General features: G+C 42.9%; 1 protein-coding gene across 4 annotated transcripts; it reads left to right on the top strand.

The window, feature by feature from the left end:
• The first annotated feature begins 48,622 nt into the window (after nt 1–48,622).
• SEMA6D (semaphorin 6D) lies at nt 48,623–62,886 on the top strand. 4 transcript variants are annotated; one of them, XM_054716257.1, is made up of 18 exons: nt 48,623–48,747; nt 49,136–49,247; nt 49,803–49,863; nt 49,988–50,050; nt 50,159–50,260; nt 50,493–50,583; nt 51,018–51,137; nt 51,833–51,921; nt 52,597–52,814; nt 52,913–53,044; nt 53,348–53,503; nt 53,594–53,767; nt 54,567–54,707; nt 54,804–54,881; nt 55,330–55,391; nt 55,782–55,838; nt 57,347–57,514; nt 59,216–62,886. In XM_054716257.1, exons 1-18 carry the CDS (start codon nt 48,639–48,641, stop codon nt 60,502–60,504), a joined length of 3,222 nt encoding a protein of 1,073 aa, XP_054572232.1. In that variant the 5' UTR covers nt 48,623–48,638; the 3' UTR covers nt 60,505–62,886. The 4 variants fall into 4 exon arrangements, with proteins under 4 accessions (XP_054572232.1, XP_054572229.1, XP_054572231.1 ...); XM_054716254.1 differs by lacking the exon at nt 57,347–57,514; XM_054716256.1 differs by lacking the exon at nt 55,782–55,838 and having other exon boundaries at nt 57,347–57,381; nt 59,216–59,317.
• Nucleotides 62,887–71,921: the final 9,035 nt, after the last annotated feature.

Raw genomic sequence — 71,921 nt, 5'->3', positions numbered from 1 at the left:
TTAGTCACGAGGGCCAACCTGGTAAGACAGTCTGTTATAAAAATGTACAGGCCTTAAGTGTTTTTATTTGTTGATTGTCAACTGATGGTAGGTTCTTGGTTCAAAGGCCAAAGAGATCTGGGGACAAGGAGAACTTGAGCAGACCCCTTTGTGGAACCACCAAAGGTTAGACCAACTGTAGATTCCTCCCGAGCCTAGGGCATAAATGAAACCCCTGTAGCTGAGGCTGGAAGAGAGAGCATTACCACCTGTCACCTCATTTGTGATGTTGCTGACTCAGTGCTGGGCCTTGCCACTTCATCACAGCTCCACGGGGCACTTAATATGTTAGACCAGTCCTATAATTAAAGCGTTTGCTACTGATTTTTATCCCAGAATGTCAACTTCTTCCTGTCTCCATACCACTCTCCAATACCTTGCATATTCACAGTGTAGTTTTTTTAAATGAATCTAATATATTCAATATTAATAAGATGTCTATAATAGTAAACATCCTACCTGAAAAAGACACAGGGAAGAGAAAAAATGGATCCGTTGTGTTCCTTTATTTGGAAAGACATAAATTACCCAGAATCTTATTTTCTCTCTCTTTCTAACCAATTGGTGGCACTAGTGGTTTCTGGCAATGAATTGGCTCTATAACCATAGTTCAGTTGTTCTTGTATGTACAGCATTCAGTGATTAGGGTGTTTTTGTTTTTGTTTTATTTTTTGTGAAAGGTGCAGTTGTATGGCCCTAAACATTAATTGCAACATTTATGGCTTAACTGATAAAGTTTATTTTAATAAAAATGTGCATGCTGTTAATTGGATCCTTTCTCTCATTATTTATAAGTGATTCAGAGATGCATAATAGAATGCATATAATGTACAGGGATTTAAACTATGTTATAAATCCCATTGCAGAGTTCCTGACACTACTCGGTATGCGACAAGCAAAAATTATCAAAGATTTGAACTCGAAGCACATTTTTAACCTAGTTTCAAGCATCTACTTGTGGGTTTTTTAATGTTTTCATTTTCTGTGTTATCCAAAACATTTTTTTCAAACCTATACTCTTTTCATTTTTCATAACATGGTGTCCTAGAAAGAAAATTAGGCTTGAGAGCCAAACAGGCCTGTATTAGACCCTCGACTTCGTCATCTGCTAGGGCTGAAACCCCTGCTAAGATGGTTAACGTAAAGCTGGTTTCTTTGTCTCTGAACAATGCCTGCCTCCAAGAGCTGTGGTAAGAATTAAGTGACACTATTGTGGCTGGTCAGTATCTGGCAGCAATAAGTACCCAGTTAGTTCCTTCTCCCTTTGTTGATTTGAATTTTAACATTGGCTTAAGAAAGAAGAAGAAGAAAAAAGATTAGGCAGGGAGGTTTTTAAAAACAAATTTTAAAGCATTTAAAAAAAAAAAACAGATAAAAAGTTGTAATTCTCTACCACTTTGGTTATTTTATTTCTCTTTCTTCTTTGTTAAGACTTTCTAACATTTAATAGATACTATTCAGCCCAGCTCTTCAAGGTCAGAGGCTTGGTTACTGTAAATTTGTGGAGAGAAGCCTGTAAGGAATTTACATCTGTTAAGATGTAAGCTGGCATCCCTGAATCATAAGTATTTCTCCCCAAAGTACATTGAAGTACAATTAAGCAATCCAGCTGAGTTACCACCTTTTTATTTGATCCTCCCTCCAAAAATTTTATTTTGCTTCTGTTTGTTCAAAAGATCTTTGATAAAATGGTGATAGCATTCCTATCTCTTGTCTGTTTTCAAAAGAGCTAGTGTTATTGAAGGAGGGGGCGGGGAGCTTACCTCTTTTTATTGGGCTTGAGCATTCATGTCCTTCCACAGAGTGGCACCTGCAGAATCATTAGCAAAATTAGACAAGTAACTGATTTATTATTTCTGTAAATGCATGGTGCATTCCCTTTACTCAGAGAGTACAGCAAAAATTATTCATGCTAAAGGAGAGTAATCAAAATGACTAAAAAAGCACATTTTTATCATTCCAAACATAAACCTAGCTGTGGTGGTATACTATCACAGTACATAATAATAGAAATGAATTATGTCAGTAAACTCTTGAGGTTGAAGATTTACCATGATAAATATTTTTCATTAAAGTGAAATATCTTGGCAGAGTCACTTTCATATGCAGACTATTGACACAAGGAGGCCAGCTGTGCCCATGCAGATGCCGAGATTTGGGTCTATATTATTAATGATTTATCATGTCACGGAGAGCTTAGATTAGTTTTTAAAGCAATCCCTTGCCACAAAAGCACTTGCTATAATGTGCAAACGCAAGGAATGCTGTATGTGCTCTTCAAATTAAAGTAACCACAGAAGCTGTAGCTACCTTTATAATTTCAATACCTCTATCTTCTTATTTTAGAACATGAAATTCTGCATCCTAAGCTGTATTATTCATTAAAATTCAGACAACTGATATTTTATATCAACAACTGGATAGTGAATAGCATATCTGAATTAATAAACACATGCACATAGATGAGGACATGAAGGAGATGGAATGGAACAAAAATTTATTGCAAACCCATTGCATACTTTTCTTTTAAATCTCACATTTAATGTGAGGTTGGATTAAGTTTCTAATCCAATTCTGCAGAATTCCCAGATTGCACTGCCTTCAGGGCATATGTAAGAATGTTGGCTAATATGGATTCAGTGCTTTCTGTGTTCTAGGTAAGATGCTAAACACTTTACATGCGTTAGCACATTCAGTCTTCATGAAAGACATCTGAAGTATTGGTATCACCCCTGTGTCACAGATGAGAAGACTGAAGTGCAGTGTAGTTGAATAAATTAGCCCGAGAGGAGGTGTCTGAATTTGAATCCAGGCTGTCTAATGTTCCAAAGTCTTCTGCAATAACTGTGACCTCACTATTAAAAATATCATTACAACTAAGTAAGAGTAGGGTTCAGATCCTGCTTAGTTACTACCTCTGTGGCCTTAGGCAAGTCATTTAAACTCTCTAAGCTTCAGTTTCCTCTTCTGTAAAATGAAGATAATAATAGTACTTACCTCACAGACTTATTGTGAGTTAATATTTGTACTAGGGAAAATGCTTAGGATAGAGTATAGCACATATTTAGCATTAGGTGCTTTGTTTGATAACTGTAATAGTTGAAGAGTGGTACTCTCTGGTGATTGATAAGCTTTCATTGACTATTACACACAGATTTTCTATAACTTTCAGATAGCTTTTATTCTTAAACTAGGTTAGAGCCCTTGCCAGTGTAGCTCAGTTGGTTGTAGCATCGTACCATGCACCAAAAGAGGTGGTGGGTTCAATTTGCTGGTCATGGCAAATACCTAAGTTTGGGATTCAATCCCTGGCCAGGGTGATGTGCCTCTCTCTCTCTCTCTCAGGGTGATGTGCCTCTCTCTCTCTCTCTCTCTCTCTCTCCTTTCCTCTCTCTAAAATCAATTTTAAAAACAAAAACTAGATTGGAACTAAAACATAGAAATAAACTTCTGAACTTTGCTCCTAAAGTAAATTTTTAAAAAATAGATTGTAAATTAGGTTACTACTTATCAGTGATGAGAGATGTATGCAGATAACACTATAAAGCTATAAAGCATAGTTATTAATCATTTACATCATTGAACCCTTTAAGTATTCTTTCTGAGTACAGAAAGAGCCAAATATCTTCCTCCCCTCCCTTCATTATTCACTCCCTCAACAAACATCCTTACACAGGTACTATGCTTGCTCTGGGGCTGCAAGTGAATAAACCCCTACTCTGAAGGAGCATGCAATATAGAGACTATACTCTCTGGGTTGGCACATAAAAGAATGTGAAGTAGTTGTGGGTTCCATGACCAGATCTCTTTAATAAGTGTTTATTGAGTGCCCGCCCATTGAATACCAGGCACTGGGCTAGGCACTGGTGCTGTCCAGGTAAATAGGGCATGATCCCTACAGGTAAGAAGCAGCCAGTAGGGAAGACATCCTAAACAGATATGTTCCCTTTAATTTGGTAAGTTTCATAAGGGTACAGAAGAGAGGTGCTTAAACCCATCCCAAAGGTAGTGGGATGGGGGAAATTTTGACACCTCAGCAACATTTTTGTTAAAAGTCAAGAAAAGCAGAATTTAAAGGGCGTCAAGTCATGGTGAAGGAGAATCCCAGAAATCATACCACAGGTGAAGACATGGAGACATGAAACATGCAACTTCGCAGGAAATTACCTGGAGCATAAGATGATGGCTGCGGAGGGGCAGCGGACTAAAGAAGTAAACAGGGCTAACAGGTTAAAAGTGTCTAAAATCAACCGAAAGGGACAGATGCTAATAAACGGCATAAAGAGTGTTTCCTTAGCATTCTTTCCACTAACATCGGAATAAAAAGAGTGTCATTTTCCTGATGAATCCTTAATAAATTAAAATTATTTCGATCCTGACCAAAGGTGAAGGGTCATTCTTTGACGCCAGTGACTTGTCCTCTTCCTGAACTCTGTTCCCCCAGCACACCCAACACAGGGATTGGCTCTTCGGTCCAGACTGATATTGAAACTGAAAACATGTCTAATTTTTGGCTCGAAGTGACGTATCACCATACCCTTCTGCAACCTGAAATGTTTTCATTCCTGGGTTTAGGAACTCAGTCTAGGGCTCTGGGGTGGCACTCTGGAGAGCTGTCCGTCACTGAAGAATTCAGGAATTCAGCAAAGAATTCAGGAATCTAGAGGATTGAACTTGTTCTATTTGCTGCTGCAGCAGACACAGGACAACTCATGAGCTTTCTGGAGAGGTGGGCGGCAATTTGATTCCTCATCAAACCACTGGTCACCTCCTTGCATCTTCATTCAGCGCACAGAGCCCTCTGCCTGCAGCAGCGTTTGCTCCCTTGATGGAGAAAATACGGAATGACTGGATGCCAGTAAAACAGGCACCGCTTTCTGGGTCAGAAGTTGGCTGGGGAAGGGCCCTGACTGCCAAGTAACTTGCAATGATGTCAGAACCCAGCACAACCAAAAACACACCAGCCAGCCAGCCAACAAAAGCCTTCACAACAATAGAAAAATCAAAGGGTTCTGTTGCCAAAGCTGTTCTTTCCGCCCCTACCCCTTTCTTCCAGTAGGAAGAACAGCAGGAAGAGTTTATATTTAAAAGACAGCCTTCCTCCTTCTTCATTTTGGTAACAAAGTGTTAACTACCCAGGAAACTGTCCTGAAGCAGTTCTTTGGGGTATCTTTTTTTTTTTTTTTTTTTTTTTTTAGTTCCTTGTCAAGGCTGTCAGCTGGTCAGAAACAATTCAGAATAGGGCATTTTCCTAAATGTAAACATGTAACTTTGTGCTGAGGAGAAAGCGGGAACCTTTAAGGAAAGGAAAATCCGTTCTCTGCTTCCTTCTTCTCTCACGGTAATTAACCATACTCAAATGAAAATTAAAAGTTGGGCAAAAAAAAGATCTTCCTTTTTCTTTAAATGGGGCATCATGGTTCATTCCAGCCATGTAGAGCCCCCAGTGATTCATAATTCAACTGCAAATTAATGAAACACAGCCCGTTCTTGGGAATGAAGTTTGGGTTCAGATCCTCTTGTTTTGGAATATATGACTTTTTTTTTCTTTCATTTGTGACAGTCAATTTTAAATGATGTCACTTCAAGGACATTTTCATTTCTCTCCCAACATATTACACGAAACACTTGCCTGTAATACCGGCTCATTAGCTTGCAAAATTAGACTGTACTGAATGGCTTTCATTCAAAGTAAAAATGGGATTTTTAGTAAGCAATTTCTGTATTTTTATAAAGATAAAGCAATGTTTGATTGCTTCTTCCCAGCTGTTTTAGTTAGTGGTTATCAAGAGAAATTGGAAGGGGGAGAGCGAGAAAGGTAATGTGGGGGCGGTTTGTAAAGATGTGCTTAGAAAAATAAAGCTCCGCTTAGGAAACTAAGGCAGAACTTTATGGAGGAACTGCGCCCGCAGCGCCTCTGGGCTGCAAAGATTTGTCCTCTGGATGGCCGGAGGAAAGAGGGAGCGAGCAAAAGAGGGAAAGAGGGAGGGAAGCAAAAAGGCTGCTTCGCGGGCTGCGGCGGCCACCGCCAGCTGGAGGACTGAGGCGCTGGGAGTTGCTGGAAGGAGCCGCTCGCTCTTCAGAGGTGGGGAGAGGGCGGGGGCGCCGCCGCGCGCCGGGGAGGAGGGACGCGGAGGCCACCGAGGGGTCAGCGGGGCCGCGGCGCCGGGCTGGGGGCCTCCAGGCGGCGCTGGCCGCGGGGCTCGGGCTGGGGCGAGCGCGCCCGGGCACCCGCGCCTCCTACCGTCCGCGCCTGGGGGTGGGCCCGCGCCGCCTGAAGGATTGACTCGGAGATGGATCGAATTACACCATTTGCCGAGCCTCCGTTTGTTTTGCTCCTGCTTCGTCCCGCTGCTGCCGCTGCTGCGGCTGCTGCTGCTGCTGACGCCGCTGCAAGGACTGGTGGTGGCGAGTTTCAGGATTATATCGAGGGAGCCAAGACCTAAAGACACAGAGGGATATATATGTATATTTTCTATTTTTTCCCTTTGTTTTCTTTTTTTCCTTGCACGTGACAAGCTTTATGTTGACCAGCCTCCCCTCATGAGGTAAGACCCTCTTGTGCAAATGTTGGAATGCCCTGGGCGCCTGGAGGGGAGCGGACCTGGATCCCCCGAGCCCGCACCGCAGCCACAGTGTGCGCGCGAGTGTGCGTGGTCACTGGAGAGTTGATTTCTTTTTAACCAGTTCTCTCCTCTTGTCATGCAAGGGACGCGCCGCGGGCTGGAGAGGTTTGGCGGACCCGTCAAAACTGGCCGAGCTGGGAGCTGGGGGGGAGGGGCATGCGGCCCCGGAGGCCCCCCAGCACTGAGCACCCCCTCGGGGGGAATTAGCGGAAGAAGGGGGCAAGGAAAAGTTTCTTGCCAGGCAGCGCCAGCTCCGCGCTGCCCCGTGCATTATCAGGGGCAACCCAGGCGGATACGGTGCCGGGCACGGCGTCTCCAGCCAGCCGAAGAGCCGAGCCAAAGCCAGAGGAGCCGGCCGCGGGCCCGGCCGCCCCCTTCTGCCCGTGGGCCCCGCAGCCAGCGCTGGGACCGCTGGAATCGGGCAGCGCCCGGCCGGGCGGGGAGCGGGCGGGCGAGCACTGGCCGCGCCTGGAGAAGGGGCGTAGCGCCGCCGCAGAGACCGAGCCGCTCCCAGGGTACCCCGGCTACCTGTCAGTGCGCCCCGGGTGTGCGCAGGGAGGCGAGGGGCGGGGGCTCGGGGGACTCGGCCACCCCCACCCTCCAGGCTCCTGCTGGGGCTCCTGCTCCGGCTCCGGCCGGGAGGGGGCCGCTGCCCACCCTCCCTCTCGCCCCGCCGGCTGAGCGCGCGGCGGAGGGGCCTGGGGCCGAGAGCTGCCCACCGCCCACCCCACGCCCACCCGGCGCCCGGGTTCCTCCTCCCGGCCGCTCTCCCCCGCAACTTTCCGTGCTTTGTTCTCCGGCTGGAAATGATTTACGGAAGCGTCTTGGACAGGGTCTCCGCCAGGCGGCAAGAGCCCGGCGCGGAGATGTGTTACGTTCTCATCTGCCCATCAATTATGGATGGAAACAAATCAGGAAGAGTCAATTTTGCATGAGCCCCTTCTCCCGCGGCGAGAGGCGTCCTGCAGCCCGGAGAGAGCCGCTCTGGTCGGCAGCCTCTGCAGGGGGATGGTGAGGAGGAAGGTAGGGAAACTTTTATTTCCAGGCTCAACAGCGATGTTTGTTCCTGGCCTGCCGCCTTGGGGGAATTCGGAGGGGCTAAATGCTTCCTCTGTCTGTCTAACTCTTGGATTGAAAAAAAAAAAAAAAAGTCATAAAGGACTTACAGGTGTGGATGAAAACTGGTTTTAAAAATTGTCTGCTACATCGGCTCTCGGGACCAGTGCTTGTCAGGTGATGGTTTAAACCCTGAACTTGTGGAAAGCTAAGTGTCAAGGAGCTAACGCGGAACGAAGGAGCGGCATTAATTACAGCCTCAGAGGAAGTCAGGGGGGAGCTCCTGTTCTGAGGTGACCAGTCAGTAACCCAAGTTCCAGCATCCCAACCCCTCACCGCTCTAGGCTGCGCGATTTTCGCTCAGAAGGGACAGTGAATCATCACTGTAGATGTATAGACTTTGTCAACGGTAATTGGACCTAGGTCCACCTCTACGGGCGGCTACTTCCCCATAAAAATAAGGTAGCGTTTCCAGTTTCTAGGGAAAATTTTCCCAAGAACTTCCGGCTACTAAGAATTTTAAGTCTGCAGGATCTACCTGATATTTGGGGCAAAGGAGTGGATTGTTTTGTTTATTTCAAGGATGAAATCCTAGGGAAAGGTTTAACCTTTTTTTCTAAATTGGATTGTCTCTGTTTCTCAGAATAGGAGGTCTAACTTGTTTGGAGAATTTCTTTCAGGGTTTCTTCCTGGTAGAACTGAGAAATCTATTCTTAGACAGCTCAAGGTGATGATTTTACTATCCTTGTTGGTGGTTTAAACAATAGGTTAATAGGTTTTGAGGTCGGTTTATTCATGTTGTTAACACCCCTCCCTCCCCCGCTCTCTTAGCCGTCTAGCTCGGGAAATTAAGTTGTGTGTAGTCATGTTTAATGTAGTGAGTGACAGGCATATTCTGTCAGCCTGGCAAATAGTACACAAACGTTTGCCTGGCTTAGCTAAATGGAAACGGCCACATAAGCTCTGAGATTTGGGCCTATATTATCCTGAACTTAAACATCTGAAGGTAAATGAACTCTAATAGCTCAGCCCTTACCGGGTCTTGTTTTCTATAGTTAGTGTCTGTGCTTTGATTTAGGTCTCTAGAATGTGCTCTCAGAAAGACAGTTCAAGAAGTAAGCCTCAGATTTCCAAAATATGTTGTTCAGCAGACCATTTTCCTCCATTGGCACATTTAGTCAGATCAACAACCAGCTACTGTTTCCTATTGGTTCCCGCAGAATAATGCTACCTGTCTGTCCTCCTTTCTTCCAGGGGCGCTGCATAGGTAAGCTTTGGTGAGGAACGTGTCTGTGATGCAGGACAGTGTGCTGGGAATATGGTTACTTCCCCATCACCAGAAAGCTGGTTAACTTGAGTTTGATTTAGATTTGTGGGCGTTCTGCCCTCTTCCCTGTTGTGGGGTGTGTGTGTGTGTGTGTGTGTGTGTGTGTGTGTGTGTTCATTTGTTGTTGTTGTTGTTGTGTGTTGTTGTTGTTTTGTCCTGTCTCCTCCCCTGGTTTGATGGATTTGAAAGATGGCTGTGACGTAAACCTATTAGTCCTTAGAGGGAGGACAGCTTAGACATTCAGTGGACTTCAGTTCACTGGCTGCTGGCTCCGAGGGAGGGATCTGTCCAGTAACTGCTCTGGGTAAGTGGGCGGCTGACCCCTGTGCCGTGGTGGTTTCTGCCGCTTGAAAGGCACACAGGCAAGTAGGCAGGAATAGAGCTTCGATTCACAAGAGATGCCCATAGTTTTAAGGACTTACTGAAACTGGAGAAGTTCTTCACTTCTTGCTGCTCCATCATAATGAACCTTGGTAATTAGCTTAGTCATTGTTCTCGCATGTGAATTTCACTAAGATACAAGGAGTGAAAAATGCATCTGAAATAGGGTCATTTTTCACCCTCCTGATGCATTTTATGCAGAGTTAAGAGCCTGGCTGAATGCCTAACCGTTATTGGTGTAACCATAGGAGGTGAACTCCTTCCTTAGCATATTGCAGACTAAAATACTACGTTTTATTTCAATTAATAGACTTTAAACTGCACATTCTAGATTCATTTCTAGAGGAAGCAAGAGGCACCTCGGGCATGCCAACCACTCAGTATTTATTGAGTGTTATCATTTGCAAGGAGCTGTGCTAGTTAGTGTTCCAGCAGCAGGCTAGGCAGGCAGGTTTCTGTATGTTCAATATAAGTAAGAATGAAAAAAAATAGAGAATGGCAAAACATACCATTAGGCAAGAAATGTAAATATGCACCCCTTTTCGGGAAGTATAGTATGTTATCCTAGAAATTTTAAAGCGAGATTGATTCTAGCAAATATGGACAGAGGTCCAGTCTTCCGGCTTTTAACACTGATGACCCAATGTCCTATTAGTGTAATCCACATATTGAAAGTGTCATTGGAGTGGGAGGTCTCACTTTCCGTGGCTCATGTGAATGGAGACATAGCACGTTACCATCTACCAAAGCTCATGTCTTAGGTTGCCGCTTGTTTTGTGAACTGCTGCCAACTTCCAGTTGGGGAAAAGAGTGTGTTTTGATTTATTCCCATGACGTGCGGAGGGAATGAAAAGCATACAGCTGTACTGAGCATATCATAATCCCTTTTAGTTGAGGTGGCTGTCGTCTGGGTGACTTTTCCTCTCCAGCCCCCGATGGCAGAGGCAGGGCAGGTGATAACGGAAGCTGCAATCATTCATCCCAACAGGGAAAGGAGGAAACTGGCTACTACACTAAGCAACTGTTTATGTAACCAGGGGCAACCAAATGAGTGGTCCACATAGGTATCACATGAGGTGTACTGAGTTCTCAAACTTCTCTCTTCTATCAAGCTTCTGTTAACTCACCCAGATTAGCATTTTAACAACCCTGAAGTGAACTTCTGCCATTCTCTCTACTTGGACACAGTGTGTAGATCATCCATCATCCTGTCCTTGGCTACAACAGGCTGCTGGCTCCATCACCATTTGGAGCTACACAGAAGCCATCCGACTGTGAACAGCACAGCTGGCTACAGCAATTTTTTCTTCCACACCACTGGCAGCATTGTCTGGCTGTGGTAACTAAAGTTAACACCCAGAACGGGAAGTTTCCATTGTTTGGCAACCTGTGCCGGGCCCCTCATCCAGTTCTGGGGGCCCACCTGCAGAAAGGCTGGCTGGAAATGGTGTGTTCCACTTAAGAGGCGACTTGTCCCAACCTTCCACGACCCACAGGAAAGCGTCCTTAGCCTTGATACGATTAAACCACCGGGATTGCAGCATGAGAAGGAGCCATTCAGACACCACTCAATCCTCGACCTTCAGAATTCACTCTATTTGAAAAGAGGAAGAAAAAAATGAAGTATCCTTTAGCTTGTGATCCCAAAAAAACTGAAAACAGAAAAGACCTTGTCTAATTCTTTGGAGAATTGAACAGGTCACTGCTTCATCCCTTTTCACAAAGAACATGGGCTGTGCCTCCATTGGGACTCATAGCTAATAGTACCCAATGATTTCTATCACTTTTTTCTTCTTCTTTTTACTCAATAAGAGGTCAGCTACAGTAGTCTTTGTTTATTAAAGCAAGAATGACATGAATTAGGTGGATATATTTGTTAGGTTATGTTGCCAACCGTAAAAAGAACTTTTATAGTTAGAAGTGCTGCTTTTGGAGTTTGATGCGCCTCATGTTCTGGCAGGTGATCTTATCCCTGCTCCTTTCCCTAATATTTACTAATGAAATCAGCCACAAAACAGTTGGAATGATATTTTGGGGACTGAAAGAAAAATATTAATGCTTTTCCTCCTGCCTTCTAAGTTCTCCTTTGGGCTAATAATCAAATTAACAGACAGATTAATAGGAGAAAATTAAATGTTAATACATGTGCATGGGTAATTCATATATGCATGAAAATCTCAAAGACAGTGAGGCAACATTGGGTATATAAGACATAGTTAGACAAAGGATAAGCTGGTGGAATGGGGTATTAGATTTCAGAAGTGAGAATGGGCAATGTAGTTGAGGAGGAACACACCTGGCAGGAGAATCCTTGCTAGGTGACTCAGAAACAATGGGACACTGGGGGATCCAGCTAAGAGGCCCCTGCCTGAAAGCCACTTATTTACCATACTCAATTCAAATTAGGCTAAGGTGAATAAGCCTAAAATCTGCTTCCTAAAGCCGGTTTATCTGTCTGAGTCTCTAGGACAGGAAAGGGGGGAGGGTCAAAGGTTCTTTCTGAGTCTTCTAAACAGCTTAAAATCAGTATCCCAAAAGGCTGCTTCAGGGTGGCAAAACTTTGGTCCCCTTCCATGATGATTGATGATGACGATGACGATGATGGTGATGATGATGAAGAGGAAGAGAAGAAAAAGGGCAGCCATTTATCGTTGGTCTGCTTACTATATTCTAGGCACCTTCTAAGATCTTTATCTTTGTTAAATCGTGTTACCTCCAAACACCTGCGTGCCTAGGTTCTGTTAGCATCAGCGATTATCAAAATGAAGCCCAGGCACCAGAGAAGTCCAGTTATTTTCCTAAGGTCACAGGGCAGGAAGGTGTGTGAGTCAGAATTCAAACCAGGTCTGCCATACCTCTCAGCCCACGTCTTCGCCACCGCACTGAATTGCTTTCAGAAATGGGGGCTGTTCTGCAGTTTTCCGAGTCCCTGGTATTTCTGACATTTGTTTTTCAATAAAAGAGTCAGATTTTGAGGGAAATTTTTCTAGTGAAGGAAATTATATGTTACACAATGGGTATGCTCTTAAATTTTACCTTTCTCTGAACTGAATTGTATCATTTTACTCTCTCATTTTTATTCCTGTTGGCCAAATAATTATGACACGCTCTCTTCTCAAGTGTCCCAGAACAGTTCTCTTCTCCCACCATTTTTCTCCTTGTTAGGCTCCCCTGTCCACAATCACGGTGGCAGGGGACAAATGACAATATTCATCCCTCTCCACCAAAGAGTGTTTCTGCGTCAGGGTGTGCCCGACACTCATTCCCCTGATCTTGGCGGGTGAAGATCCATTATGTGTCCTTGTTCCATTTCCCAGGAGTATTTATGGGCCCCATCAGCTAAGACAGTGAGCTGCAGCTGTTCAAGCATCAGTGGCACCAGGAGGAAAAGTGTATTACTGAAGTTTGACTGTGCCTTGTATTGTAATAGACATTTTTCTTAGTTATGATTGTGAGAGAATCCTTCTGTCTCTGTGAGTCATCAGACACATTGTTGAGAAATGTCACCCATGCATCAGCATTTTTCCTTGTTGATCTGTTTTATTCAGGATTCCTATGGGAGGGAAGAAAAACAAATACACGTTACCGCTACAATAATGCTGAAATTTGAGGTTTTCAACATATATTTGTGGGAAGGAAATATGGGTTTTGAAAAGTCCAATATGTTGGTACAAGCGTAATAAGGCCTCAGGATGATCTGCAATTACTTAGCCTATTATTGGAGTCTGTATTTAAAAATAAAGACTGGAGTTTCTACTCAGCTGAGGAACTGGCGTGTATGAAGCAGAGCAGATGAAGCTACTTGAGAAAATCACACTTCCATTCCCCAGGTGCCTGCTGTCAGCAGACCAGGGACTCGGACTCCCCCAGTGTCTGTGTTGGCTTAGGCCTTCCTTGTCATTCTAATGGCCTCAGGGAGCTCTTTTGGTCTACGTAGTTGTCTACATTTACCAGTAGATCCCCAAACTTCTCCCGGGTAATTGATGGATAGAGTAAATATATTTTCAAAGCTATAGAAGGAGGAGAGGCAGAAGGAGGAATAAAGAATGCTACTGTTTTTGCAGTATAAATAAAGAATGCTACATAAAGAATGTTTCTGGTTTTGCCATTGCTGGGGTAACCATATGTTCATCTAGCTAACTTTAATCAAGTGTCTGTGCTATACAAGTGGGTGCCAGGGTAGGGAGAGGGTTCAGAGAGGAACGTGACACAGTTCCAGAGCTCAAGGGTCTTGCTGAGTGGTATACGGAAAAGACAAGGTCAACACATCGCCAAAATAAAATGGCAAGTGTTTTACGTGTCAGAAAACATATACACAGACCTGTGGAAACTGAGAGGAGTGAGAGGTTATTTCTGGCGAGGGTGGTCAGAGAAGACTTTGTGGAGCCACTGATATTTGAGCTGGTCCTTGAACTAGGTAGGATTTGGACAGGTGGAGAGTGAGGGGCAGTGGGGGAGGTGGTGAGGAGGGCATTCCAGGCATAGAGAACAGCTTAGGCAAAGGCCCTAGGGTAGGGGTGGGGGTCTAGATCAGTTGTCCACGTTGGAGTCCTAACCTGGGACAGACTTGCATTTCAGGTGTGAAGAGGCAGTTTGCCATGCAATCCACAAATATTTATTCAGTGTCTCTGGTCTACTGTGCTTAGCCATTCAGCAGATGGCCCTGCTGCTTAAGCCATCAGAATGAATGGGATCAATCTTGTGATGATGTAGTAATTGCTCCATGATCAGAAAACCCCCTATCACATCAACTGCCAAATGGTTCAATGTTACACATGGACGTTGCGGGGCCTGGTATAATTGCCTCAAATTTCCGGGTAAGATGGTTTCTCCCACACACAGTGTTGTTTAGCAGAACCAAACTACATCACTTTTTTTTTTTTTTAACTTAAAAAGATTCTAGACATAGACTCTAAAGTAAAGAGTAAATTGCTTACATATATGGGAATTTTTGGTGGTGGGAGAAGGGAATGTGGAGATAAGAAGTGGAAGAGACAGAAGAAACTTGGTGAAACTGTGAGAATGATAAGAGTTGGACTCTAACCCAGCAGGCGTGGCTCAGTGGTTGAGGGTCAACCTATGAACCAGGAGGTCACGGTTCAATTCCCGGTCAGGGTACGTGGGTGGGATATGGCTAGATCTCCAGTGTGGGGCATGTAGGAGGCAGCCAATCAATGATTATCTCTTATCATTGATATTTCTATTCCTTTCTCCCTCTCCCTTCCTCTCTGAAATCAATATATATATATATATATTATTTATATTATATTTTTTTTTTTTTTTAAAGAGTTGGAATCTAGATGCTCATTTAGACTGCAGCCCCAAGAGGCTAGATTGCCTGTTCACCCCTGTAAGTTAACAGGGAGTGACACGCAGTGGATGTGCAGCAAATATTTCAGTGAATGTGTTCATTGAGTTCTACTTTGCAGTTGTAGCTTATGGTGGCTGGTAAACTGAGCAAGAAATGGGGTTGGAGCTATTGCCTGTCTTTCCGTAATAGAGAGGGGGGGGAAGCAGTAAATAGCTTGGAAAGTTACTAATACTTTGAGAACCCCATTCGTGAGAGTTCCTGGGGATTCAGCACTCCTTTCTGGGTCTGAGCTTTCAGGATAAACTCATCTCCCATTAGTGGCTCCCCAAGACCCTACCTGCCCAACTTCCTTACCTTCTCCTGTCTCCCCTCCATGGAATAGGGAGTGCCCATCCCTACTCCAAGCTATGCCGCTTGGGTATGAGGGTTGTTTTCACGCCATGATTAACCCCTGGAGTTAGAACACATTGTAATCGACCTGCGGTTAAGGTTAACAGTGGAATTGATAAGCTTTGTGGGAGGAAAGACTGGAGGTTCTTTGTAGTATAAGTATGCTGATTAGAACACATAATAAAAGACAAACAGAATGAAAATATTTACGTTACGGAATGATTAAGGCAATTCCTTTGCCAAGAATTGCGACAGTAGTTCAATTTTTCTTGGTATATTTAAGTCTTTTAGAAGTTAATAGTTACATGACAGACAGTCTGGGAGAAGACTCTTAAGTGTGAAGAATCACTGCCAATGAAAGATCAATCAGAAATTATAAAATAGATCAATGGGGGAAATGGATTAAGCCTACACAAATTCAATATCGGGAACTTTTCAGGAATATTCCAGTGATGTAAAGCAGAGAACCTGTTGAGTCTAGTAATTGTCTGGCTCCCACCAGTTACTTTTTGAAGGGAAGGGCATGTTACCTCCCCCTACCTAGAGCACAATTGCCTTCCAGACAGGACCTAAAATAACCTGGCCTGGCTCAACTCGACTAATAATAACAGCTAGCACTTACTGGGTGCTCACCGTGTGCCATGGCACGGTGCCTAGCACTTTAAATACATTACCTAATTTAAGCCTTATGCTATCCCTGAGAGTGTGGACTAATAGCTAAGAGCTAACATTTATTAAGTGCTTACTATGTGCCTGATACTCATTTAAGTGCATATATTAAATTATTTGATCAGCATTCTATGAGGTGGATACTGTTATTAATAATATCTTCATTTTACACCGAGGGAGACTGAGGGCTGTGAGATTCAAGTAATTTCCCCAGGGCTGAAGGGCTAATGAGTAGTGGAGCCAGGGGACTTGGATCCAATAGAAGCAGCCCTAGTAGGGGGCTTCAGAACATGAACTCTGAAGCCAGCTTTTCTCAGTGTGAGTACTGGCTGCGTGACTGGTAGCTGTGTGACCTTGAGCAAATTACCTAACATCTCTGAGCCTCAGTTTCACCACATAAAAGGCGGATGATGATGGTTGCATCCACCTGGTAGGGTTGGTGTGAGACATAAATAGATGAATATTTGAACAGCACTTAGAGCAGCGCTTGGCATGCAGCGAGTGCTGTATATATCTCAGTGTCTATTAAATAAACGGAAATGCAGGCTGGCTCCAGAGCCCATGTGCTTACCCCTGACACTGTGCCATTTTTTCCACCTGGGGTTTGATCGCATCCCTTTAACTGATGCATGTACCTTGAAGCCAGTTTCACAACCAGTTACCTTCCACCCCCACCCACTACACATGTCACAGATTTAGCCAGATTGGTAAGGGGGACTTGGTAGGAGACGTCCAGTGGCCTGCAGATTTACCCCAGACCTTGATGCTTAGTTGCATATCCCTGACCCAGATTTTAGCTGTTTCAGATTCGTGATGTCAGAATATGGCTGCCACTTGGGGGTGGTGTGGAAAGACAAATGTAGATGGTCGGCATGTGTTCTATGTGGGTAGTCCTCGGGCGGAGGAAAACCTGAATGGCACCATGGGAATTCAGGCACACCCCTAGACCATCCCTGCCGTCACGCACATCTTTGATCACTACCAGTGGTCCTCAAACTGCAAAATTTATCAGAATCACATAGGGTTAAAATGCACATTTCAGGGCCCAGCACCAATTGGTCTAGAATAGGACTCAGGAGTCTGCATTTTAAACAAACATGTCAAGGGACTTGTGTCCTGTTTTGTCCCTTGGCCACACTGAGAAACAATGCTCTAGGATAGCCAGGGCGCAGGTTCCCATCCAAGCAAGGCTCTGCACTTCAAAGCTAGTGTTGGCGGGTCACTAGGTAGTAAGTCTGAAACCTTTTGCCTAAAGCACGGGGAGAATGGTTATGAGCTGAAGGCTTCCCGGCTAGCTCATGAAAGAGCAAACAAAGTAATAAAATCTGCTCAAAGCTAAAGAGGCTCCCCTCCAGTTTGCAGGATCTTTACAGTGAGCAGAAATTAAGAAAGAAAAAGGGCATCACTTATTTCTGCTGACTGGCCTATATCATTTCATAAATGGAGTCCTGGGCCAGTATTTGTAGCAACATTTTTTGATTTAATGATAAACGGAGATAAAGGTAATCAAACTTCATGCTTCAGGGCATAAGGTGATTGCCTGCCACGGTCAGGATGGAATTTTTTCCCCTGTGTTTTGCACAATTGACTAGATGCATTACCGAGAGGGCTCGGGCTGCGTGCAGAGGGAACGGGCCTGGAGGCCCTGGCAGAAAACCTCCCGGGTAAGATCAGACAGGAAATGGTTAGATGTGTGATGAGCAAGCCCATCATCATTTGGCTTATCATTTTTGTTTCCGAGGAAGATTCTGCTTACGGTGAGTATTTCTGTAAGCCACATGATGACACTGGAAGCTTCCTGTATTTAGAATCAGGTGACCTAGATCCCAACTTTGGCCAACAGCATTCTCTGAGTGACTTCAGGAAGGCACTGCCCCCTCCTCTGTGGACTTGCAATGATCATGAGCATCAGCTAAGACAGTGAAGGTGAAATTGCTTTGTAAAAACCAGATAAGTGCTGGTCCAATGTAAGGTGTTATTATGATACAATGAATGACGCTTTATGGAACCACCCTTTATTACAGCCAGCAATGTATAAACCCCTACTCTGTGATGATATCATATGCATAATGATAGTGAACATTTATGGAGTCCTTAACCTCTGCCAAGCACCGACGTGTTTTATTTACATTTCTCTTATATAATCCTCCTATCAGCCCTTTGGGGCACATCCGTTTTTTTTACCACTTTATAGATGAAGACACAGATGTTGAAGGAGCATCAGTTTGCTATTGCTGTTGTAACAAATCACCACAAACACAAAGGCTTAAAGCAGCACAGATATTGTACCTTACAATTCTGGTCAGAAGGCCCAAGTGGGTTTCACGGGAGTAAAGTCAATGGCTCTTCCTTCCTGAGGCTCAAGGGGAGGATCCATTTTCGTGTTTTGCAGTTTCTAGAAGTTGCCTTTATTTCTCCACTTGTGGCCCCTTCCTCTGTCTTCAAAGACAACCATCCCAGGGCTGTGACTTCTGCTTCCATAATCTCATCTCCTTGGACTCCTGCCTTCCCTCGTCCATTTTTTTTAAGGAGCCTGTGATTACATTGGGCCCACACAGATAATCCAAGAAGTGGTTCCTATTTGAAGAGCCTTTATTTAATCACTTATGCAAAGTCCCTCTTGCCATTTAAAGCAGTATATTGACAGGTCAGGGATCAGGGCACAGACTCCTGGGGAGGGAGGGAGACATTATTCTGTCTACCACAGTTAAGTGCCTTAGGAACACACAGTGCAGAGTCAGAATTCATGCCTAAGCCTGTCTGACTTCAAAGCTCATAATCTCAACCACTTACTATAAAAACCCCTTCGATTCAATCAGTGGGGAAACAATAAAATTATAGAACATAAGGGGTAGTGAGGACCCTGTTACTTTTAGAATAATCAATTGGGGGCTTTTAAATGTAATCATTATAGTAATAACAACTACTATTACAAGTGAGGTGCGGACAGGCAGCAAAAATTAACCTTACTGAGCTTCATGTTTCACTTTGTACTAAGCATACTATATATATAATCATTTCTTTGTTGTGAGGGTGAATATTATTTACCTAATTCATTGAATTTACAGGGTCCCGGAATCCAGTTGTCTTTCCTAAGGTGACTGAATAAAGGAGCATTTTGGGGACCTGGGGACCACTTTGGAAGACCTTGGGAACGTGTTCTAAGTGAGCTACCACTTCAGCAAAGATTGTTGACAAAAGGTGATGGCAATAAGCTGGTCATCCTTTGTTGGCTCTGCCATTGGCTCTGGCTTTGCTGGTCTCTTGGCTAATTGGATGGGGTTTCTCAGGTAAAACCACCCCACCCCATTCACTGAAAGCCAAGGCCACCTCCAGCTCATGGGGCTTGATGTCCTCAGAGGTCAATGAAAAAGTCAGGAGCCTGTGTTCTGCCACACCTCGAAATAACTGTAAAATACTCTCTGAAATCTCTCCCTCACTCTCTTCCCCGCACCCCCCCCCCCACTCACACTCTCTCCCTCTCCCTTCTCTTTGCCATACACTTAGCTAATAGCTAAGGCTTAATATAATTGTAGAGTTCAAATTGTGCACCCATCACAGACAGGGCTGTCAGAGCATTTCGAACAAGAAGCAAGAGAACAGAGCTGGGAACTGAAACCGAGCCTGGCTCAACTCTTAGCCAACCAGATACCGATGGACAAGCCACTGGCCTTGCTGGCCTGTTTTCTGATTAGAACGAAATGAGGTGGGGACGGGCAACAGAAAGTATCTAGATGATCTCCATGGTTCTTTTTAGTATAGTAGGATTCCTTACCGCTGTATTTATTTTCATATTTTAATTTCCTAGGTAGTAGGATCAAATCTAATGGTGTTTTAAAAATGGTGAATCCACTTCATGAATGAGCATATAGCTATTTGTAAAAAGAGACAAAAAATAGTTCGACTTCTAAAATTTATTATTGCCATTTACATTTTACAACACTTTGCCCTTTTCTTACGGGATCACTTAAACTTCATTGCTGCTAATACAGTTTTTAGACTCAATTTTCAGACATACATAGATAATGTTTTCAGTTAGTAGTAATTGCACCTCTTGCAGCTCTCAGGGGTTGATACGGTACCATTGCACAATTTCCCTGTAATTTTCAATTACATCCCTGAAGAGCCATCCCCCACGGAATATGGATGTAGGACAGACGGGCATATGAGTTTCAAAGTAGAAATCCAGACCTAACTGCTCGGTAGTGACTGCTGGAGCTTGTGTTGTAGACATTTGTGGGGCCACATCCAAGGTCAGGGAGAAAAAGAATGCCTTTACTGATTAGCAGATTCTGCTGTGAAAAGGGGAGAGTGCATGGTAAGCTCTGCACAGAAAATGTGCCACCTTTGATTCAGTATTTTCTTTAGAGACACCTGTCTCCCTTAAAACACGCATAAATGGTCTTAATGGTAAGTACTTAATGCGCATGTTATCTGGCACAGTTTCTTAGCTAGCCCTGAGAACAGAGTTTTGAATTATCTGACCCATGAGAAGGAAAATAAGTACCTCCTAATGGATAAGACAATTTGGCAATGTTTACTTTTCCCAGTTCTTACCATTTGCTTTGTTTTGTTGCATAGTCCCTCAATTATACCCTGCTATTTTTAACATTTTATCAAAGAGACAAGAATGAGATAAATGACCGTGCTTCTACAAATAACACCATCACCATAGGTGTATAAATGCGGACATATATAAAAATACAACACCACAAACATATACACAAACTCACACAGAGATTTTAAATGGTAACTTTTGAAGGCAGATAGGCTAGGTTGGAATCCTGCCCTGCCAGCTAACAAGACGTGAGAAGTTGGGCATATCACTAGTTTCTCCAACAGCCTTAGTTCCCTGTCTGTTAAGTAGAGAGAAAACTGCCCTTAAAGAGATGATAACTTCATTAGAGAGAATGTGTTCTAATTGGCCAGCATAGTTCTTAGAACACAGTAGGTGCTCGGTCAAGTAGGTTTTGTCTACAAGTAACAGAAAACCCAACTCAAAATTGCTTAAACGATGAAGACGTGTTAAGTCACATAATAAGAAGTCGTGAGATGAGGTGGCTCAACAATGTCATCGCACGCTTTCTGTATTCTTCTCTGCTCTTCTCAGCCTGTCAGCCTCTCCTTGGCTAGTTCTTTCCACAGTCCCTTTAAGACTGGCACATTCCAGGTGAGAATAAAGCAGATCAAGAGACCAAGTCTTCCTGAGAAACCATTCCTAGCAATAGACTCCCCTCAGTCTCTGTGGATAGAATCCACGCACGCAGCCTACGGTAGTCCTGGGCAGGAGAGTGGGGCCACCACCAGCACAATCGATTTGATGGAGGAGACTCACCAATGGATTCAGGAACCACATCAGCATTTTGTTACGAAGTGTTTGTATTTGATATCGTTACATATGCATATTGTGTACACACAGTGTATATTACATAAACATATTCCTGTGTTTGGCCAGAAATATCTTTGTGCCATTACTCAAAAATTTTGCATACCTAGAACAAAATTTTCATGCAATGAAGCAATTAAAAACTATAAAAGACATGACACTGGAGGCCAGTACTACAAAGAAGTGAACAGAATATATATATAATGAATGTGCTTTGATTATGCTTCCATATTTTTTCTTTAATTTTTTCCAGTGGCTTGTTTTAAATGAGAAATAAGATACCCCTGCCACGTTAACACTTTGAAACATCATAATAAATATGAGCCATCATAATGAAGGCATTTTTATCTCCTCAGGAGAGACAGAAACAGTAACTGTTCTCTTCAACCCCTGAGACATTTCATGCTTATAAATTCATATTTTCTCATGGTTCCTATTTCAAAACAACTATTAACCCATGAAGCTCTAAAGTTAGTTTCATGTGTTTTGCTACCTATTGTACATCCTGTTTGTACACAGAAAATGCACCCACTTTTTTTCTTGCTTGCCCTTCAGTGAAATACATTGCAGGTTCTCTGACTGGAAATCTTGGCCTGGTTCTCCCTTCACTCCAGGCTGTTTGACCTTTTTTTCTTGGTGCAGTCATGCAATAAATCACCCCTGAGGCCCCATAAAAGATGGGTGAGGGGCCCTAACTTCGTTCAACTTTGTACCTGTCTTTGTACACCAGCCTTTGCAGCATGCTGTAAAATGAACCATAGATTTTCAATATCGGAAATGTTGACTTTCAGCGCTTTATGGTTGTGTTTTTGTTCACCAAAGTGAACCTTCACCCAGGCTGGATCACATGTAAGTCACATTCCTTAAGCCACAGCCTTTGCAGTGTGTTCTCCGTACATCCTGCCTGCACTATTCTCCTTCCAAAAACTCTTAGTGTCTCCAGGAGTCCAAATGGCCCTACGCCCAAATCTGACCCTGCCATGCGACCTCGCGGAGCCTTGTTTTCCTTGTGGAAAATCAGGATACTCTGTCTACCCATAGAGATGTTGTGATGTCTTTCTTCAGGAGGAAATGTATGCAAAGTACTTAGCATGGTACCTGACATAATAAAAACTCAATATACTCATTTTGTTATTAATACTGTTGTTTTCAAATCAGAGATGCCTAGCAATGTATGAAATATTCATATCAGAAGGGCTTGTAGATTTTGCATACAGATAGGCTCCATAAAACATCTGATGGCTACTTCTAAATGCAGAAAGAGACAGAAAACATATAAAACAGTTTTGGTAAGAAGCTGGCATTTCTTGAGTATAAAAAAGCACAGTAATGCTACCACATCTATACATTGCCACTCAACGTTTTGGACATAATTCTGGCAACTTATTTGTGTTGGGGCTTGCAAAGTGTATTATATTGTGAAGTATTTTCAGATTATGAATTGTGACACTTAATAATGGACCAGGTATTTTGGATGACTTACTGTATTAACTCAACCTGACCCTGGGTCTTAGTGATTTTCTAGGTGCCTTCCCACACTTATTCATTTATTTACCAATGCAACAGATCATGTTTGGGCATTTCGTGATCAAAGAGCTTTTCTTCCCTGTGCAACCACACTTGGCCCTGTGCCCAGGGCACTCTGCTGTGACCGTCTTGAAATTTCTAATGCTTTTTGAATAAGGAGCCCCACATTTCATTTTGCATTGGCCCCTGCTAATGATGGAGCCTGTTCTGACTGATCCTCTTCCCCAGTGGCGTTTATTCTGTGTTGATCTGAGCGGACAGACATGAGTTTTTGGAGTCACAGTCTGGCTCTAACAGGTTGCCACTGTATCACCTACTCAGCCGCCTAAGTTCCCTGGGCCTTCTCTCAGCTGTAAACTAAGGCAGAGTAGACTGACCTCCAGGGTACCTGCTGGACACCTTCACACCTCAGGACAGTAAGACACGAGTGTAACATGATGTCAGGCCTGAATCTGGATGATAACTGTGGTGTCTCCGAACTCAGAATTAGGATGTGGGGATTATGGGGTCAAAAGAACAAAAGTGGAACTTAGAAGTTGAGCTGTGTAGTTGAAACCTTTGGCCTCTAGACTAGGCCTACATAAACATGCTGTGTGGTGATTTTACAGCACGAAGCCAAAGTGATTGAGCATCGGCATTATTCTCATTTCATTTGGATCTGAAACTCTCTATAGATTATATGCTAATATCCCAGAGGAGACTTAACTCACTTCAATACTTTTGCCACAGTTAAAACAAAAAAATCTATATCCAAGACCTTAAAACTCTAATATATAAATATTGACAACCTTGAGAATTTAATTTCCAATCCAAGAAGTTTTGTATATTGCAAGATGATAATCAAAATATTTAGCCAGCTCTCTGGCGTGGGCGCTGATCAATGCAAACATACCCCACAGTGTGGTTCCAGTGAATGCCAGTGCTGGGTGTATTCCAGGTAATTTCCACTTCAGTGTTAACTTTTACAATAAGTGCCACTGTACTCATGGTGGCCCAAATATCTACTTCTACAGAGACCCAGTCTCTCCAAGGTGTAACTATTTACTCAGCGTGAGAACCAAGGTCTTATCTGGTTTAGTCATTCTGATCCCTCTGGGAGCACTGTTGCAATTTCCGAATTAAAACTTACAGCTGTTTAATGGCAAGCATAGACTTCCCCTAGAAACATGTTTGCAGGTTTTCCTTTTTTTTTTTTTTATCAAGTTGAGGTCACCAGCAAATTGTAATGAATAAAGACATTTCAAAGAAAAATAACTCTAAATTAACAGATTCAGCAATCATCATTTGCAGATACACCTTCAGTTCTGCCTGAAGCCACCTTCTACTTGAGCAAATTTTAGATCACAAGAGAATTTGCAGCTCAAAGTGTCTCTAATCATTACCTAAACATTTGCATCATTAAGCGGGTCTTCCCACTTTACAAGCATGCTGTGGGCCTGTAAGAGCAAGGAAGAGATAGGGACCTTCTGTGGTGTTAAAAGCCCTCAAACAACTCCAGTGTAGGTCACTGTACCAGGAGCCAATTAAAATCAAAGCCATGATGCTTAGTGTTACCAATTTTATCACTTAAACACTAAGCAATTTTTACTTTGACGTTGATCAAGAGGTATTAATGTAGATTCTTTTATTTTTATTTTTTCTGGAGTATCTTTTTTCTTTCTTTTAATCTTCATTGTTGAAAGTATTACATAGGCCCCCCTCTTCCCCCATTAACCTCTTCCAGCTCATTCCCATCCTCCACCCTAATGTAGATTCTTTTAAACAACTCAAATAATTTAGAGAGAGAGAGTGAGCATGGTAATGTTTTCTTCTCTCAAGAGCTAGAAGTATCATGTCTTTGGGTCTCCCAAAAGTTACTCAGTTGAGGGGTTTATTTGCTTAATTTAATTTAACCTATTTAACATTATTTAATTTTATCATGGTAGAGAACATCTTGGCTTCTGCCTGTTTTATTACTTGCAATAGGATGCTTAGCTTAGAAGCCTTGAAAACAAATAGGAGTTTACATTTTAGCTCCCAAGATATTCCTTCAGCTCTAATGGTTGATTGACTGACGTCTTTATATTTATATGAGCATTGAGTGGGCTGATTTGAAATGGGCTTCAGGGAGAGCTGGAGTCTGGTTTCGTGTTGCTCGAGAGGCAGAATTACAGAAGTATTCTAATCTGCTATGGTATTTATTTTATGACTAAGAAAAATGGCTCAGTGTAACTGAAATTCTGAAATAGATTCAGTGTTCCAGCAGCCATTTATCTATAAGGTAACATGTAAACAGTTCCACTTGGAAATTAGTTTAGGAAAACATGTACTTAATGTTTTGCTACACATTCAAACAGGAAGTTTACTGAGCGCCTTAGGTTGGCAAGTGTTTCGTATGTGGATCCTAGTGAATCTGGGTGACACTCCAGCAAAAAGCCAGGAGCTGGAGGAGAGAGCGCCCCAGTGCCTGCCACTGCACTCACAGGGCTTTCCGAGGAAGCTTGGGATTTGCAGGAACCAGTTTTCCTTCTCCATTTTTCTGGGCGTGTTTTTAGAGACCCTAATGCCAGTATTTGAACAACGGGGGTGAAAATGGTTTGTTTGGGCTTCAAATATCCAAGTACACAATTGCAGTCGGTTTTCCGTTGGCTTTTGCTGGTGCCGGTTTGACCACGGAGAAGTCTCGGGCAAGTTTTCTTTCTGTCTATGTGACTGTCATTCTTAATTTTTAATGCAAAAGACAGTCACTGCATTATTGCCACCTCGAGTAGAGCAGTGATTTTGAATTGGCGGGAATCTTTGTGAAAATCGGATTAAAGTTCACTCTAAAAATGGGAATAGTTGTTGCTGGTTTTATTTTAACACTTTATATTTTAGAAGCCCAGGAAGAAAAAAGTAGGAGGTTGGGAGGGAGAGAAACAAAGCCAAAATTATAATCTGCTAATTTAACAATCTCTGAATTACCTCTATTTTCTCTTACTGAACACACAGAGTACACATAAAATAATAGAGGACTTACTCTCTAGGAAGTTACCAAAATAACTTAGTATTAAGTTATCTCTGCCAAGAAATATTCCATGAGATCCAAGTATTAGTTTTTTATTTTGTTCAACAGAAGGGCAATAACTGTTTTCACCAAGAAAATGCTCAGCCAATTGGGTTGGAGGGTGATTTTATTGTTTTTAATAGGTCATCTCTCTGTCCCTTCTTTTAAAAGTGCTTTTTAAAATTACAAATTTTTGTATTTAAAAGGGAAAACTATCTAATATGAACTATTATAAAAGATAACTTGTTTTGTCTTTATTTGTTCCCTTTTGTTAATTATACTTTTATTGATTTCAGAGAGGAAGGGAGAAGGAGAGAGATAGAAACATCACTGATGAAGAGAGAATCATTGAATCATTGATTGGCTGCCTCCTGCATGCCCCCTACTGGGGATCAAGCAGCAACCTGAGCATGTACCCTGATGGGGAATCTAACCATGACTTCCTGGTTCATAGGTCAATGCTCAACCACTGAGGCACACTGGCCGGGCATATCTGTTCCCTTTTAATACTTGTTTATGTGTACCTCTGTTTGTATAAAATTGTAATCAGTGGACATATAGTTTTATATGTATTCTTATTTTCCCCCCCACTTAGTATTACATCATAAGCTGAGGATTACTGGTCTTCATTATTATCATCTTATGAATGCATAACATTCCATGAGGCTGGTATAATATACTTTTATTTAAACTATTTCTCCACATCTAGAAATTTAATCTGTTTCCAATTTTTTAACCATCGTATTAATAAAAGCCTATGCGGTTGTGACACCCTCATGCCGTAATGAGCGATCACCAGGAGGCTGCATGCACAGCGGGTGTGCACAGGTGGGTGGGGGCTTGATGCTGCATGCGCAGCGTGGAGGTGGATCCTGCGGCTCCGGCCTATGTTTTTGGGGAAATTCATCTAGGAGCCCTGGGTGGGTGGGCGGGGCTTACCTCTTTGGGGTGATCGATCGCGGGGCTCCCGCACTGTGAGAGGGCACAGGCCAGGCTGGGGACTCCCCCCCCCCCCCCCAGTGCACAAATTTCATGCACCAGGCCTCTAGTGATAAATAAGGCTGCAATAAGCATCTTCCTTTAACAAGGTTCTTTTTTCCCTTCTTACTTTAGATAATTCGCTTAGGATAAATTATGAGAACTAAAATTACTGAGGCAAAAGTTAGTATTGTTCATGTGCCTGGATGGGAGCGTGTGTTACACATTGCCAAATTATTTTCTAAATGGTTGTACTAATTTATCCTGCCATGGACAATGTATGATTTCATCCCAACTTCACTGCTGTTAAATATTATCCTTAAAAAAATCGCCAGCAGCCCTAGCCAGTTTGGCTCAGTGGATAGAGCATGGGTCTGCAGACTTAAGGTTCAAGGGCACATGCCTGGGTTGGTAGCTCGATCTCTAGTAGGGGGCATGCAAGAGGCAGCCCATCAATGATTTTCTCTCATCATTGATGTTTCTATCTCTCTCTCCCTCTCTCTTACTCTCTGAAGTCAATACAAATATATTTAATTAGAGGCCTGGTGCACAAATTCATGCACAGGTGGGGTCCCTCAGGGTGGCCTGTGGGTATCGGGCTGAAACCCACAGTCCAAAGCTGCCTGTAGCTCCTACCTGCTGCTCCCACTCATTCCGGTCCCACTGCACCTGCTGCAGGCTCGCACCCAATCAGTCCTGATCTGGAGAGGCTCGAACCGCTGCAGCAGCACTTGCCAGCCATGAGCCCTGTGTTAGGTGCTCTCCCGAGGGGAATGGCCTGTGGGATTGGGCCAAAACCAGCTCTGCAACATCCCCCGAGGGGTCCCAGAGTGTGAGAGGGCACAGGCCAGGCCGAGGGACCCCACCAGTGCACAATTGGGGCTGGGGAGGGGCCGCGGGAGGGCTCCAGGGCGTGTCCAGTCCATCTCACTCAGTCCCAATCGGCCGGACCCCAACAGCAAACTAATCCCCTTGTAGTCAGTGCACATCATAGCAACTGGTCTACCGGTCAACTGTCTGCCCCCTTGTGGTCAGTGCACATCATAGTGAGTGGTTGAGCGGCCTTAGCATATCATTAGCATATTATGCTTTGATAGGTTGAATAGTCGACCCGTCACTAGACGACCAAACACTTAGCATATGAAGCTTTTATTATATAGGATAATAAAATATAGCCAGCTAATTTGACCAGTGTGAAATTGTACCTCGTTGATATTTCTATAGTTAATAAGAAGATGCCTGATTTCAAGAGACTACGATAAGTCCTTTTAGGGACAAGTTTTGTACCACTTGACACACAGAAAGCCCATCTGAAGATTATCACTGGGGAATTGTCATAGCATCTGCATTCTGACCAAAGACTCCCTGTGTTTCTGCAGTATATCCAGCTTTGAGAGCTAATTTCAGCCCTCAGCTGGTCTAGGAGGAAAGAGCAAAGAAAGCGATATTTCAGGATAGAGAGAATGCCTGAAAGAACCCAGGAAAGGATTCTTCCCAACGCATGGAATATATCAATTATCTGGTTGTATTAGAAACCATCGCAAAATGAAGTGTGTAAAAATAAAATCATTTATTCCACTCATGAAATGAGTCTACACCTTAGGCAGAGCTCAGCAAAGAGACTCATCTCTGCTCCACATCCTGTCAACTGGGTTGGCTCAGCTGGGGCTGGAGGACCTACTTCTCAGAAGGCCCACTCGCATGGGGGGCTGGTGGGTGTTGCCTGTCCCCTGGGGCTCAGCCAGAGCTCAGAGCCACAGCCGTGTTCCTTCCCACACGGGCTCTGCGTGAAGGCGTCTCCACAAGTAGCTCAGGCTTCCTCGTGCAATGGATGCTGGGTTCCAAATGTGGCTCATTTATTAAGTTCAGATTCAAAGGGAGGATATATCTATCCACTTCTTAATAGGAACTAGATAAAAATATTTGGGGATGATGCTTTTAAACTGCCATAGAGTATATTTAGCTCATTGAGAGACAGAAAATCTAGATATCTAGAACACCGTGCCCGGGGGGTATGGTAGCACTGACCCTCACCCTGCTTTCCAGAATACTCCAGCAGAGAGTTCTCATGCACCTAATTCACCTTTCCCACAGGAATTCAGCCTGGTGTCTCTGGGCTGGATTTTTCCACTCCTGGGAATCTAGCGGTGCTCCTTGCACCCCCGGCCTTCTCCAGGAAGCCAGGGCTCGGGGCTTTCAACCATCCTTATCAGATCTCTTTTCTAGTGAGATAGATATCATAGGGGGCCTGTGGGTGATGCAGCTCAAGAAGAATAATGACATTAAAGTATTTCATCTTTTCATACGGGCAAAATGCTTAGCTTCTAATTTGCCGACAGCCATATATTTGGGAATCTCATCTGATTGCTAAGTGTTGATTCAGGAGTTCCTATTACTAGTGCCAGGAAAAGGAAATTATTTGAAGGCGCTTCTTTGTCCAGCCTTTCAAAGAATATTCCAAGAGAGAATTTGGGACATAGAAGAGGACCCTGAAAGCATCAGAGGTGGTCCTCAGGAAAGATTCGATTATCACGGGGAGGGAAGGGACGTGGCAGAGAGAAAGCACAGTGATGCTAATCATACAGTACTACTAACAGCAATAACCATAATAATACTTTTGCACTTATTTGCCAGGCAGTTTTAAAGGGTTTCTGTGCAGTAAATCTATAACCCCAAAAGCACTCTTTAAAATAGTTCAATTATTTTCTATTTAAATAAGTCCAGTTGCTTTCTATTTTCTACACATGCAAGGTGAAGTAGTTTTCCCAGGGTCACACAGCTAATAGAATGTGGGGCCATAATATTCTTAAACCGTGTTTCCTCATTGGATTGTATGAGGCCTGGTGAGAAGATGACCCATCCTCCTATGGCTCCTTCCATGGGTTTCACACATTGACACCCCTTTTTCAGAACCCCCCTCACCCTTCACTGTTCTCTTTTTTGGTCACTGAAGATAGAAAGTAAGGAAAGTAGACAAGCCTTCCGGAGGAGGAGACTTCCTCTTCATGTGCATCCCCTCACGTCCACCCTAAGGAAGGGGCTTGGGAGGGAGCCTCTCTTTAACTGGGAAGGACCCAGGAGCCAGGAGGGCCTGTCCTTCCAACGTAATCAAGGAGGTTCCCTAACCTTAGGGGAGGTTGCTGCTGCACCCCGTCCTGTCATTTTTGGGAACAAGTTCAGGGGTGGGGAATGTCCGGTCCATGAACTGTATAAGGCCCAAGAAATCATTTGGTCTGTCCCTGCCAAGGCAGTAGGAGTGAGTTAATTAAATGTCTGATCAAATATAGCAGGTTAATTTTAAGTTGATAATTGTGTATGGCCCAGGAATGATGTTATAAACACCCAAATGGCACTTGGCAGAAGAAAGGTTCCCTACCTCTAAGTTAAAGGCTTTGATGTTGGGTCAAAGATGGTAGGAAAGAGGCCTCTCACCACTTCAAAGGAGAAGTAGGAGAAGAGGTAGAAACCAACTCTCAAGACCTAGGGAGGCAGGATCCTAGCTCATTTCCCACATGAAACTCCTCTCATTTAGTTTATTGTTTCATAGAAACGTTATTTATTTGTCTGATTCACTTAGATTAGAAGAAGGGATGTGGGGGAAATAGTGCTGTCTGCATCTTCAAGTAACACTAAGAAGTCCTGGCTGGTGTTGCTAAGTGGTTAGAGCGTTGGCCAGCCCACCAAAGAGTCGATTCCCGGTCAAGGGGGGCATGTACCTCGGTTGCAGGTTCAATCCCTGGGCAGGCACCTGGCTTGCAAGTTTGATTCCCAGCCCTGGTCTCTCTCTCTCCCTCTCTGCCCCTCTCCGTCCCTTCTACTATCTCAACAACAACAACAAATTCAATGGAAAATTTATCCTTGGGTGAGGATTAACAACAAATAAGGACTAAGAAAATGAAGCTATAAATATGATAGTATTCCTATCTTCATAAACTACAGACACCTCTTTCTCTTCACCGTTTCTTCTGCGTTACCTTTTCTGATGCAGCGATTAAGACCCCAGACACTGGAGCCGAGATCCTGTTTTGTGACTGAAGGCAGTTTACCTCTTTATTTCCTCATCTGCAGATTTGGAAAGATAGCACCAACCTCCGAGGGGGTGCTTATCGCAATGCCTAGTGCTTGCTTAGCAGTCAACCGTGGCTTGTTATGATCATTATTGTCTCTTCTTTCCCGTCTCTAGCATGCGCATATTACACGTAGCTCCAGGTGTGTCGCGTGAAAACAAAAATGAGTATGTTGTTAGGCAAACTGCTCTCTTAGTGGAGCGAGCACAGGGACTATTCCGTGTATTGGTGCGTGAACCTATATCCACGAATATGTCACAGGTCCTGCCTTCCAGGAACTCACATTCTGATCAGAAAGATAAGCATGTAGATGGCCGGTGCCACCCACCATAGTAAACCTGGAGTCCAAATGGATGGCGTTTTGCTAAAAGAGACCAGAGAGAGAGAGACGGACAGGGGCTCAAATCGGTGATGGGCCCTAAGGGACAGTTAGGATCTTGCCAGTCAGAGACACCTCAGAGGGCAGTTCAAGTCCAGAGAACAGCAGGGCAGGAGGCTCGGTGGGGCCGGAGACTTGCAGAGTAGCTGCTTCCATGGGAAAAGGAATGTCACTGTTTATCTGGGCCAAAGCGTAAGTGACAGCAGTATCCGTGCGGATGCAGACTGCGACTAAATAAAGCCGTGATAATAATACTACTTCTTCACACTTGTATAGCACCTTTAGAGTTTACACAGTATTTTTATTCACATTTCCTCACTTGTCCCTTTAAAAAGCCATGTTGAGGTAGTCAGCAGCGATGCTCTCTTCTCTCACCTGGAAAGAGGTGACAGTGTGTGGGAGGCCACAGAAGCCAGCCTGGCAGAGGGATCCCTTCCGTGCTTGTCAGCGGCCTCTGCTTCTTCCTCCCCTCGGGCAGGTGGATGCTGCGGAAAGACACAGGAAGCAGAGAAGGTGTGACTGGCTGGCCTGGGATAGCGCTCAGGGCCTGGGAACCTCCCCTTAGAGCACCCTGGAAGCAGTGCCTTTCCGGCTTATTGGGTTGAGGATGGTTCCTGTGATCAAACAGCTGCCGGGTAGCTGGCATCTACTTGGAGAATGTCTGCTGAGTTGGTCAGTGAATCTCCATTGTACCAAAGAAGAATTAAAGAACTGTTCGAGGGTCCTAGCTGATTTGGCTCAGTGGATAGAGCATCGGCCTGTGGACTGAAGGGTCCTAGGCTCAATTCCGGTCAAGGGCACATGCCTAGGTTTTGGGCTCGGTCCGCAGAGGGAGGTGTGCAGGAGGCAGCCGATCAGACTCTCTCTCTCTCTCTCTCTCTCTCTCTCTCTCTCTCTCTCTCTCTCTCTCTCTCTCATCATTGATGTTTCTATCTCTCTTTCCCTCTCTCTTCCTCTCTGAAATCAATAAGAATATATTAGAAAATAATAACTGGTCAAGGGTAGGCTATTGATAAGAGGCTTCTGGAACATCTGTCTCCAGGTCCACTGCTCTGTCACCTCCCAGGCTAATCTCAGACTCAAAGTGGCTTTGAATAGATTAAAAAACGAGGCTCCACAGTGACACTCAGAAGCCATCTTACAAACCTGAGGCCCAGGCGGGAGCAGAGGACGGCACTCGGGTGATGCTTCGGTTAGCGCCTGTGTTCTGGGTGCTGGATTCACCTCATTCCCCAACAACCAGCTTCCCCCGCCTCTCTGCTCCCCTGCGCCTCCTGCCCTGGCTCCTGCTGTTCTCCTGACCCGGACCGCCTTCCGAGGCTTCTGTGACTGGCAAGTTCCTAATTGTCCCTTAGGACCCATCACTGATGTGAGCCCCTTTCCATCTCTCTCCCTGGTCTCTTTTAGCAAAACTCCATCCTTTTGGACTCTAAGTTTACCAAGGTGGGTAGTGCCTCCCCTTCAGTTCCCAGGCCCTTGAAGGCGCTCTGGAACCTTCAGCATGTACAACGCGAAAGCAGCTCCCCTCTCTCCCCAGCTTGGTATAGACACAACCACTTGGTGAGAAACCCAGAGGTGCCTCTGTGTTTTCTCTCCACATCCTTATAAAAGTCTTTGCTTACTCTCGTCATATCCTTTATACAAAAAAACCCAAACACTCCGCCTTCCTGGGTTTATGATCCTTTCTTTCTTCTTTTTTTTTTTTTTTTTTTTATTAAGGAGCCACAAGTCTGTAAAGAGGGTGGGCAGTGAAAGGAAAGCCAGCCACACTTTTTTCTCCAAAGGTCATTAAGCTAATTTTGCACAATCTTTTCATTTGTGTTCAGCCTATGTGTATGCCCAAAGCAACACTCCTTTCTATACCTCCCCAGGACGCTTGCAGGGACTGGGATAGAATTTGTGACCCCCAGGTCCAAAGCATTGGTCATTATAGGGAATGGGCCAGAGAATAACAATGGGGTGTTGTCAGTCCTTTATGTCCATCTGAGCAAATGCAAAATCAGTGGAAGCCCAAGTCTGACTGTGGTCAGAGCAGCCGCTGTAAGCGGGGACGCCTTCTACACACCCTGTAGCATAATTTCATGTTGGTGTGTGTGTGTCTGTGATCACTACTGCAGACCATGAGTCACCAGTCACCATTAATGGGAAAAGTGCTCTTTGGAGATTTTTCATTTTTCTTTTCTTGATAAGGTACAGGGTTGCATGTAACAATTCATTCAACAAACAGCGATTAAAAACCTGTGTACCAACCACTTGAAAAGGAATTTATGACTATAAAAGACACAGTCTCCACCCTCAGGGAACTCACAGTGTGGGGTAGGAGGAGGGGAGAGGAAGTTGACAAAGTAAGGAAATGTAATATTGTTTGGTATGTGCTCTGATAAAAAAAAAAAGAGCCTAGATTTTGGTGGCAGAAGGAGGAAAAAGGGAAAGGCCTGGTGGGAAGTGGTTTCTGATTAGGAATTGGCCATGGAAAGGACCAGAAGGGCATTCCAGGTGGTGGGCACAGCACATGCAAAGGCAGAGGGAGAAGCTGGTCTGTTGGGGAATGAGGTGAATCCATGCACCCAGAACACGGGTGCTAAGAGAAGCATCATCCGAGTGCCGTCCTCTGCTTCTGCTTGGGCCTCAGGTTTGTAAGATCGCTTCTGAATGTCACTGTGGAGCCTAGTTTTTATTTTTATCTACCCACGTCCACTGTGAGCCTCTCTGAGATTAGCCTCGGAGGTGATAGAGCAGTGGACCTGGAGACAGATGTTCTAGAAGCCTCTTATTAATAGCCTAACCTCAACCAGTTCTTTAATTCTTCTTTGGTACAATGGAGATTCATTGACCAACTCAGCAGACATTCTCCAAGTAGATGCCAGCTACCCGACACCATGGTGGGTGATAAAGATAAAGAAGAGAATAGAGAATAGAGAATAGAGCAGATGTCTCGTGAAGCTAACATGAAGGTCAGTAGAGATAATAATTTCTGCCCTAAACCATTAAGGACCAAAATAGATAAGGCATATGTGCTTTGGAAAGCATCAGATGCTGTAAAAGTGAAAGCCCATTGCCCAATCCCTGGTCTACGATGGATATCACTGAGACCTGGGCATCCCTGGTCGCCACCCTCACACACAGAAGCTAATGAAATGCCTCCATCAGCTACAAAGTACATTTGGGGAGGCCATGAACCCTAGAGGTCCTGGGTGTGTCTGACCTGAGCTTCCCAGAAGCATATTGATGCACAATTTAAAGAAGAAATTGGAAGTGATCTATTGACCTGTGGGAGTGCCTGTACCACTTAACCCCGGGTCCCGGGAAGCTAGAGGTGGCACACGCGGAGGCAGTATTTCCCAAGGCCACATGATTGGGAGGGCGGAAAATGCATCCTGTCTCACCCCATCTGGGACCCCGTGAGAATGCCAAATCCACATTCATAGGTGCCAGCAGAGATGCATTCGGCGTTCAGCGCATCAGCCAGTTTGTACTAGAAAGCCCACGAGTGGGTATAGATAGGAGGCAGGATCCAAGCACTGACCCGTCTCCTGTGTTGGGGTTTAGAGGACGCACCCACACTCTGTATCCTCCGTAACACCGATGCTATAGGAAAAATTTAGAGGTGTGAAATGGGAGTCATTTTACTCTTGGTAAAGAACTTTTTGCAGCCCAGACATCAAACTCAGAATCATAGAATCTCCTGACTCGGAGGGGGCCTTGGCGATTGAGATTCTAGCCCAGCCTCTCTTGGTTGCATAGATGAGGAAACTGAAGTCAGAGGCGGTGGCTCATCCTTCTCAGGGCCTCTCGGCTTCTCAGAAGCCAAGTCAATAATATCATCCAGATTTCCTAGCTCTCTATTATCTCCAGCTGTGTTTGCTAGTCTGAGGAAAGATTAACACCCCCTCTGGTGGTTCATAAAGGGAGGCAAGAATAAATGTAGATAAGGGCAATAGGACGTTTGAAGCATAATTATCTCCAACAATAATATTGGAACTACACAACCCTTCCTCAATGCCTTTAGCCTTGAACAGGCTTTCTGGCACTCACCTGATCACAGAACAGGTGCCGGGAACCCTGGTACCCTCCTGAGATAAGTCACCTAATCCTCACAGCAGCTCTGTGAGATAGCTGCTTGTATTATCCCCAATTTGCAGGTAACTGAGGTACAGAGCAGTTAAATGCTTGCTCAGGGGCAGGTGAAGAAAGGAAAGGACCAGAAGGGCTTTCCAGGTGGTGGGCACATCACATGCAAGGCCAGAGAGGCGGGAGAAGTTGATCTGTTGGGGAATTAGGTGAGTCTATACACCCAGAACATGGGCGATAAGAGAAGCATCACCTGAATGCTGTCCTGAGGTCCTGCCACGGCTCAGATTTGTAAGATCGCTTCTGAATGTCACTGTGGAGCCTAGTCTTTATTTTTATCTACACAAATCCATTTTGTGGTTACAGATCCAGAGATAGGATCACAGCTAGTTAAGTGGAAAAGCCGGAACTACTCCTACCTAGGCACGTAGGCTCCAGAGTTCGTGTTTGTGACCACGTAGGTACTCCACTGTTTGGCCTTCAGGCAGACTCCACCCCTCCTGGGAGGAAGGGCCCAGTGTTTCTCAGACCCTCTAGGCGTTTAGTCAATTTAGAAAAAAATCAGCAATTGACTTCAAGGCACCTAAACTCCCATTTTGCCTCTGTGGACCCAGAGGTTTGGTGCCGTAGATATCAGATATGGAGTCTATACAAAGATCTACAGGTGAATCACCGTGAACTGACGTAGGCCCACTCTGGGCCCTCTGAGAGCTTTTATTGTTCGTCAAATTCACAATTCACGTGGGCCACTTACTGTTTTTACTCATGGTTACAGCTTCATGTTCAGTCCAGGGCTGTGGACTGAACCTAAATCCCTGGGACCTCATTTCCATCAGTAGGGCAAAACACCTTAAAAAAAGTGTTGTGTTTTTTTTTTTGTGTGTGTGTGTACATATACATATATACATATATAAACTCATATGTAACAATAGTAGAGTCCCATGTCCTCTTTACCCAGGAAGTACATTTTTAAAAACAAGTCAACTGAATTGTCTAAGGCAGTGGTTCTCAACCTTTCTAATGCCGAGACCCTTTAATACAGTTCCTCATGTTGTGGTGACCCCCAACCATAAAATTATTTTTGTTGCTACTTCATAACTGTAATTTTGCTACTATTAATGAATCGTAATGTAAATATCTGTGTTTTCCGATGGTCTTAGGCTCTACAGAAGCGTAGCAACGAAAATAATTTTATGGTTGGGGGTCACCACAACATGAGGAACTGTATTAAAGGGTAGCGGCATTAGAAAGTTTGAGAACCACTGGTCTAAGGGAACATGGATCATGGTAGTGCTCTAGATCCTTTACAACAATCAGTGATCATTCTGCACATTTCCATAGACATACAACTGTTACCATGTTTTCAAATGCAGGGGGCAAAATACAAAGGCCATATTTTTGGCAACCGAAAACCACAGGACTTGGACCGGGAATTCTGGGCTTTAAAAAACTGTTCAGAGACCATTTTTCTTTCTCCGAATTGTTTACCCCTTCTGTGAACCTTTCAATCACTGTTTTAAATTATGACATCACCTGGGAACCTCTGGTGAGGTGGTTTGCAGAATATAAACCATGAAGACATGAGCTCCTTGGTATAGAGCAAATTCCTGTTGTTGTTGGCAGTGATGATAAACATAGATCACTGGACTCCCATGACATTGGATTCTATGCTGGCTTAACCACTCTGGAATCCTAAGTCCCAGCAGCCCACCCTCAGCCTGGGTATTAGTCATGTTCTTTGAAAACCTGCCTGAAAAGGCACCGTGAAGGCTACCGAGAGCTGGGGCTCCATAGTGGTGGCATCAGACAAGTCAGTAGAATCAGAACAAACAGGCTCTACTTCTGTCAACCCTGCCCCGAGGGCAGAGCCAGGCCTGGACCCAGGCCCTATTATCCTGAACAGAATGTCACGCGCAGGCCATATGGCAGCCCCAGCAGGTCATCTGGTAGAATAAGCCAATGTTCCAAAGACAGGCTGAGTCCTTTGGCATCTCACTCATCCCCTGGAACCCTGAGCTCTTCCTTTGTCTGGGATGGTTCCTTTCCTGGAGGCCGGAGGGGAGCAGCCCTGCCTGCTGGGCCCACTGTGTGGAGGAAATAACAAAGGAAAAGACTTGTTACTAGTTAGCCTTGAGAGCCCTGTAGTCCTCCCTGAAAAAACGACACATGGTTGTCTCATTGCTGCCATAGCCATAGCCATCTTCTGCTATCTATTGTTTTCCTTCTGTGATTGTACAAGGTTCCTATGTTTTATATTTTCACAAAGCTAGTCTTCATCTTTATCTCTTACGAAGTTGATGTGTTTGTCATCTACCCGGATAGCCAATTCTCTCTGCATAGATACGGGCTCATCCTCTCATTGGTCTCCTGTTATTTTCACTTCCAATGAAGACTGTTTCTACTAGGACGATTTAGCTTTAAAATGTTACCTGACTTGAGTAAGAGGGGATAGACAAAAAGGTGTAGGCGAGGAGTCACTAGGACTTTGCTCCCAGAGCCATGGCTCTGATCAGAGGGCAGATTCTGGGATCTCTGTTCAGATTTGCATAGAATTTAGCAAAGACAGGTTAGATCCTGTTTTGTGTCCCTTCCTGCCCAGTTCCTTTTAAGTTAATTCCTCTTTGAATTATTGATACTTGTCAGAAGCTTTAAAAATTCAGACTTAAAGTGAAAATTTTCAATAAGAGCTGCTTTAATTTTCAGGAAACTCCATTAAATAGCCAGCTTTCCTCATGCGTGTAAAATATAATTAAAATAAACACAATTGACCCAACTTTTTGGAAAACATTGGTTATAAAAGCAAGGCGTGAATAAAGAGCACAACAGGCTCTGGACTGCACAGTGTGCCCTTTTCTCTCTTCCATGGCACTTACTGCCACCTTTCTTTCTTGTCTCTCCTATCAGAATCTAGCTGGGGGGGGGGGGGGGAATCATATAAATGCATTCATACTGACTTTTGGCTTATATTACACTCTAACCCGACTTACTCTATAACTGGAAAAAGAAGGCTATCAGCCAAAGAAATGAATTTCCCATTGCAGCATCTCGGCATCAGCCAGCCATTAGGCAAGCTGATTTTTATTTTATTTTTGTTTGTTGGTAGTGAGAGTTGAGTAGGCTTCCTACTCTGCCAGTCCCTCGTGTCCTGCTCTTTAATCTCAGCAATGGCTCTACTTTCTTTTGTTCTGGGAAAGCTGCAAAATGGGCAGGAATATCAGTGGGGGGTGACAGAAATCACTTACTCCTTTGGCCTGTGTTGCCCATCTGTCCTGCATCAAAGAGCACTTTGCTAATGATGGGTCGGTGTGAAAAGAGGCATCTGTTGCTGATTGTAAGAACCTCTTGGTTTTACAGCACCTGGAAACTCATGGGCTGGGAGCTCATGAGGATTGTGTGCCAGTGCTGTAGGAAAACAATGGTAGGCTCAAGACTCCAGGTGTTTGGGGCGATGGTGAAGAGGTGCCATGGTGTGGCACCTGTGCCATGGCTGAGTCTGGTCCCATGTACTACTTCCTTCATTTATTTATCCTCTGTTCATTAAATACTAACTAAGGACCTCCTAGGTGCCAGGCCCTGTGCCTGATGCTGGAGATAAAGAGAGTGAGATGCGCTCTCTTCCTGGAGCAGCCCAGTTTGATAGAGCAATTGTGAAAACAAGTAACATCACTAGGAAGTGATTAGTTCTATAATAGAAGTCTTTACATGGCATCATAGTGTAATCAGACATCCTGAGGGGATCAGAACAGTGTGGTTGAGGAAGAGGGATTTGAGGAAGGAGGAAGAATGAGAAAGGGGAAAAGTTCAGGCATGTTTGAGCTGGTGAGTAGACAATTTCCAGGGAGGGCATTTTAGAGAGAATAGTTTATACAGTAGAGACACTGCTTTGAGATGGGGAAGTATTGGTAGCTGAAACAGAAGCTGGCAAGAATCAGATTGTGGAAGAGCTTGTAAGTGTTGGAAATGAATTTGGATTTTATCATAGAGATCTTCAGGAGCCATGAAACTGTTTTTAGACAGGGAAGTAACATGATACTATTTGTGCTTGGAAAGATCATTCTGTGGCTTCGTGGAGAATGAGGTCGAAGTTTAGGAAAGCAGAAATCAGTTAAGAGTGGACTCTAGCCCAGCTGGAGTGGCTCGGTGGTTGAGCGTTGACCTATAAACCAGGAGGTCAGGGTTTGATTCCCCGTCAGGGCACATGCCTGGGTTGCAGGCTCAGTCCCCAGTGTGGGGCACGCAGGCGGCAGCAGATCAATGACTCACTCTCATCATTGATATTTCTATCTCTCTCCCCCTCTCCATTCCTCTCTGAAATCAATAAAAATATTTTTTTTAAAAAAGAGTGGACTCTAACACAATCACAAGAAAGAATCAGGGGTATACTGACAGGCTGGAAAGAGGATAATGGAAAGGGAGAGATCTAAGATGACTCCTAGATTGAAGGCCTAAGTGACTAAGTATATAAAAAATGTCAACAACAGTATTAATAATGGCTGTAATTATTGGATCCATACCAGGCCTAAAGGGTTTGGCTACATGCTTTACATAGACTATTTCACTGAAAAATCAAAATAATATTAGTGCTATAATCATCTTCACTTTAGGCAGGAAAACTTGAGCCTTTGAGAAGTGAAGTGGCAGGCCTGTCCAAGGCCTCATGGCTGGTAAGTGATAGTGTATGAATTTGAACCCAGGTTCTCTGAGCTCAGAACCTATGCTCTGTGGGGAATATAGTAGGAGGACAAGTCAAGGCCAAGTATTTTAAGTTCCATTTTGCTCATACCAAATTCAAATTGCCTCTTTTACTGAGGTCAACATATCTAGCAGAGAGTTGGGTAACTGGGTCTGGAACTGAAGCGTGTGGTCTGTGCTGGATATGTGGAATTGGGATTCCTCAATTAATTGGTGGTAGTAAAGAAGTTGGATGTAATGTTGGGTGAATCTCAAAAGAGCCAGGATGGAACCATGAAGAACCACATATAAGGACATGTGTGTCCGAAGGAGTTTGGGAAGGTTGCTGAGAAGGAGCAGCTAGAGAGATGCGATAACTATGGAAGTCAAAGGTGGAGTTTCAAGATCTGTTGTTGTTTTGTTTGTTTAATGGTATTAAATAAATCTAAATTAGACAAGAGTCCAAAATGCTAATCTTGCCCTGAGAGATTCTTCAGGGCTTTGGCAATTTAGGACATATGACTAGTTTTTTTTGTTTTCTCCTTCCTCCAGAGTTTATTCACAGTTGTCTCAAGTATTAAGAACTGTGAGACAGCCGAAACCGGTTTGGCTCAGTGGATAGAGCGTCGCCTGTGGACTGAAGGGTCCCGGGTTCGATTCCGGTCAAGGGCATGTGCCTTGGTTGCGGGCACATCCCCAGTAGGGGTTGTGCAAGAGGCAGCTGATCGATGTTTCTCTATCGTTGATGTTTCTAGCTCTCTATCCTCTCTTTTCCTCTCTGTAGAAAATCAATAAAATATATTAAAAAAAAAAAAAGAATTGTGAGACATTCTTGCCCCACAGGACTGAGAAGAAGCTTCCCTAGGCTTTGAAAAATTAGGAACTTAACCAGGCTGAGGATGGGAGAGAAGAAGAACCACCCACCCCCTGCCTTCCCGAAGGGGAATGAGGGGGTAAGAGATCAACCAAAGGACTTGTATGCATGCATATGAGCATAACCAATGGATACAGACAGGCCTGGGATGGGGGGCAGTATGTACTGGGGGGTGAGGGAAGCCGGGAGAGGTCAATGGGGGGAAAAGGAGACTTATGTAATACTTTAAACAATAAAGAATTTAAATTTAAAAAAAAGAGAGAGAGAGAGAGAGAACCACCCAGAAGTACAGTAGGAGAAAAGGCTTGGTGGGAATGGGTGGCATGACACATTCCAGTTCCAGAAAGATAGCCAGGATGCTAGAAGCACAACTAAAGAGACAGAGATGCTCATGATAAAACTGGAGAGGGAGGCAGGGGTCAGAACACATAAGGCCACATTACAGAGATCAGGGCTTTCTCCTAAGAGTACTAGGAAGTTACTGGAGGATTATGAGGTTATATGATGACACTCATATTTTAAGAAAGATAATGTTTGCTTCACTTAAAAAGTGAATGGGAGACAAACAAGGGAAAGACAGAAAGGTAGGCAAAAGGGCAGAAGAATGTGATATAACGGAAGGCCAGGAATAGAAGTGTTTTTAAAAAAAGCTGTAGACACTCACCTTGTGTCTAGAGCCATTGAGCAATTACATGAGACAGGGCTGTTGCATTTAGTTACCTGGAGGCCATCAGTGACTTTACTGAAAAGGCAATATTACAGAGGAACTAAACACAAGAAGTAAAAGAATGAGCACGAGGTAAGGAAATGACAACAGTTGGCAATAAAAAACAGCTTTTCAGTGCCTGTGGATGGAAGGGAAAAGAGAGGTGGTGACTGGAGGAGAATCTGGGGTTTCTGGAGCTTTTTTTATACTCCCCCCCACCCTTTTTTTTTTTTTTAGATGAGAAAGACTTGGCAAATTTAAATGCAGATGTATAGTATTTAATCAATACAAAATTATAGAATATTTAGAGGTAAAAATATTGATGTTGTTTTCTGTTTCAGAAAAGACAGAAGGGGTTAGGTTTAAACACTTGGAGAGGAGTTGGGGAGTAAAATATCCTCTTAAACAGGAGAGAAGGAGGAAAAACTAGATGATGATGCAGATAAATTGATGGATTTGGTAATGAGAAGGGGGTATGCAGGAAGTTCCTTTCGCTCTTATTTTCTCTGTGGAGTAGCTGGCTGGGGCAGGACAGGGGTGGGGCTGGGGCGGAGACTGGAGGGAAATATTGCTGTAGAGTAACGGGAGAGAGCTTACTAGGGCCTTGAGGAAAATGGAAAAAAGTTAGACTTAACTGATTTGGGGAGTGAGCACATCTCGTGGAGAAACATAGGACCCCCACAGAGTTTCAGGAGTGCTCGCTGTAGTTGGTGATCAAGAATTCCGTGATATTACTACCAGATTGCTCCAGAGTATGGATGTCTTCACCAGTGTTTAGCTGCTGTGGGACAGAAAGTGAATGGCCGAGTTCATCCAAGGTAAGAACTTTGCCAAAAATTCTGACACAGAGACAAAAGATGAGGGAATCCAGAGTATAGGCAAGCGCATTATTGAAATGATTGGCTATGGGCTATTACCTATAAGATAAAGTTGAATGTCAAGATTGGGAAAGGCTATTGAATTGGAAGAAGGGAAAACAGTTAGTGGAACAGAAGGCCCTGAGGAGAAAGACAGGCAGTCATGGTAAAAGCGGTCGTACAAGTAGGCTGAAAAAAACAAGAGATGGGAATCAAAGCATATATTGCTTGATTTTATGATTTCTAAGGTGAAGAAGATATAGCTGATAACAAGTCCCAGAGTGAAACCATGCACTAAAGTCTTTGAAATGTCTTTCTTAAAGAAAGTGACTGGGGAGTTATCAGCTAACAGACAGGAGGAGAGGCAAGAAGGTCAAGCAATTTTTAATTTAATTTAATTAATTTATTTTTTGGTAAGATCATGGGAGCCTGAGGTCTGGAAGAAATCATTGGGAAACTGGGAGGGCTGACTCCACTTTCAGGTCCTGAGGTAAATGGAAGATGAGAGTCTAAACAGCCCCTTTTTGAGAGGTGACCTCTCCAGAAGAGAACTAGGCGAGAGCTATACAAACAGCAAGGTATCTTCCTGGATTCTTTTTGGCCTGTGGATAAAATAGGTCTACTCCATTTCTGAATTTTCACTTCCTTTGGACAAATATAGCTTTCAGGGAGGTAAAGACTATATACCAATCTCTCTATCTGGGATTCATTAATTTCAAATGTAGCCACTGTGCTATAATGATGAAAAGATCTTGCATTAACTTACCCTATAAATTCTCCTGCTTAAAGAATCCTATTAAGTATTTCTTTTAGTTTGGGTCTGCTAACAAGTTTCTCAGTTTTTGTTTGTCTAAGACATCTTTATTTTGCCTTCATTTTTGAAGAATATATTCACTGGTAGAATTCTAGGCTGGAAATTTATTTTCTTTCAGCACTTTAAAAATGTCACTCTATGGTTTACTGGATTCCATTGTCTGTCTTGATAAGTCAGCTATCAGTATTGTTCTTCTCTGAAGGTAATATATGTTTCAGCTTTCAAAATTGTTTCTGTCATTGTGTTTAGCATCTTGACTATGGTGTGTTTAAATGTATTTTTCTTTGTATTTAGAAGTTCTTAGAGTTTCTTGAATATTTGACTTGTGGTGTTTTGTCAGTTTTGAAAAAGAATGCAGCCATTATCTTGTCAAATATTGTCTCTCTCTCTCTCTCTCTCTCTCTCTCTCTCTCTCTCTCTCTAATCTCAGTGATTCAGTATGTTGTGTCTTTTCACATGATCCTGTGTGTCTCTTACTCTCTTATCTGTTTTTGGGGTTGTCGTTTTTTTCTTTGTTCTCCATGTTTCTGTCTGATATTTTCTACTAACCCAGGTTCCAGTTGACAATTTTTCTCTTTAGCTACAAGAAATATGTTGCTAAAAAAAATTTATTAAGAAGCTTTAATTATTGAGTTTTTTAGTTGTATGATTTTTACTTAATTATTTTAAAATAGATTCTATTTCTCTGGTAAATTCCTTGCCTTATCATCTTTTTCTTAGACAAAATAAACAGTTATTTTTTTTAATCTATGTCAAATAATTCTAATAGCTGAGTTACCTATGGACCTATTTCTATTATCTTCTTTCTTTCTTTCTTTCTTTCTTTCTTTCTTTCTTTCTTTCTTTCTTTCTTTCTTTCTTTCTTTCTTAGTCTTGGTTTTTGAAATGTCTAGTAATTGCTGCTTGAATGTTGAGCATCTTATAAAAAATTATAGTCTCTGGATGATGTTATTTTCCTCTACAGAAGATTCACATTACCTTTTCTGCAAGTAGCTAGAGTAGGAGGAGATAACATCTATCCAACCTAGCACTTAGCTTATCAGAGATCAAGCTGGAGTTTTTGTAAGGTTTGGTCTTTCACATGTTTGCCTCCTCTCCTGGGGGTATAGATCTTCAGAGGCCCAAATGAGAGCTTTAGACATTTACTGGAACACCTCCTTCTTGGTGGGTCCTAAACTTGAGACTGCAAAGATTTTGGCTTTTCTTTATAACTGTCCTTTCATCTTTATGCAGTTTAAGAATTAGCAGTTTCCTTAATGTGAAATCAAGAACTAGGTGTGGGGATCCTTTTCAAGGATCCTGCCACTCAAACCCTGGCTGTCTTGGTAGCTCTGAACTCCTTTTAAGAGCTTGTCACATTATAATGTGGCTTTAACATCGGGATTGTATGGGAGAAGCTCATATAATACCCAAAATTACAAAATATACTGAGGTTTCGCTGTTCTCTGACCGAAAGGAATAACATATGTGGTGTTGTTATGTTATTCCCTCCTCCTTGGAGGCATCTACATCTGTGAAGCTGTACCTTAATCCTCCGGGAATACCCCTGGCATAGTTATGATGGTATATGTAAACAGTTTTGCAAATAGTTGTACAAGATGAAAGAGTAAACATTTCTTCCCCCCCTTTCTTTGCATTTTTCCCCCCAGTAAAATATAACAATAATAGTCATGATAATATTCACAAAAATTTACTAGAGCCTTACTGTGGACCAGGTTCTATGTTAGACATTTTATAGATATTATATCATTTAATCCTTGGAAGAACCTATGAGGTAGAAAACATAATTATTTCTATTTCACACTTGAGGAAACTAAAGCTTAAAGAGGTTAAGTGTACTTAAACAAAGTCCCAGAGCTGGGAACTAAATGGCACAAGTAAGTTTAAACATGGATTATTCTAATCTCAAGGTCTGTGATCTTTTCCAACATTTTGTCCTGCCTCAACTGGCCCTCTTTCAACATAGCATAGTTTCATGATTTTACTGAGTCCTAGAATTCTGAGATACTTCCTTAAATAAAGTAAGAACTCTGTCACCTGAGGGGGTTTGCATGCAATAAATCTCCTTCCTGGTACCTTTTTTTCAGGTATTTCCAGATCCTTTCCTCCCCGAAATCAACCTTACTTTGATATGCATTTTACATTAAATACTTCCACTTGTAATTTCTATGGCAAGTCTAAAAGTAATTCTTTTTAAAAAGTAAGGCTTTTTTTTTTTTTTTTAGGATAAAGGAAGCAATTAGTGATGGGGCTTTATTTTTGGAGGATGAGATTGGTGCGGGGCGGGGTCTGAGTAGAAATTGCTTTCTGCGTGGCACATGAATGAGTTATAGGAAATGGGACTCAGCCTGCAGTTTGGCACTTGCCAATGAGTCAGCAGTGAGTCCACCCTCAATCTCAATGCTGGAATCAAGCTGTGACAGACACTGCTCCAGGTGAGGCCCCTCGCTGCCAGGCTGTCTGGGGCCTCGAGGCTCTGCCCACTTGAAGTTACCTGTCCTGGTGAAGAAAGATTCATAGAACTGTCTTCTTATCTTCACGCAGTTATTTCTAAGTTTCTTCAGGAGTGATTGTTGTTTCTTAATTTTCCCCAATACCCTGCAAAAAACATCCAGTGACTTGACTTCAGAGAATGACGCTTGGGATTAATGTCATAACTGAATTTGGTTCTTCGGGCAACACTTTTGTATTTTTACACTGCTTCAACTCTCTGGGGTCTTTATAAATGACAAGACACCGTGGAAAAGCCAGATGGGAAGACACTGCTTCAGGAGAAGTGGTAGGTTGAAAGAGGTCTTGAAAACAGGTGCATGTGGCAAGAAGACTAGAACCAAGTCAGATAGTTGTTGGGTTAGGATGATAGGATTGTTGGTCTTTATTTTTTATTTTATTTTTATTTATTTATTTATTTTTTAAATATATTTTATTGATTTTTTACAGAGAGGAAGAGAGAGGGATAGAGAGTTGGAAACATCGATGAGAGAGAAACATCGATCAGCTGCCTCCTGCACACCCCCTACCAGGGGATGTGCCCGCAACCAAGGCACATGCCCTTGACCGGAATCGAACCCGGGACCCTTGAGTCCGCAGGCCGACGCCCTATCCACTGAGCCAAACTTGTTTCGGTTGGTCTTTATTTTTTACTTGCCTTTCCAGGTTTGATAAGGGCTCAAATTGTAAAATTTATTCTAAAAATAACTCTGTAGTATTTTAAAATAACTATTCATTGTTGCGAGGGGGGGGGGGGGTGGCACTCAGAAATGGCCAAACAGCTTTAATATCTTTTTCCCAGACCCTTCTCTGACTTTTAGGATCATCTTGGTCATATGCATGGTGTCCAGTAAAATATTGGTAAGAACACCCAACTGGCATGACTCAGTGGTTGAGCATTGACCTATGAACCAGGAGGTCATGGTTCCATTCATGTCAGGGAACATGCCCAGGTTGTGGGCTCGATCCCCAGTGTGGGGCATGCAGGAGGCTGACGATCAATGATTCTTTCTCACCATTGATGTTTCTATCTCTCTCTCCCTCTCCCTTCCTCTCTGAGATCAATAAAAATATATATATTTTTTAAATGGGTAAGAAGGACTAACTGCACAGAATCTGTTTATGCCCAGCATTTAGTTCTTTTTTATTCTGTGGAGAAGGTGGTATTATCCACACATTAGAGATCAGTAAACTAATGCTCAAACGGATTAAAGAACCTTTCCTGTGTCAATCAGCTGGTAAGTGATGGAGTTCCAACAAATCAGAATGCCAGCAAAGTCCACATTCCTTTAACTGAGTACAAAATGATGCTGCCCAGATCCTGCTAACTTACTGGTGGATTAATTATTCATTAAGAAAAATTGTATTGCAATATTTTTCTCTCTTTGTGTAAAAGTAGGATTCTAAAATTCACATAGACTTGGCTTTTGACTTTAGGGAAAGAGAAATATAGAAAGCATTGCATAGCATATATGTGCATCAGTGTGTTAGACATTAAGAAGATAAAAGAGGCATAGTAAGTACCTGGTTGAGTGTTTGGGCTCCCCCAGAATTTGAAGTGATTCGCATCCTCTCCCCTAAAGTTCTTGGATATATGAAACTGAAGATCAGTCTTAATGTTTTACTGTTTGGTATAATAGTTGTGACAGTTTTGGTCAAGGAAGGAGTATTATTATTGCAGAATGGAGCATTTACAGTTTCACAAAAATACCCATCCTGTTGGCCCAGCAGGGCCCTAATTTATATTTTTAATAAATGGATACCATTTAAAGATTTTTTTAAAAATTGACCACTAATATTATACTGTGCTGTAATTTTAGTTGAGATATTGACATACAAGATATTACACATATGTAAATGTACATTTTGATAACACTTAACATATGCATACACCTGTGAACACCACTTCAATAAAAATAATGAATGTATTTATTATCCCCACAAGATGTTTTGTAATGCTATAATGAAGAAAAAAAACTATCATCGAATTTGATGAAAAGACCCTAGAGGGGTCTCGGGTGATGTGAGTCTGGACTGGACTCTACTCATTTCCTAAATAGCTCCATGAAATTCCATGAGTCCCTTAATTTTTCCAGCCCTTAGTTTTCTCATCTGAAAAATGAGGAGGTTGGACTAGATGGTCCCTAAGGCCCCCTCTGGTTCTCAAGTTCAATAAAGCTAAGAGGACAGATGTACTTAGGGTATTGGTTTGTGTCCAAATGGTTTTATGTAAATATGTAGACATCCCCAGTGGTCTGGCGGCAGCTGTGCTGTTTCATCCCTGCCCTGCTTTGCTTGATTGATTGATCGCGAAATCATTTAATTTCTTTTCATTCTCTTTCACCCTGATTCAAGGTCATTCATGCCATTGCTTCTTGTTGGTGTTACTAAGCTTGAGGAACTGTTCTACTTGAGAATTTTGGGCTAAGGCTTGAACAATGCTGGGAATTTGGCAGTGCCTTAAGCAGCGATCAGATGAGGGGACAGGACCATCAGCTCTCCAGATCTTTGTGAAGCAGCCTGGGCATCTTATGAGGGGCAGAGGCAAGCTGTACTGGATGTATTTCAGCGCTGGGGGCAGGGAAGCAGATTGGAGTTTAATTAAAATTCTAATCCCAGCATTGCCCATCTTCTTGCCAAGTCAGCAGCCAGCATTTCTGTTGGTGGTTCCAGGGATTTTGCTGTGATGCCATACATAGTTACCTCAAAAACTCTTGCAAATGTACCTAAAACTTCCATATGCTCACCAGATGCTTTAATCAGGCCTGGCACGCTGCCATCTTTTGCCTGTGTTTTCAGAGATATCTCCTTCACCACGGCCAGGGCTCCTGGTGGGAGGAGGGCATCGAGAGAGCTGGTGGTGAAAACTGAGCTGATTACAAATAAGGAAACAGGTTCATCACAGCATAGAGGTCTTCCCAAACTCTTCCTGTTTTCTAGGTAGTTAAGTGGGATTTCTGAGGAGGGGCTGCTCTGACTTGACCTTGGCCCACCATGAGGTTCTTCCTGCTTTGTGCCTACATGCTGCTCCTGATGATTTCCCAGCTGAGGGCAGTCAGCTTTCCTGAGGATGATGAGCCCCTTAATATTGTTGACTATCACTGTAAGTAATCTACAGAACATTCTCCTTTTCTAAGAAGGAAGCTTTTTTGGTTTTGATTTTTCTAAGTGTTATTCGCTTTTAGAAAGAGAGTTTTGTATGCCTTAAACATGTTTTGTCTATTAATTTATCCTCAGCTGTGTTCGGAAAAATGGGACAGTTTTGTTGGGTGCTTTTCTATAACAGCCCGTATTCAGGTTATATATTTTCTGTTAAAAGAAAAAGACCATTTGCTGACATTTACCGTCTTTGATTCATTTATATTCAAGACCCGAAGAGAGGAATTTAGTTAAAACCCTTCTACAACTAGTATATACAGCTAATCAATGCTGTCTATTGATTCTTTAGCTCCGTAATCCTGACTGATGGTTTAGCCCATTTTTACTTGCAGATTCAAGGCAATATCCGGTTTTTAGAGGACGCCCTTCAGGCAATGAATCGCAGCACCGGCTGGACTTTCAGCTGATGTTGAAAATTCGAGACACACTTTATATTGCTGGCAGGTAATTTTCCTCTCATTGGTTTATTAGATTAAAATTCTTTTCTCTCGTGGTGCTTGCATTAATGTGTCTAGTTCATGAAAAACTAATATGTGATTGTGATCAAAAATTGCAAGTAGCCAAAAATATTCACAGAGAAGAGCCAGTGCTGTGTGCCAGGAACAAAATACAGAGCAGCAACCTTCAGCGGTGCTGTTTTATTACTGCCATCAAGAAATCATACATTGTTCTTTATTCCTAAAGCAGCAGGGGAAAAATCTTTCTTTATTCTTTTTTAACTTGGAATTATTCGAGCAAATATTAGAAGTATGTCTATGCTAATGCTAGTAGCAGTCTGACCCACGCCTGAGGAGAAGAGCTTTCTTTGCTCCCTAACCACAGTGATATATAAAAGCTTCCCACTAATGAAAAAGTACCCTTGGTTGACTTTGCTGGAGACAGAGAAAATCCAAATGATCTCCAAAACACAATAAAGGCAGATCTGTAAAAATAAAATAAGAAGCGGCTTAACATTTTTATGCATTCGCATGCTATGACTTACTGCCTTGTTTCCAACAGGGATCAAGTTTATACAGTAAACTTAAATGAAATCCCCAAAACAGAAGTAATTCCGAGCAAGGTAAGCTAGTGTAGTTGGCAAATGTACTTGCATTCCCTCAGAACTTGGCTAATGTCCCCCTCCCCTCCCCTCCCAGAATGTTCACACTTCAAAACTGAGCTTTGGTTTTGCTTGGTTAATGCAGAAACTGACATGGCGGTCAAAGCAACAGGATCGAGAAAACTGTGCTATGAAAGGCAAGCATAAGGTAAGTAAAGCAGACAAGTGCCTGCTCTGTTGTGTCTTTCTGTGGTCTTGATCCCATAATGTCAGAGTATGGAATGTCTAATATTAATGTAATTGCTACTTTCTTTAGGATGAATGCCACAACTTTATCAAAGTATTTGTTCCAAGAAATGATGAGATGGTTTTTGTATGTGGTACCAACGCATTTAATCCCATTTGTAGATTCTATAGGGTAAGTATATTTTATATGTTGTGCTTTTTTCCATCAATTTTCCTTTCTTCACTAGTATGCTGTCAAAGTTGAATCCTTTCTGCTATAACCTAGTAATTTGTTTTATCGCTAATGCTATGGAAGAATAAAGACAGAATTCTTCAAATAGAATTTCAGTACAAATAAAGCAGTATTGCCTTCCAACAGGTACATTGAACAGATTTGACACCAACTATTTATTTTTCCTTTGTAGTTGAATACCTTAGAGTATGATGGGGAAGACATTAGTGGCCTGGCAAGATGCCCATTTGATGCCAAACAAACCAATGTTGCCCTTTTTGCTGGTAAGGTTCTTTAGCATAATGAACATAAATGATTAATGACATTGAAGGTGCAGAAGGAATTTAATGGAAGAAAAAGAGCTCATAACTAGGCTCGCTACCTTGTATAGGTGTTTCAAAGTCTAAAAACTATGTAATTTTTTCCAAAAAATAATTAAAAGTAGGCATATTATAATATAGTATTCTGACACTTGGTTCTGTTGCTAACTGGGCCAGTGACCCTGAAAAAGTTGCTTGACTTTTTGATGCTTAGATTCCTCATCTGTAAACACTATGGGCCAACCTGTCACAGGTTGCTCATGAGCATCACATTTAGCTCTTTTTCTGTACATGGGGATAACAGATGAAAGCGCTCCAAAGAGTATACCATACTACACAGGGCAACACACTACAGAGTAATTGTGGTTATTTTACTCAAATTATAACTTTGGTTTCAGATGGGAAGCTATATTCTGCCACGGTGGCTGACTTCTTGGCCAGTGATGCTGTTATTTACCGAAGCATGGGCGATGGATCTGCCCTTCGCACAATCAAATATGATTCCAAATGGATAAAAGGTAACTTTGAAGAGCAGTGTTGTGGGATCACCAAGGGTAGTGGGATGGCTGAGTGGGAACAGGAGCTCTGGTCATCAGGAGATTCTATGCATGGCTTTATATTGTTTATTTAGAGCAAGGATGAGCTCCTTTCGTTGTGAATAGGGCCATTGGCAAGGAATGAAAAGATCCATAGTCAAGGCAAGAAAGTAGACTCATCCAGGATTTTATCTTAAGTGACTTAAAAAAAAAAAAATCCCATTTCAGTGTTCCAATTCGCCGAACTCTCAATGCGCATGTTACTCCTTGCCCACTCTCATCTACTTATCCTGGAAAGGTAACAACAGTGAGAGTCGATGAGGTCATATCTGCAGAGTCATTTTGTTCTTTGGAGTCTAGAAATCAAGATTTTTTAATTCTCAACATGAGAGGTTTTCTTCCCTACTTAAATAGGTTAATGAATAAATCTGTTGAAACAAAGACCTTTGCTATGGTTCAGTTCCCGGTAGGCTTTTTACAGTCCATTAGCTGACATTAAAGACTCCGCGTCCCCTGGAGCTTCAGCTCACCCATGTCGGGGTTTCTCAAACTCATCGGCGTGTCCGAGTTTCCATTGGCTTGAATGTAGCTGAAACTGTCAGTCATGCCTAGCCGTCAGGGTCAGACACTAATTGAATTACCTTTTAAGAACCAGATTGTTTCTCATTTTCTTACAGAACCACACTTTCTTCATGCCATAGAATATGGACACTATGTCTATTTCTTCTTTCGAGAGATTGCTGTGGAACATAATAACTTAGGCAAGGCAAGTATATGCGCTTGACTTGTATTGTGGACTTGTTGCATGGAATTGAGCCCACGTTGGTAGAGATATGGCCTTTGCATGTTCTTCTCACTATGTGTAGGGCCAAGTGAAGAGAGATGGGCAGCTTATCATGAGAATACTTGCTGAGCAACGGCTTGGATGGGAACAGCAGCCTCGGGCCTTGAGAAGCCTTCATGTTTTCTGGCTCTGCAGGCACCCTTGAGCTGTGGATGCTTCTTTAACTCTTTAGCAATCCATTGATAGTTTAGTGTTTCCCTGTGTCCGAGGCAGCATGGAAAGTAGAGGCCCTTGTTTAATTTTGGGTGCTTCGGTAAAAGCCCATATGAGTTTAAAGTCTTGCCACCTCTTCTGGGCCAGGCTTAAGGAGGGCACACTTCATTAGCAATGTGAGAAGCAAAGTGGGAAACAAAGTGCGGGAATGATTTCCATTCAGCCGGTTCAGTAGCTCACGTCTAAGGGAGCTTTTTTGGCAGAACAGGTAAATGGCCCCTTTTCTCCCAGGTAAATCTAGTTTACACCCCTAGCCTACTGCTCCCTAGATTCTTCTGAACGAGATACATCTTTAGCTTTTCTTGTCCCTCCCATGCATAGGAGCTTAGGTTTTCATTCCCCTCCACGCTCACAACCCCTTCCTCTGCTTTGTCCCTCGGGCAGGCTGTCTATTCCCGTGTGGCCCGCATATGTAAGAACGACATGGGTGGCTCCCAGCGGGTCCTGGAGAAACACTGGACTTCGTTTCTGAAGGCTCGGCTTAACTGCTCTGTCCCCGGGGATTCGTTTTTCTACTTTGATGTCCTGCAGTCTATTACAAACATAATGCAAATCAATGGCATCCCCACGGTGGTCGGGGTGTTCACCACACAGCTCAACAGGTGAGAACAGATCCCGGGCAACTCAAAAGACCTTCTGTCTTTGCTGGTGGGACCCAGGAACGGGCCCGTTGTGGCCTGACGGTTTTCCCTTCTTTCAGCATTCCTGGGTCTGCGGTCTGTGCATTTAGCATGGATGACATTGAGAAAGTATTCAAAGGACGATTTAAAGAACAGAAAACTCCGGATTCTGTTTGGACAGCAGTCCCCGAAGACAAAGTACCAACGCCAAGGTAAAGAGAAAGGATGGGAAGGGATTTTTGTCTTTAACAAAACCATCTGGCCACTGGAAGCATCCCTCCTCAGCGAGCAACTGGGCCAGCTTCCCATGCTGGGAGGGGTCTCTGCAGGGATACACAGGAGTCAGTCCCACTGTCCTGTGAGCAGGTGGAGAACCCACCGAGTTGGGGAAATAGCATTGCTCTCTGGGTGCCGCTCTCTCTCCTTTTTCTCTTGACCTCTTCTTTCAGAATGGACACTTATTCCTTAGATACCATTGATGATGCGGGGGAACACACACACTGTTTTCCTTTCAGGCCTGGCTGTTGTGCAAAGCATGGCCTTGCTGAAGATTATGAAACCTCTATCGGTTTCCCGGATGAAACCCTGTTGTTCATCAAATCCCACCCCTTGATGGACTCTGCCGTCCCACCCATTGCAGAGGAGCCCTGGTTCACAAAGACTCGGATCAGGTAAGGCTATGCAGACATGGCAGCCCCTCCCACTCACACCTGCTCTTCCTGCTGGCCTCCTCCTCTGACCTGGCTCACCTCCTCCCGCAGGTACAGGCTGACAGCCATCGCCGTGGACCATTCCGCCGGACCCCACCAGAACTACACTGTCATCTTTGTTGGCTCAGAAGCTGGCGTGGTACTTAAAATTTTGGCAAAGACCAGTTCTTTCTCTCTGAATGACAGCGTATTACTGGAAGAGATTGAAGCATACAACCATGCAAAGTAGGTATATTTTACGAGAACACTCTTCAGCACTGCTCAAAAATTTCCGGACTTTATTTCATCTAGTCATTTCCTTCCAGCCCTCTAAATTAGCAGTGGTTTGGCATATTAGTGTTTTGGGTTTTGTTGTGTTTTTTTTTCTCTCACTGAAATAAATCCTGGCTTTGTTTTCTTCCTGAGTCCACTGGAGCCTGGAGGTGGGCAGTTGATGAGTTTAAAAATAATCCAGCCCTTGTATTTCACCTGTGGAAGATGAGAGCATTTCAGCACCACCCCTCCTACCTTGTAGATCAATTTCAGGATGCTACACGCAGCAGACAGAGGCAAGCACACACACATTCACAGGCACAAACAGAATATAATTCTTCCAACCACTGATAGACAAGATTATTTAGACCATTAAAACAGTCAAGAAATAGATGAGACAAATGGAGCAACAGAGACTAAGGAGAAACATCTAGCACAGGAAGATTTAACGGCATTAAAAACATCTTTTTTTCCTCTACAGTCCAACATGGTCTTCACAAATATAATTCCCTTCGACCATCAGAAGGGGAAAGCAATCTTAAAAAAATGCTTTATCTTCCTGAAATGTAACCAAGCATGCATAGCAGTAGAAGATGAATCACAGGATTAATATTTCCCAAACTATGTACTTGCTTGGTTTGCTATCTAGAATATTCCTTACGACCTCCCCAGCTCTCAGTAATTGCAAAAATCAAACCTCACTTGCCCTGTATAGGTCATGTAGCTTTTGACTTACTAAACGTATGGCTTCAAAACGCATCCCACACTACAGGTGTAATCCTGAGAACGAGGAGGACAGAAAGGTCATCTCATTACAGTTGGATAAAGATCACCACACTTTGTATGTGGCATTCTCGAGCTGCGTAATCCGCATGCCCCTCAGTCGCTGCGAGCGTTATGGATCATGTAAAAAGTAAGCTGATGTTTCTGTTCTTACCCTGCGGTCGTGCAGCATTAAGACCTTTGGTGACAAGGAAATCCACGTTTCATTCTGTTTGGTTTTGGGCAGGTCTTGTATTGCATCTCGAGATCCCTACTGTGGCTGGTTAAGCCAGGGGGCCTGTGGGAGAGTCACCCCAGGGATGCTGTAAGTACACTTTGCCACATTAGCCAAGAGCTCCACACCTGCTCCGATCTTCCCCAGGGTCTGCAAAGCTAGACATTTTAGAAAATTTCCCATAACACTACACCCCTTCTGCCCCCGTTTTTGTTTTTAGGGGCGAGTTTTTTTTGTTTGTTTGTTTGTTTTTTTACAAAAGGAAAATCTGGAACTGTGAGAGGGAAGCGAGATTATAGACAGCCTAATACCTGAGGGACATAGGCAGTTCTCTGCTGCTCTCCTAAACATTCCAGTTACCAAATGTTTAGCAGAAATACTCCAGTTAGCAAGCTCTGCTGAAATGTCCATTTCCCGCCCCCCCCTTTTTGCCCATTCCTACTACTAATCGATGTATGTTCTTGGTTCTGCTCTGATTGTCACTTGTGTTCCTGTGAAGGCTGTTAACCAGAGACTCCTTTGTTTCCCATAACCACAGCGCTGGAGGATACGAACAGGACACGGAATACGGCAACACGGCCCACCTCGGGGACTGCGATGGTAAGACTGAATCGCCCTTGCCCTCCTGGCCCTTCTTTTTGACCACATTTGCACGTGAACATTATTTTACAACCAGCCTTTTAATGATTCAGGACACATACCACCTAGCATTTAACTTAAACTTCGCAAAAGCTGAGCTGTTTGGTCATGGGGATACATTAGAGAAGAATCTTACTTTTTATTTTTTTTTCCTTAGAGAATCTTACTTTTTTTTTTTTTCTTTACCATTTACAATTTTGTAGGAAATCTAGAGAAAGATAGTCTAACCAGTAGGTTAATCTTTTCATTTGTAGCCTTTTCTTTTGACTTTTTTAGTTAATTGGAATTCATAAATTTTTGCTTTCTTTTGGTTACTTTTTTACTGATTACTTGTTCCTTTAATTCTTTTAGAAATTTTGCCTACTTCAACTACACCAGATTACAAAATATTTGGCGGTCCAACATCTGGTTAGTTTTTTTAATTTTTTTGAATTAACAACCTTTTCTTTCCTTCAGTTCAGCATTTTCAGCCCCTTCTCCCCTCCTTTTGCGCAGTTTGGCAGCCCTTCATTTTTGTGCTTTGACTCATAACCCCACTGATGGTACCAACAGACTTTTTCTGACTCAGTACTTCACCCTGTGGAGCATGTGAACAGTCCATCATTGGCCAAGGCACATCCTCTAAGGAAAATCAAATGAGTTCACATAGATTGCATTCCAGCTGCACGTGACCACCAAGCTTTCTTCTCACCTGTGCATTGTGAATGTTGCCTCTGGCCATCTAGATGGAATGGATGGCAGAATATCATTATTTTCCCCCTTCTCTCCTCACCTTTCCTCAGACCTAGTAAACAAATACACATTTCCCCAAAATGTGTATTTATACATTTTAGAGATCTTTTTTGAATGGTTTGCGGTAATCCTGGGAAACATTGAATGTTGTGGTCTCAATGGTATGAGAAGGGCTCCTGGTTGAATGAAGCTGGTTTCCGATGGATTAAGGTGCTCAGTGGGCTCCCCACGCTCCTCTCTCTCTGTCTGTTTTTGGAGTCTTCATCTGTGGATAGCACACCAGTCTGAATTGGGATCTCTGGACTTTGAACCTAAAACCAAATGCTTACATTTGTGAGGGAAAACCTATTTGGTGGGAATCTGTAATAGACAGGCTAAGAGATTAAGTCACTTCCAATCCTATTGCTGCTTCTAAAACTCGCCAGCAGTTTCATTCCTTGGGAAAGGGAGGAGGGGAAGGGATGGCAGATCTTATGCATCAGAACATCCTAATTCAGCTTGTAAATGCTGTTTCTTTTGCATGAGTTGCTGCTAACTCTTTGGAAGAAACTCCCTGGGCATTTTGGAATTCACGGGCAAGGTTCATCCCTGCTCCAGTGCTTCCCGGTGGGCAGTGAGCCCCCTCAGTGCAGTGAATAATCTGCAGAAGGATGGGGGTCCTTGGCAAAGCAGGACAGCGTAGGCAGAGCTGGTTCATCAGGTTCCCAAACCCAGTGTTTACAGGGACCTGCCCAGCTGCTTTCTGATGAAGCTACACTTAGGCTCGCCAGTGAAGGACAGGCAGACAGCCTCCTACCATCTATGCAAGTGCTTGGAAAATATACACAAAAAGAAATGAAATGATGTTATCTCACCAAAGGATGAGAAAAGTAGCAATTAATCTTCGTGATTTGTATTACCTTTTCCTTGAGTGTCATTCATCACCCCAGAGGCTTCCATAGGAGCGTTTGAGGATGTTTAAATTTGAAATCTTCTTAATATAGCTTTATTGTCCATTTTCAGTTTTTAGTTTTCCCTTGCAAGGACAGGATTTGGTGTAGTCTTGGTGGATGTGTTTTGATAAAATCCTAGAACTGGTTTTCTCCTAAAATTGACCTCGACTGTACTTAAAAATGCCACAGGTCAGTCAGAAAAATCTGCTGACACTTCCCATGTTAATAAAAAAAATCTGTTTGCCACCACAGACATGGAGGTATCTTCATCTTCTGTTACCACAGTAGCAAGTACCCCACAAATCACACGCAAAGTGGTTGATACCTGGAGACCTAAACTGACGAGCTCCCGGAAATTTGTAGTTCAAGATGACCCAAACACTTCTGATTTTACTGATCCTTTATCAGGTATCCCAAAGGGTAAGGCCTCACCAGGAGACTCATCGCTCACTGAGTGGAAACCTGATTCCTAATAGCTCTGGAGTCTAGGACCTAGGGCTCTCCAGAGGAGAGCCAGAGGGGCTGCTGCCCGTGTCACCACCGCCTCCGCGGCCGCAGTCCCCGTGGTTTTCTGTGGATATGTTGGAGTGCATTCCTTAAAAGATGAAAGAGGTGGAAAGCTGTTAAAGAAAAGGTGGTGAAACAGGCACTCAGACAACCTAATCTGTTGATTTCTGTCTGAAGATGCTGGAGACTTCTAGATATCAGAGAATTTCAAGGGTCATTCAGCCACATCAGAAACCAAAACTCATTAATTGCAAATACCCAGGTATCAGATATTTTTGCCTAAGAACCAGTCCCAGTCTTTTGTTTAGCTACCGTTCAAAATGCATTATGAAAAGGACATGTGAGGTGCTAAGTTGCTTGAAGGCTACAAGCAATAAAACACAACAGCCCATCATAGAAGCAGTTATAAATAGCTGCCTATGGAGTAGGCTAATGAGGTATATTACTCCGGAAAAAAGAAGAACCAATTCTTTAGCGCTTACTCATCTTTGGAATCAGGTTTCTAATCAGTTTCTATGACCGTACATTGTCATTTATGATTTATACCTGTTTATTTTGGTTTTATATATTTTCACTGTACATAATTTTATCATCATTCTTTCTGCTTTGTTTTCTTTAGTAGTGCCATTTCTACCTTTATTCTTTGTCTCTCAAAATGCCACTCAATCTCATAACCCTGGACATGATTAAAAATGACTAACGTTCCAAGGCCTTGGTACTAACCTAAAGCCACCAAGCCTTCAGAATCCCTCTGACTTCCCTTATTCTGGGATAGCTGTGTTTATAGCATGTAACAGACTTGGATACCTCTTAAACTAACATTTCTTTGGTTGACTGTTAGATGTCTGTGGTTGCATTAAAAATCCCAATAATTAAAAACTAATTTACTCTTCTTCTAGTCTAACTTAAATATTTCTAAATATTTCAAGATATTTGAATCATATTACTTAACAAATGCAAAGTATATTTCCTGAGACTGTTTAGATTTCTTTCATAGCAGGCAGTCCAAGAGGGCTTCGCCCCAAAATGGAATGAAAAAAAAAAAAAATCAAAGCAAACACGAACGTCTGTCTTTGTAGCTAACAATGACCAAGCAGATGCTTTTAGTTTGTGAACAAGTTATGGGTTTTTATTCAGTTAAGGTAGCATAATTATGTTAGCATAATATATATTTATGCCAATTCATACATGCCCCTAATCCTAGCAGCTGCCTTTTAATCCAGATTTATGGATTAGGAGAAAACCATGAGATAAAACATTTTGTGAGTTTAAAACAGGTCATTTAGAAAATGTACACTTTATAATTCTAATTTTTAGGTAGGAACACTTAAAATTTCTGTTATGTAACAACAGAAGAGGAGGTGGGGGAAAGAAGGCAGAGAATACAGATCAATGGGAGATTAGAGTTATCCTGGCATTTGCAGCAATCAGATGTCCCTGGGGATCCCATTGTAATTAAAGAAAAAAAAAATAAATGGAATTTTAGAGTCTACCTCACCCTCCAAGCTAAGCCTAAGGACCATGTGCAGGTAGCGTTGGCTCAGTGGAAGCTGTTGCTGGCAGGTATTGTCTCCAGAGCACCTCACTCAGACTCCTTCCCTGTGTCTGTTGCAGGTGTACGATGGGAAGTTCAGTCTGGAGAGTCCAACCAGATGGTCCACATGAATGTCCTCATCACCTGTGTCTTTGCCGCTTTTGTTTTGGGTGCGTTCATTGCAGGGGTGGCTGTGTACTGCTACCGTGATATGTTCGTTCGGAAAAACCGGAAGATCCACAAAGATGCAGAGTCTGCCCAGTCGTGCACAGACTCCAGTGGAAGTTTTGCCAAACTGAATGGTCTCTTTGACAGCCCGGTCAAGGAATATCAGCAGAATATTGATTCTCCCAAATTGTATAGTAACCTGCTGACCAGTCGGAAAGAGCTGCCGCCCACCGGAGATACTAAAACCATGGTCATGGACCATCGAGGCCAACCCCCTGAGCTGGCTGCACTCCCCACGCCTGAGTCCACACCTGTGCTGCACCAGAAGACCCTGCAGGCCATGAAGAGCCACTCAGACAAGGCCCATGGCCATGGAGCTTCAAGGAAAGAAACCCCCCAGTTTTTTCCTTCTAGTCCTCCACCCCACTCCCCACTAAGTCACGGGCATATCCCCAGTGCCATTGTTCTTCCTAACGCTACCCACGACTACAACACGTCCTTCTCAAACTCCAATGCTCACAAAGCTGAAAAGAAGCTTCAACACATTGACCACCCTCTTACGAAGTCATCCAGTAAAAGAGATCACCGGCGTTCTGTGGATTCCAGGAATACCCTCAATGATCTCCTGAAGCATCTAAATGATCCAAATAGTAACCCCAAAGCCATCATGGGAGACATCCAGATGGCCCACCAGACCCTAATGCTGGATCCCGTGGGACCTATGTCTGAGGTCCCGCCCAAGGTCCCTAACAGGGAGGCATCGCTCTACTCTCCTCCTTCAACTCTCCCTAGAAATAGCCCAACCAAGCGAGTGGACGTCCCCACCACTCCTGGGGTCCCCATGACTTCTCTGGAAAGACAAAGAGGTTACCACAAAAACTCCTCCCAGAGGCACTCTATATCTGCCATGCCTAAAAACTTAAACTCACCCAATGGTGTTTTGTTATCGAGACAGTCCAGCATGAACCGTGGCGGGTACATGCCCACACCCACGGGGGCGAAGGTGGACTACATTCAGGGCACACCAGTGAGTGTTCACCTGCAGCCTTCCCTCTCCAGACAGAGCAGCTACACCAGTAATGGCACCCTTCCTAGGACGGGGCTAAAGAGGACACCGTCCTTAAAACCTGACGTGCCACCAAAGCCTTCATTTGCTCCTCAAACCACCTCTGTCAGACCACTGAACAAATACACTTACTAGGCCTCCAGTGTGCTGTTCCCCGTGTGGCTTTTTGCTGTCCACATTGTTGCGAGGATGATGTTGTAAGGGTACCTTAAGATAAGAGACTCACTTGTCTTTTAAGAGAACCAAGAGGCCAAAGAAACTCTCTCACTTTGGCAACATCGGAACTTGCCACATGTAGCTACTGCAGCGAGGCTTCTGTGTACTTGCCTGGAAACAAAGGAAGGTGCTGGCCATTCCATTTCTTTTGTTTGAAGCGGAAGAGAAGTATAGCTCCAGCTCCGAGGGGCTACCTTCCCCGGGGTAAAGAGCTAATACAGTGCACAGAAGAATCTGTGAGCAAATACTTGAAAATGGGTTCAACTCAGACTGCCATTATTATGGGTGGTCTTCCCATTCAATGTGAACATTTAAGATGTATGCATTCACCTTGCCTCTTGCACAAATGTCAAAAACAATGGTAATGTCTCAAAGAAACAAACTTGTAGATTACCAAACAATTTGCTAAAAATTCAGTCTTTGACCCAAACTGTAGCATTTTTTTTTTCATGTGGGGCAATTTTTTTCATGCCACCAATGAGCTGTGTGTGCGTGCGTGCGTGTGTGGGTGTGTGCGTGTGTGCGTGTGGGTGCATCCTGTACCCACTAGGATGTGGTTAGGTGTCCATTGCATCTTTTTGTGCTATGGAGTTGTTTACATTGAGCATGACTGAACAAGAGACAATAACTACTTCCCACAGCAGTCCATTGTGTTCAGCTTTGAGAAATAAATAAAATGAAGGCTGATTTGACCATCACTATGATTGATTTACGTGGTACCCAATGCCAGAATGTAAGAGTTCTAAGTAATTTTGTGCTGCTATTCATTAAAACTTCTATTACAGTCTTGCCAGCTTAAGGACATAGAGATGTTAAGAGGTATCCTTGATTTATCCAACAGTATTCAGTAGTAAAACTTACCTGTCCACTGTGAATCCGAGCCTGAGTCACTCTATTTAACTTTGACACACTAATAAGGTTTTAGTTTGATTGTGTTTAGTTTTTCCCATGTAGTAAAATTTCTCTTCCTTTAACTCCTCCTACCCCCAAGATTTAAAATTGAAAGAAAAAAAAAAGACAATAGAGGGAAAAGTGAAAAGAATTGTAATTGGCTTAACAGACAGTCTATGAAAACCTAACAGTGGTGCAATCACGTTGTCTATGTTGTGTTGTGTGAGAATTTCCTCCTAAGTCATGCAGGTAATGACAATATACTGTAAATATTACATGTGGTTTACCTGAATCTGTGCATTTTGTGCCTTATTCATGAGAATGATAGAAGTACTAAAATATGTCAAGTGTTTTCAGTATAGCACATCATTTACTGAGTGCCAGTTGTAAATGTTTTTCAACCAGCACCTGAAGAGACTTTTTAAAAAATCAAATAAACAACCTAGAACCATTAAGCAGTCCACCCAAATCGCAGCATTATGTCCTTTGCCGTGATAAACATTCCACTCCTGCTTTCCTAAGGATGAAACAGTGATACTGTGAAGTCAAATGAGGTTTCCTGGGTCATGGGACACCTGCTGAGACCATAGAGTCATTGATTCGTAGCTTTGCAGAAGCCACGTGCAGTTGTTGATGGGCAATCCAATGGCTTTTCAGTTACGATGCTGCAAGTCACACGGTGGTTTATTGACCCCAACCTAGATAGTAACAAGGCAGAGGAATGCTCCTGACCAAGTCAGACAAATAAGTTCAGCTGATTCCTTGTGATAATGCTGATGATATACATTTCCTGGGGGAGGATGGGTCAGAAGACCAGAGCATTTTTATATAAGATGTAGAATACTGATACAGTTACGCTTTTCCTTTGAGAATATTGTTTTATAAAGAACACAATTCCCTGAGATCTCTGGAAGCTCAAAAGCTAAAACGTCTGTTCTTGAAATACTTCATCTTTGCAACTAAAATATTACAGATTAATAATAAATTAAACCAACCAACGATAAACTCTACTCAGTCCACCGCCAACAAACGTGTTTGAGTTCACCTTACCAATATTAATCCTGGCGTGCGGAAAACGGAGCGGTAACTCTGTGTGATTCCCGGTAACATGTTATAACATTGTGCTGCCTTGTCGTTTGTAATGTGAGTTCTTTCAGTATTTATGTTGAGATTTCTAACATTAAATCTAGTCTCTATCCTGTTAATTTAATTTTTTAAATGCTTTATCCATTTGTGCAAAGGTAAACACAGATTGTATCTTTTTTAATGTTACGGCATAAAAAGTAACCCTAAAGTGAAGTGGCTCTATACTGTTTTATAGAGTACTTTAACATGTATAGATACCTTGTAAACTTGTATTGTGGATGTGTAAATAATATGTACTTTGGGTTTTTAACACCGCATGTAAAGTCAAAATAAAATATATAAATCATTATTTCCTGCCTTTTGATATTGAAGAGGTTTAACATATTTTCAAAATAGTTTTGAGTCAACACCAGTGAGAATTTCTTTTTTAAAAAATTTACCAAAATATTCTTATCTGGAATGTTTGCTACCCAATCAGGGTTACACCAGCATTCTCTTTTCAGAAGGCTGATACCGATGGGTAGACTCCTGAAACACTGAGAAACGATTTTTAAAACCAGACGAACTGTGTTGCATCAGTAGTCAGGAGCTACAGGGCAAACATACTAGTGGCTCACTTGTCCTCATATCTGGTTCAACAGACATTTTTAAAATTCATGATTTCTATTCCCACATTTTTCAATGTCATTTTAAGTCCAAAATTATAGCTGGTGTCCCGGATTCCCGTGAACATGTCCTGCGACTTGATATATGGCATTTCTCAATTCTGTTGTTTTAACTGAATAGAACATATGCATAGATATCTTCCCCAAATATTGAAATGGAAGGTATAGTTATGATTCCGTTTAGTTCTTGCCTTAGCATGGAATGAGTTGGGGACTGCTGTCATTGGCTCTGGTGGACGTTGGGGGTGTCACTTCCCTCCTGGGAGAAGCAATAAGAGTGTTTGCAGCGACTTCTCCTGGGCCCAGCTGCTGCCCTGGCTGCAGCCCACCTGTGCCTCTCCATGGCCACATTTTCCCCAGAGCCCCAGCCGCATCTCTGCAGAAGCAGCAGTTGCCACATTCCTGTCTTGGTCCTGGTTCTAACATGATGTCATCTAATGAGGGTGCTGCATTCCCATGCTAGTTGATGGTATCAGGGCTCCCGTTTCATTCTTCTCATGGCACATCCTAGTTTAGATACACGAGGAAGAGTGCAGGGATCCTGTACAAGGGCAAGTCCCTCGGTTACCGGAAGGCTGAATTGCCCCCTTTTAACAGCTACCACCACTACAGCTGTGTAGGCAGCAAGACGGTGCCACTAGTCATGGAGCCGACCTGCATTGGGCGCCCTGCCCCATGCAGGAAGTCAGCCTGTACCCCGCTGCAGTGCCGGGGAAGGGGGGGTGTCCTACCTTCTCACCAACCTGCAGACGCCCATTTGTAACTCTTAGAATTTAAACAAATGAATAAAGAAAGAGACAAGGGAAATTTATCTTCATCCTGTTTCTTTGTGGGCTTCCTGAGCATTACAATCTCTTTCATTTACATTCTCTGTTTCTGTTGAATTGGTGTTTATTGCACCTGATGGCCATTATACCAGATTTCCTGGGTTCTTTGATTTTTCTTTCTCTTCTCCCCTGATAGACAGACTTAACCTTTTCCCATTGTGGACATCTTTGATAATTTAATGAATGCTACAGACTGAGCTGAATTTCACTTCTCAGGAGATTTACAGACCCCCTAAAACTATGATTCTTCAAGGTGAACACTTGGGCGTCATTTGAAAGAAGGAGTTTTCATAAGGAAGACATTGTAAAGGCACACATTAATTAACCAGGACAGACCACCTGTCCTCTAGGTTCAGAAGTCCCATTGATTAGGCATTTAGGTTACTCTGGGGGTGGCAATTTTGAAACCAGATGGAACACTCGAGATGCTGGTGCAGGCTAAGAAGAAAGGGAGTCTCCCATGTAAGGCAGTGTCCCGATGGCCAAGATGCTGGCCAGGGACCAGAAGGACCAACCCTTTTCCCCTCCCTTCCCAGCTCATCTTCATCCTCCTTGTCAGAGGAGGGCAAAGAACAAAGTGTCAAAATAAGCCCTGGGTCCAGGTCTGGGAGCTGGGTTCTAATCCTGACTCCATCACTCATCAAGCAATGTTGTGGCACTATACCTCTCTCGACTTCAGTTTTCTCATTTTTGAAAAGAGATGGTTTGACATCCATATCTCTGACAGTTTTATGTAACCTGCCAACTCTATAATTCCATTACCTATTTTATGAATGCTATGCTTAAATATTACTCTTTCAATAGCTTGGTTTGTGGGCTTTTTATGGGTGTGTGAGGTTTGCTCCTGTTAGATATGAGAGATATGTGAAATTTGTAATAAAATAAGGCATGATAAACAATGCACTTCAAGCCATTTAGCTTGGGTCTATATGTGATGTTTACCCTTTCCTGCATATATAACATGCAAAACAAATCTCTGTCAAAGTTGCATTCTTTTATCTACTAGATATAATACTATAAACAAGGAAAAATTGGACCTATAATAAAACCAACCTTTAATTCACAGGGAATAGGGGTGAGGAGTTGGGGGAGAGTGGTCAAATCCTGAATATGCAGACCATGAATCAACTGAAATTCACACATAAAGGAAAATAGAATATTTTGGGCACTGTCCCATGATATGATTCTCTTGTTTTTAAATTTTTTTATTGATTTTTAAAGAAAGAGGGAGAGGGAGAGAGAGAAACATTAACATGAGAGAGAAACATGAATCAGCAGTTTCCTGCATGCCCCCTATCAGGAAATTGAGCCCACAACCCAGGAATGTGCTCTGATCTTGAATCCAACCGCAACCTTTCAATGCATGGGATGATACCCAACCAACTGAGCCACACCAGCCAGGAAATGATTTGATTCTTTTAAAAATTAGGTATTGATTACTGGTTGATCAATGTCTCTGTAACATGCAGTTTGGTTCCTTTTAGCCTCTCATGATGGGTTTGAGTGAAAGAAAGTATGAAAACATAACACTTGTTCCTATGCACTATTCCTTGTAACTGTTCTTTACTTGTGTGAGATGGACCCCCTGATGCTACTGTAAAGATTGTTAGAGTGGGCAGAAGGGGGATGTTTTTCAGGATCGAGCAGCCCGGACCAGTGGAACCGTCTGTGCTGGTGGAAACGCGCTCTTCCTGGACTGTTCAGTATGGTAGCCACTAGCATGGATGGCTCTGAGCACCTGGAATGTAGCAAGAGCCACTGAGCTACTGTATATTGGACAGCGCTGGTCTAGAAAGCCCTGCTGCTCCTGCCCCCACTGTCAGGTCTGGCCACTGCTCTGAATGCAGCAATTCCATGGGGCATGTAACTCTGATTAATACATGAGACGTGATTTGGACATTTGGTTTATGCACCCTGGGCCTCACCAACAGCTGGGCTCACAGTTGATCACCAATCAATCACAGATCTAGTTTGAGGTTTTGTGTGTGTTCTCCTATTTAGAAACTCTGATGAGCACAGTTGGTATCCATGAGAGGGTCAGCACTTGGGTTGTGTGGACAAGTTTTTGCTTCTCTGAGGTTTTTTTTGGAGCTTTTGAGGCCTACTCAGTTCATCCTCAACATGCTTCCTGTTGGAAAGGGACAAGGTTTGTCATCCCCATTTTCAAGGTACAGAAACTGAGGTTCGTGGGGCTATGACAACTATAGAAATGCAGATGGAAGCCAAGTCAAAACTCAGGGCTAATTCACCTACTCTCACATTCATGTCCTGTGCACACACCAACGCATTCCATGAAAGGGGGAAAGAGAATATCAGTGTTCAATCAGAAAGGATGGCCTCTGTCCGGCACTTCATGTATGAGAGAAACAAAAATGGTGGAATAGTTATAGTATTCAGGGGTATGTGCCAAACATCCAGTGAAAAAATAAAACATTCAGTGAGTCAGTCATGTGCTGGGCCATCGTAATGAACATGCCAAATCAATTATTTTTTGGGGAAAAAAAATCTATGGATTGAGTTGATTTGTAAGTTGAAAGCAACCAAAGAGGATGGACTCCGTGATGTTAGAAGAAGCTAACCTGACGTGTCCAACCTGAACCCATCTATAGTAAGTTTCTGGGCATCCTGCCAGACTTACATCTGTGGGCTGTCAGAGTCTTGGGGAAGAGCTCCCTTTATTTCTTATGTTGGAATTTCTTCATATTGAGCCGGGGTTACAGATTGGGAGTTAAACGCAGTTGTAATTTTCCCACTGCTCCTTACTGTTGCGGGGGCTATCTTAGAGGAGAATGTTTTCTGATGGTTTGAGCTGCCTAGTCTTCATGAGGCCCAGTGGAAGCACAGAGAAAAGGTCAGTGGAAGGAGTAAATTTGATGACAGCCTCTCATAGTTTTACCCTAGTTCTGATGGTAGGGCCTGGCCAGATATTTGCAGCTGTTGGTGCTGATAAGCATACTAGAAGCATGCCCCTCTTCTTAGCATTTGCAAATCAGGTTCTCAAATAAGAGGATTATAGAATTTTTTCGACATTCTGAAAGGGGCATTCCATGGGTTGGGGACAGCTTTAGAAGTGTAAGGAGGAAATGGAACCCTTGGGTGCTTCTGCAAATTTGAAAACTCAGGTGTTAGTGAGCATTTAGAAATTGAATTAGGCTCCAAAAAGCAATGCCATCTCAGGTTGAGAGGACCATTCACTGGTCCAGGCAATCTGGGCCTTTGTTGGTCAGTATGTACCTGCAGCAACTCATTGAAATCAAAACTTAAGAGTAAACCCGATGTGATGGCCTCTTCAGACAGCCTAAGTGAATGCTGCCCTGTGAATAAGTCCATCTGGATTTCAGAACTTAGTAAACTGTTATTTCCAATGACCTATGCAACTCACCTCCAGAGAGGAAGAAACAGCTGAACTTTTGGTATATGCTTAATTTGCATAACTATTTATCATAAATTCATTTAATGAAAATAGCAAAATACTAAACTGAAGAAAATAATAGAATTCAAATTATTTTAAATCTCAATATACCCATAGAAGAGAGTCTAGGAATACAAAAATACTAAAACTGGTTATAATCACTAAAACTAACATTTTGAAATGTGCTGTATTCAAAGATGTATTTTGGGAACATCTGTAAGATTGATCCTGAGTTTGTTTTTAAAAAAGAAGAAAAAAATCCTAGAAACAGCCCCTGACTTGATTTTAGTTAATTGGTCTCAAGAAAAGTTGAACTCTGCTCATTGCTGAAAACGAACTGCCTACAGATTTAATTTAGCTAAAAGGGAGAGGTCACTGATTAGGATCATCCTTGAAGTCCTTAAGGTTTCTAAAGTGTGTAAACAATGTGTTTTGTTTTGTTTTTGCTGGAGATACTAGGACTCAACTGATGAAATACGGCAATTTCAGAAATAGCAAAGGCAGAAAAGAGGTTTCTGAAGAACTACAATCCAGGCAGAGTAGCCGGGACAGCAACTGGCAGCTGAGCGGGGTGTTGGGGAGACGGCTGAGGGTCCGGAGCTGGAACTCAGAGTGAAGGACCTGTGTCAGCTCCGTCTTCTTCCCGTCTCAAAGGGCCGGGTCAGGGCAGGAACTCGGAAACCTACAAAGCCAGATTTTCTCCTTTGTCTTCTCGTCCCTGGATTCCAAAATAACAGAAAGCAAGGAAGCCGATGAATGGAGAGCAGGCAGGTCTGAGGACAATGAGATTGTGACAGTAATGACAACTCGTGAGAGTGGGAAATAACTAGTGGAGCAGAATTCTCTTTTCTCTGACAGCATGCCCGTTCCGGCTGTCAGGAAAGCCACGCCCCTTTGCAGTGTTCCCTCGGGGTCCTCTCCTCTTCCCACTTTTTAAAAAGTGAATTTTCTCAACAAGTTTTCCCTTTGAAAAGGTGACTTTGCCCTCCTCTCTGGTATAGCTGCATACCACCTTGAAGAGATTAATTTTTTTTTTTTTAAGGAAATCATAACCACTAGGCAGCCCAAATGGAATTCAAATTCTAAATTGGCATTTAGGGGCCTAGCTTTTCACCATATTGTTTTCCCTGGTGTTTCCACTGTTCTAACTTACATAAAGAGTGTCAAGCCCTAGTCCGTTTGGCTCAGTAGATAGAGCTTCAGCCTTGGACTGAAAGGTCAAGAGTTCAATTCTGGTCAAGTCCATGCATATCTCGGTTGCAGGCTTGATCCCTCCCAGGTTAGGGAGGCAACCAATCGCTGTGTCTCTCACATCAATGTTTCTCTATCTGTGTCTCTCCCCCTCCCTTCCACTCTCTCTAAAAATCAATGGAAAAAATATCCTTGGGTGAGGGTAACAACAACAATGATAAAAAGACTATCAATAGGCAAGACAATTCAATAGGAAGATTTTATTCTCTGAAAATAAGCTTAGGATGCAAATAGGAGAAAATTACCCCCTTGTTGGAAATTTTAAATTACTAGTAATCACAGAACTGGATTTGTGTCTCTTTGTTTTAGATTAGTCACCTACTACCAGGGAAAGAAGAGAGATCTCTAGAGGAATGGTACCATGTGATATCACCACAGTTAAATATCTTTATAGAGCCTAAAAATGCCAAGTACAGTCAGTCCTCACTTAATTCAAGAAGTTTTATTGGTTTTGCAACTATTTTGTTGTTTTTAAACAGTGCAGCATGGTTTAGGTCAAAGTGCATAGGGCTAGGGCTCAGAATCTAGTCCCTTCTTAGCTGTGTGAACTTGTAGCCTCAATTCCTGAGTAACCAGAGGTTGCATCAACTAAACTTCATGTCAAGTCTTGTTTTTGCAGTGGGAGCCAGTTGACCTTGGGTTGCACCCATCTCTATCATTTGTTAGCCTATAAACTGTATGAGTTTGCCCTTCTCCAAAAAATAAACTATCCTCAGTTTAGTCATCTGTTAAATGGGTACAATAACACTATACATCCCTCTTAGGGAGCTTGTGGAGATTGAATGAGTTTCTACATGTAAAGTGTTTAGGCAGCATTGGAACTAGGAAGTACGCTACACATATTATACATATTTTAATTTTTATTATTGTTCTGTCTTCGTTGAGAAAAGATAAACCAATGTTTCTTATTATAAGGGACTAGCAGCCCTACGCAAGAATCTGTGTGCCAGTAGCTCACCAATAGCTCGCTGCCACTCTCCTGTAGCTCCCCCCAACCCCCTCCTCTCCACTCCCTCTCATAGCTTGCTTCCCTGCCCCCTGCCACCCCCATAGCTTGCTGCCCTGCCCCCTCCTGTAGCTCTTCATAGCCCACTTGTAGCTCCCTGCCCCACCCTCCTACTGATCCATGATCCGATCGTTACTCGGTTGGTCGTTAAGCTTCACAGCATAACGACCATTTGCATATTACATCTTTATTATATAGGATAATTCAAGCCAAATGATAGTGTGACTGTTCATGTAAACATGGGCTGGAGTACGCTGGTGGGTGTGGCTCAGTTGGTTGGGCATCCTCCCTTGCACCCAGAGGTCAAGAAGTCATGGGTTCAATTCCAGGTCAGAGCATATGCCCGGGTTTCTAGTTCAATCCATGGTAGGGGGCATGCAGATTGATGTATCTCTCTCTCTCTCTCTCTCTCTCTCTCTGTCTCTCTCTCTCTCTCTCTCTTTCTCCATCTCCCTTCCTTTCTCTAAAAAAAAAAAAAAATCAATAAAAACATATTTAAACATGGGCTGGAGTAGCAAGGCTTTGTGAAGGAGCTTAAGTTTTACGATATGTGAACAATGGAGAAAGGAATGCCCTGAAACTCTGCAAAAGCTTTCGCAATGTGAAGCCCTTGCCAGGGAAGTCACTTCTTTCTGGGTAAACAAGTCAGGCCCATCCAATGGCAGCATTCCAAGAGAAGCCTCCCTTTTGCGTGTGATAGCGGTCGGAAATAAGCATTTCAATTAGATTCATTAAGACAGTTATTACTTGGTAATTGAATAGCAACAGATTGCAAAGGAACACTTATTGAGGTCTAATAAGTATGGAGGAGAGAAATCTTCTCCTTCTGTAATTCCATCAGCTATAAACCAGTGTAATTAGATTCTTACTAACACATTCAAATTGAAGGGAATGTTGAGGCATATAATTGGCACTTGGGAAGATACCTGTATTACGTTAGGGTACTTTCATTTACATACTTATTAAGTGTCAGTGTCAGTTGTTAAACAACTCAGACTAGTGGACAATAGTAGGTCAAGTGGTTAAGCAATAATTAAGTTCTTAGACATATTAATAAATTAGGGTCAGATATATTTTAAAATATGAAATGTAACTTTATTGTATCCCTAAATTTGCATCAATCCACATATTATTTCAGTGCTTCTCGTGAACCAATTCAGGACTCTGAATTATTTTTTCAGGTATAATAGATTCATGTATTCATTCATTTGCAATTACCTTTTAAGCAACTATTATTTAGGGGGGAAAAGCATGTTATCTGCCATCAATTTGATGATGGAGATAGTTATATAAGAAAAATCCATAATTTTTGACACAAGCAAAATATGCTGGGAGAGCAAGAACAGATGTAAAAAAGCAAAGTCTTTTGATATCTTTCCTGTGGGACACCATCCTCTTTGGATTTCAATTTTCTATCTGTGATGCAACTCGATAGTTCCACTTCCCAAATCAAGCACAAACTTCCGAGGCAGACCCTTAATCGTCATTATTTTTTATGCAAAATGATTACCAGGTGCTCTGTGTAGAGCAAATTAAACCTCAGATAACCTTTGTAATGCATTTAAGTTTTTGGAGAATTACATTTAATGCGGTTATATTAATAAACAACCAAAATTTGAATAATCTAGTTTATCTTTTCTTGAAACTAATAATAAAAAAGTATAATTTATCTTTAACCACAAGAGACTAGGCTTCCAAAAAAATCGATAGGAAACACAGAAAATAAAAAACTAAAATGACTACACATGCCCTGGCCAGTGTGGCTCAGTTGGTTGAGCTTCGTCCTGTGCACCAAAAGGTCTTGGTTTGATTCCAAGTCAGGGCACATGCCCAGGTCGCAGGTCTGATTCCCGGTTAGGGCAGCAAGGGAGGCAGTTGATCCATGTTTCTCTCCTACACTGTTTCTCTCTCTCTCTCTCTCTCTCTCTCTCTCTCCCTCTCTCTCTCTCTTCATCTCTCTCCCTCCCTTCTTCTCTCTATAAAAATCAATAAAAATGTATTTAAAAATAATAAAATGGCTATGCACATGTGGTTATGGATGGTTCAGATTGTATTTATAAGGTAGAAGGATCACTTGATTGAACACTCCTGCAATGAAGTACCACTTCGTTACCAAAGTCCCTGGGAGGCAAAGAAAAGCCAACCCCTGACCCCCACCCCCACTCCCACACTCACCAAAACGTAGGGCTTGATAATCT

Source organism: Eptesicus fuscus, chromosome 5 (genome assembly GCF_027574615.1).
Source record: "Eptesicus fuscus isolate TK198812 chromosome 5, DD_ASM_mEF_20220401, whole genome shotgun sequence".
NCBI classification, from domain to species: Eukaryota; Metazoa; Chordata; class Mammalia; order Chiroptera; family Vespertilionidae; genus Eptesicus; species Eptesicus fuscus.
Note: the sequence above shows the minus strand (reverse complement) of the source record. Positions and strands in the feature narration are given on the sequence as shown.

Bases quoted from the DNA above. Each gene is read 5' to 3' on its own strand.
- SEMA6D (XM_054716257.1), top strand. From the start codon at position 48,639: ATGAGGTTCTTCCTGCTTTGTGCCTACATGCTGCTCCTGATGATTTCC. The intron at 50,584-51,017 runs GTAAGGTTCTTT...CTTTGGTTTCAG, and splicing joins CAATGTTGCCCTTTTTGCTG to ATGGGAAGCTATATTCTGCC. The intron at 54,882-55,329 runs GTAAGTACACTT...CCATAACCACAG, and splicing joins AGAGTCACCCCAGGGATGCT to CGCTGGAGGATACGAACAGG.